Here is a 72,089-nt window from a genome sequence, read left to right as displayed (position 1 = left end):
GTATGGCGCACTACAAAGGATGTTTAGTGATTGGTGTAATCCGTAAGGGTTCGTTTGGTTCGGTCTTCATCATTTCGGATTGTTGACTTTAGGATTTAAACTTGGTTGCTTTTAGCATTGTACTTGGTAATGTTACGCTAGAGGGTTGATATCTCGGTTCGAGATTGGTTGAGTTTCCCGATGTGAGGGATTGAGCATGGTTTTAGTACTCGGATTGTGATTTGTTAAATCGCGTGTGACGATTTTGGTTGTTAGAGGTGATTCATTGGGAAGAGTTGCCTAGGAAAGTCGGATTGGGACGTATGTTTGAGGACCGTGGAGTGTGGTCCGTTTGGTTAAGTGACGAGGATCACGAGGACGTGATCGAGTTTAAGTGGGGAAGAGTTGTAAGACCCGAATAATTATCTTACTTACTTGTGTATTATGGTGTTCAAGGGTGTGGGTTTTATTGTATATAAATTAAAATGCAAAAGAAACTGGCGGCGCGCCGCGCCATTTGGCGCTGACAGAATCCTTTGTTTTAATTGGTTTAAATGAAGGGTATTTAGGTAATTTCACTTGGGACCGGATTTGTGAGCCATATTAGCTGGTTTGGATCAGTTTTGGATCATTTTCACATCCATTCATCACTCCCAACTATCTAGAGAGAGAGAGATTCTAGAGAGAGATTTAGGGTTTTGGAGAAGAAGGAGGCCGTTTGGATCAAAAGCTCGGGTTCGAAAGTTGTTCCTCTCGTTCTTGGCTACGCGGTGATAGTATTGGTAAGCTCAAACTCCGAATTTCATCTATTTGATTTGATATTCAAGTTAGGGTTTGAGTTAGTTTGATGAAAAACCCTTTTAGATGATGAAATGGGTTTAGTGATGCTAGTAATTGGGTTTATTGTTAATTGTTGGTGGATTTTGGGTTGGTGAACTAATTGGCCATGTTTAGGACTTGAAATTGAGTTTAATCACTTAAGTTAGTGATTATGGAAGTACTGAAACCCATTTAAGGTAATTTGGTTGACTAATTGTAACTTTGGGTCAAATTAGGGTTTGGTGGTGATTATGACCCATTTGGCGACTTAATGAGGTTTATAAACTTGAAATGGATTAAGTTGAAGTATAAAACCAAGTTAAATGTGTTTTGGTGTCAAAACTTGTAAATGGTGAGATTTTGACCTTATGGGTCAAAATTAGGGTTTAAGTGTCAAAATGGGTATGACACGTGTTTAACACTTGAGTTCGGGTTTAATTGGCGTATTAGGACCATTCTCACTTGTGTTAGTGATTATTGGTTAGTTTTGGGCATGGTTTGTGCTTGGAAGTGCATTTGGGTCGAAATTGCACTAAGTGACGAATTGGGTTGATTTGTAAATCCACTCTAAGTGTATTGTTGTAATTGTGATAATGGAATAGGTACTTTCCATTGGCGAGTTGCGGATTACTTGGAAGCATTCTTCAAGACTTCAAGGTGAGTGATAATATCCTATGTGCATATGTATGTGTAGGATGGGTGCGGGTCGGGAGAAGTGATTCTCGGCTATAGAGCTCACTTCACATATAGATGGATTTGATGGACTTTTATATGAGTCCAATTGGCACGGTTGTGCATTTTGGTTGACCATCTTTGGCGAAGTACGCGTTCGCGTGTACATTATCACACGTGGTTGTGATGTGGTTGATATAACCCCAATGGCGAAGGGTATAATATTGAGAAGTGAATCGCGTGTGTATTCGGATTCACGATGACGCGTGTGGTTTCGGTCATCTTATTGTATTGTGGAAATGAATCTCGTGTAGTTCGGATTCATGGTGACTCGTGTAGTTCGGTCATCTTATTGAGGTAGTAATCTCGTGTGGTTTCGGATTACTAAGGCTCGTGTAGTTCGGCCAACCTCGATGTTGTGAAGATAGTAATCTCGTGTGGTTTCGGATTACTAAGGCTCGTGTAGTTCGGCCAATCTTCATTGTGGTATTTGGTTCTCGGTATTGGGTTAAGGTGTTAACCTTGTTCGTTTATATTGTTATATATTAATGTATTGTTGTGTTGTAGCTAACCCTCCGGGTGTAGCTATTTGGCGTTGTTCACATCGTCTTTGGTGAACTTATATTGTTGTTGTATCTTTAGCTCGTTGCTTAGAGATCGTACGGTATGCTTAGTGTAGTGCCTTATATGGATGCCTCGGTATGCGGTATTTGTTATTTTGTGGCGTGTCCATTTTATACATATATATGTATGTAGTATGTTATCATTCACTAAGCGTTAGCTTACCCTCTCGTTGTTGACTCTTTTTATAGATTGCATGCGGATGGTGGCTCGGGTAAGCGCGAGGATTAGAGGACTTGCATAGTTTGCGTAGAAGGCTTGCTTTTGGATTTATTAGGATTGGGTAGCGTATCCCCAATCGCCATGCTCGGCTTTGTTTTGTATTAAAAGTCGTATGGTCGAAAATTGTATTTTGGTACTTAAGGGGTAATTTGGGTCAATGTGGGCCCCGCTTCGTAATCTAAATTTTATTAATGGAACGCGCTAGTTTTCATATATTGAACATGTGGTTAAAAGGGTTTTTATCTAAATACGTCGGGAACTAGTCAAACATTTTCGCATTTAAAGACTTTCCGGACAGTCAGGTTTGGCGCGCCGCGCGGCCTATATGGCACGCCGCGCCAGGTGGCAGTTCAGCAAATTTTTTTTTTTGGTTGTAATTTTACACGGTTTAATCGCGGGTTGGTTTGGGTTGTTACATGAAATCTGAGGAGATTATCACGCAACATGGGAATGTTATTATTACGTTCCTATGGAAAATTATGCACCCATGGAGCCTGAATTTGGAATGATTATGAGGAATACAATTTAAATTGGGATTATTCCCAAGAATATATCCAAACTCAACAACCAGAGGACGAGGAAAATTATGTGTATGAAAATTTATTAGATTATATGAAAATCAAACTCGAAGAATTTGACGCTCAAAATGAACAAATGAGAGAGTTTGCAAATAGGCAAGCTGAAACTCTATCGGACTACACACCTGTTGATCCGAGGAGTCGTGTGCAAGAAAATCTCATATCATCGAATTTTTATGAATTCGAGAGCTCCGAAATCACCAATTATCTCGAAGATACTTTTTATTCAGTTTTACCAATTTCACAACATACCGACACATTAGCCTCTACCGACGAAATCATCGATCCATCAATGGATGAAGAAGAAGTAAGGGTGACAAATTGGTACTCTAGGGAAAACGATAACGTTGAAAATTTTACCCCCGAGACCAAAATAGTGGAACCGATAAGAACCGTTAAAGAAGAAGAATTTGCTTCGATCCCGAAATTCACAATTCCACAACCTTCCAACCCAATATTCTCAATAGACGAGTCATCTACCGAAGATGAACTACGAGCTGAAATAGATAATGACACCTCGAATTTGACCCAATTGGGTAATAGAGGTGAAACCTTTGATCCCGAGAATAAGCGGAAGAAAATGTTAGGAATTGTCCACCCTATAGAAATATGTATGTCGGTGTATATCGATCCATTTGACCAAGAACCAGAAAAGAGACATATCCATTTACTAAAAGCTACACTTAGAAAAGAATTAAGTAGTGACGATCGGGTGAGTCTAAACTTTAAACCCATTGATATATTATACACCACCCGAGATGTAAATAACTGGCTCACTATTCTAATTCGTGGAACTTATTCTACCGACTTCACATGTCGTCAGCTAAGTGTGGGGAAGTCTAACCCCACTTAACGTTAAATACGGGGTTCGGGTTAGTGCATAACTCGTTAATAAAAATGCATGATAAACTAGGGTAAAAGACGCATTTTCAAAAATTAGCAAACAGTTCAGAAAAGCAACCATTTTTGAAGAAAAAACATGTGTGATAAAACAATAAAAGGAATGAACGATGAGGTGCACCATCTATCATTCGACGAGCTTAGTAATTACAAACTAGGTATCTTTAATCACTTTTCTACACTAATCACCCTCATGAATTTATAATTATAGTCTGATTTCATGCAAATGAGGGCATTGCATGATCTCAAGTGTGGGGAAGGGTTATAAATTCTCTCGGGTTTTAACTTGGTTTATTTGCCAAATTTTATGAAAATTTAAAAAAATTTCAACTAAATGAATTCAAAATCATGTTTATACATATTTATGAACGATAAAAACTAGGTGTTAATACCGAAATTATCGTTACCTAGGAAAGGACATAAATTAAGAAACAACCTAAAATGCTTGAATTCATTTAAAATGGAAAAAGGGAGAATAAAAAGGCAAAGAAAGAAATAAATAAAAGCCAAGTGTGGGGAGAATGTACCAAGTTATTCAATTAAAAACTATCTATCACATGTTTCTGTAAAGTTATTGCAGGTGCTTTTGTTTTGGACTAAATTAACTGTTTTACCCGGTTTATTGCAATACATTTGAAAGAAAAGTTGGATCTACACGATGAATCAATTCCATCATTAAAAGGGAGTAAAGTCTTCTAAAAAAGAAATGCACTTCTTGATTTAGGTCAGGAAGTTGTCATCCAGACCAGTTGTAGAGTCTACGAAAAATCTTGAAAAGTTTTCTCAAAAATCAGCTGGAAATCCACGGACCTCAACATCAAACAGGGTCGTCAAGTGGTCAGACTTATCCTAACCATGAGAGGATCTGTCTCGTAAAATGGGGAGGGCGCCGTGCAAATTAGCTTGATAAGACTAATGAATCAGACCTCCAGAAAGGATAATCTCCTTAAAGATTAAAAATCAGCTTTTAAGCTTGATATTACTCAATCCTTGAGGTTGACCTTAAACATTGAGAATTACAAACTCATGGAATTCGATGATATCTAAACTCGAGCTTGAACGAGACAATATTTTGATCAAAAATAAAACCGATTTGTTTTCTGAAAACCTATTTTCAATGCGTTCATTACCATTGAACGTAAAATCCTGAGAATTTATCAGAATTCATTAGGTCAGCTGAACCAAATCATGTGTCAACCGTAAGAACGGTGGTTGCATAGCATGGTCGAAGACAGGACCTTGTGCCAGACCGAAAAATTATAGGGTGATCTTTACTATTGCTCCTACAAAGGATAGTAATTGCATCCGACATGTTGTGGACCATGAACATCTGCATGTCATTAGACATTGCCTTAACAGTTGCTTGTTCATCGCTTTCCTTTACAACCGGACAGTAGTTTACCAAAAGGTAATATACGGGACAAGTAAACTGGACGTGTGCTTTCCTAATACAAGGATTAGCAAGTGGGTGACACAAAATCGAAAGTTTTGAGCTAAAATTTTAAAATTTGAAACTCACAAAACCTACAAAAATATTTTACAAACACCGGTGAAGGGTTATTCCGGAAAACTTGTCTAGGGTAAAATCTAGCTTAAATTTTCAAAAGATCAGAAGTTTTCATAAAGATCCAATTTCCTTAAGGATCTAAATTTTCATAGTCACGTGGGACTTTAAACCGCCTACCAAATGTGCACTTTGCTTTGGAAACCGAAAGTAAATCGGCTATTTGATTGCAAGTGTCGTTGACCTAAACCCGAGGCAACTGTGGATGGCACACTCACCTTTAACCATGGTTCTATTGTTACTATCATTGTTTATACCGCCGTATCAAAATCACTGATGTATAAAGTGTGAGAATAAAAAATTGATTCGAGTGAAGTGTGATTTTATTTCAAGTTCTGTATTGCTTGAGGACAAGCAATGTTCAAGTGTGGAGATATTTGATAGTGCTCCAAATGAACATATATTTAGTCGCAATATCATCCCAATATGTAAAGTTTTTAGTTGCAATTGTTCTAATTCCAAGTAATATTCGTTTAAATAAATAAGTGCGAAGACTGAAGACGCAAACGAAGATTTGAAGACGCAAATGACCAAAAACCTCAAATGTACAAGATACAATCCAAGTGGTTCCATTTATTCATAAGAAACGTCTAAAAATTACAAGAGTACAAGTCGCAAAACGCAAAGTACAAGATATCTACGCATACGAAAGGACGTTCGAAAATCCGGAACCGAGACATAAATCGAGTATCAACGTACGAGACAATGGACCTAAAATTACAAGTAAACTATGCACAAGAATATAATATAATATATATATAATTAATATAAATTATATATATATATATATATATATATATATATATATATATATATATATATATATATATATATATATATATATTATATATTTAAATAATATGTCGACAAGCTAGTGTACAAAAATCAAATGAGCTAGAATCTGAAGCCATGCGATCGCATGGATTTTGCACTGTGATCCCATGCGATCGCATGGGAAGGCTGGACAGAAAAGTTCTATAAATAGCCAAGCCTTCTGCCCGAATTCAGTACACCAAAATCAATTACTCTCTCCCTCTTAATATATATATATAATAGTTTAGTTTTATATTAGGTAGTTTGGGTAATGTAAAGGTTATTTTACGGGTTTTAAAGTCGAAACTCTGTCCCTGTAACACTACGCGATTAATTATTACTGTAAGCTAAATTCTCCTTTTTAAATTAATGTCTCGTATTTAAGTTATTATTATGCTTATTTGAGCCGAAGTAATCGTGATGTTGGGCTAAATATTAAGACGGGGTTATTGGGCTTTGGACCATAACTGGGGTTTGGACAAAAGACCGACACTTGTGGAAATTTGACTATGGGCTATTAATGGACTTTATATTTGATTAACTAAACGATATCTTGTTAATTTAATATATAGATTTATAATTTGACGTATTTATAAATATCCACATACGCTTGACTGGGTACGGTGGGCGGGATATTTATAAATACTAATAATTGTTCATTTGACCGGACACGGAGATGGATTAATAGTCAATGGACTCATTAAAACAGGGGTGGATTACATTCAAGGGTAATTGGTGTAATTGTTAACAAAGTATTAAAACCTTGGATTACACGCATTCGATAACCTGGCGTAATCATTAACATAGTATTAAGACCTTGTTACAGTTTAAGTCCCCAATTAGTTGGAATATTTGACTTCGGGAATAAGGTTAATTTGATGAGCATTTTATAATTATGACCGATGGACTATTATGGGCAAAAACCATATAGGTTTCAAATAAACCAGGACAAAGGACAATTAACCCAGAATAATAAATTAAAAATCAAAACGTCAAACATCATGATTACGAAAGTTTAAATAAGCATAATATATTTTATTTCATATTTCCTCGTACTTTTATTGTCATTTTAATTATTGTTATTTATTTTATCGTTATTTAAATATCGTCATTTACTTTACGTTTGACTTAAAATATAAAATCGACAAACCGGTCATTAAACGGTAAATCCCCTTTTTATATATTATTACTATAAATAATTATATATATTTTGTACAAATATAGTTGTTTAAAATATAGTGTAAAATAAGCCGTCTCCCTGTGAAACGAACCGGACTTACTAAAAACTATACTACTCTACGATTAGGTATACTGCCTATAGTGTTGTAGCAAGGTTTAGGTATATCCATCTGTAAATAAATTATATAAAACTTGTGTAATATTTCGTCGTATTTCGTAGTAAACAATAATAGTATTTCGTACACCTCCGCTTCACACATCAACATGAAACCATTCAAAATATTTAGGTAAACGATTTGCAGAAAAATTTAATATACCTTCCATAATTCGGTTGAATACACGTCTCCTCATTCGAAATCGACGTTTGAACTTCACTTCGCTTTACTTCGGACGTTCAGCAAAATAGTCTCTTATGAGGCGATCATGTGCTTCATGGTGATCACGTCTGATATAGCGTCGCGTTAAACGAACATTAGAACTATCCCCCTCAGGCCCTCATCACTTTGATCGGCCTCTAACATTTCGAGTGCAAGCTTCATATACTCATCGTCGGGAGATGAATAAGCCAGTGTATTTTATAAACTATTTTTTGGATTGTATACAAAATGAGAGAAGTGAGGTTTGTGTGAGTATATTGATTGTGATTTGTGTGTGTATATATAGAGGTTTAATATATATGTTATTTAAAAAAAAAGCAATAAATCACTTTAACGGCTATAAATTTGAAACGGGGCTCACTTAAACATCCAAGAAACTGAAGTCTTGCTCAAGACGTCGGCGCACTAGATGCTGCACCGACGCCGAATCGGTGTGAGGCGACGGTCAGTCGCAAAATTTTGGGGTGGCGACGCCGAGAAAACGTGTACCACACCTGATGCTCTAAGGATCATCGAAATGCATCAATCTCTTGTTAACTAGTATACCTCAAAGTGTTCAACTTCAAATATACTATGAAAATCTCAAAAGGCACCCATGATAGAATGTATATCTTTACCTCATAGCAAAATAAAAATCTTAAAGGCACCCATGATAGAAATTACGGCATTTTATCAAGTGTATCATCATCAAAAATCGTCACCAACAATCGTTCATGTCCGATCTCCGTTATTTATTTACTGTATTTATTTTCGTATTTTCCCGCCACATCTACAAATAAAGGGACCTAATTAAAATTTGGGTTTTCATTTCGTGATGATAACGATGTACGATGTTGAAGGTGAAGCAAACCAAAATCTGGATCTGGGTTATATACTTGGTTACTTTCTTGGGCAAAATTAAAGATTAATATTTGTATGTATCAATTAAGACTCAGAAACCCAATTGAATAATCATTTCTCTTCACTAATTCTTGTGTAAAAAGCATTGTTTCTTACAAACTTATAGCGGTTTTCCGGTTTAGTTGTGTTGACGGAGATGACGGTGGTTATCGGCGGCGGCGAACCATTGATTTCGAGCAAGAATTGAACCTGAATGTATATTGGAATGATCGAGGTACAAAAATTAATAGTAGATTGATTTATTTCGATGATTCTCATAGCAGCTCAATTGTAATAGAACCAAGACTTATGATTTTGATTACTATTTTAATATCTGAATGGATGGATGTTTTATTTACGTTCAATTAGGATTTTAATGAAAGAAGATGAAGGTTGACATGAATAAAATAAAGGAGAAACTTGAAAAAAGTACAAGGGTGAGGCATGATTTTTATTTTTTTTAAAACTACATGTACCACCACATAATTATTATTATATATTATATACCTATCAGAGTGAAAAGGAATAGTACTATTCCTTTTCCAATTTCCACAAACTTAACCCCCTAAATTTCATTAAAATACATATCGAACCTCACTTTATAAGTATATTTTTTTTCCAAATTTCACAAGCTTAACCCCCTACCTTTTATTAAAATATAAATCGAACCCCCACTTTACTAATTTTTTTTTACTAATATTCAATTTTCACAAACTTAACCCCCTAACTTTTATTAAAATACAAATCGAACCCCCACTTCATACGTAAATTTTTTTCAAATTTCACAAACTTAACGCACTAACTTTTATTAAAATACAAATCGAACCCCCACTTTACTAACTTTTTTTTAAAATTAAACCCGAACGCTAAAAGAAGCAACTTTCACAAAAGGAACAACCCTTCAATGTTATGTCGAAAAAAATTCTTTTTTACAAAATAGATCAAGACTTTTTTTTAACTCGCATTCAAAACGGAGCCCCCGGCGCGAAGCGAGGGCTACAGAACTAGTTTTATCTAACAGAGAGTTAAAGATGTCTATTGCAGCTTTTTTTAAAAAGGGATGAAAAGAGCAAAAATCGATAAACATAGGGACGATTTAGGCTATATTGCCAATAAATAAATAAATAAATAAAATCTAATTTACTTATTGAAGAACTATCCCCAATTCTAAAACCCTAACCCTCGTCGTTGCTCTTCATCTATACAGAAACCCAAACCACCAAATCGGAAAAAATATCGATGTCAAAGATCTCAATGATGCTACTACGTATAATACATGAATTACCATATGAGAGTCACAAATCAAGATGCCGTCAATTAGTCGGTAAATTCATGGCGTTTGACCATCACATGAATATCGTTAATTGGCGATTGACACGCACGAGTTCCGTAAACTTCTACCAGAAAATGGCGCGAAAGGAACTAAGAACGAGAAGATAGAAGAACACTCGGTCTCTTTAAATTAAACTGAAAGTTGAAGGACCTCCATCACCAGACAAAAACCGTGCAAAAGCTGGTGTAGCGGCTTCATTAGCTGGATCAGGTTTATAACGTTCGTCTGAACGTGTGATACCAACCGAACCGTTCATTCAAGCTCAACCGGGTTGAGCTGGACCGGTTAGAAGACTTGGTGGATCTGCACCTTGAATGATGCAACTGAAGATTCCGTGACCGCCATTTTACGTCGAATTACTCTCACCTGTTATTAGACCTGGACTGATTCTGTCCAGGCGTACCCTGGACAGGGTCCACCACCTCAAATGCCACCGCCTCCAAACTCTCAGCAGCAACATCAGTAGTTATATAGGTACGTGTAGCATTCTATTTGTGATTTTTATGGTATTATTATAAATGTGGATCATAATATTGATGTATAGGGGAGTTGCATTGTCAAAACCATGTACGTTTAACTGTTCATTTTGCCTGTGTGGAAGTAGTTAGTAGTAGAAAATATTATTGGGAGATCCTTTGTTGTTAGAATTGGATCTTAATTAATTATGTTATGAATATGAATGTGAAATAGGCTAAAAAGTCAATTTATTTACATCATAATGAGCATAGATGCTGCTTATGGTGATTTAGTAATTGTAGTAAGCTAAAGGAGTGACATTATAGGAGTTGTAGGAAGTCGTGATTGATATTTTAATGTAAAAGTGAACTTGCTAACCTACCATGTAACACGAGTAAAATTGTGTATGTGGGGCTTTTTATCAGCGTTAAACATATATCGATAAAGATGGACTTGAATGATTTAGCTCCTTTTCATATCTAACAAGTTGAACTCAGCAATGTGTCTAGAGAATGGTTACTTTCATCGTCCCTAACAGTTACCCTTGAGCGATACAACTTTTTCCGCATGCATTCAAAAGTTAGGTAGTAGGTACCCATTAAGTACACAAAAATCATAGGCAAAAGTTATGCGGCATAATTATCATGATTAGCTCGGAAAATAGTTAATATTAGCTAAGCCTAATTAAAGTGAATTACTTTCTGCTCATGATTGGACTTCTTGTGTTCCTAAAACTTGATTACCCTTTTTTATTGTAGCGATCTTACTATCATCGCTATCTAACTCAGATATATAGTAGAGTGTTAATACCTCGTGCTCGTATGATTATAATAACTTTATGATAGATGCTATTAATCTTGTGTAGGGTGAAGCTTGTTCAGTGTTTTATGTTGCCTTTAAGGAAGTTATATATAGCCAAGAGGCTCCATCCTTGCTCAACCATGGCACCAATTTTGCGCATGGCAAAAAAATGTTTTATACTTTCCGTAATGTAGCAGATACAGTGCTGTAGTAAACTCTATAAGTTAAAGGTATGGGTATCCGGTAGCTTTAAGAAGTGAATGTTTCAATGACCTTTTGACGGTACCATAAATTGTGGGTGGTTCAATTGACAACAGTCATCACTGTTTACCTACCCAAATTTTACTTTATGTGGGATGCCTTTGTTCCGTTTGACATGAGCAAATGGATGATCATGAGAGACTTATAGGTGTTTGGAAATGTGAGACCACATATTAGTGGAGGCTGTGAGAAATGTATTCATCAACATCCACTTTTACAATCTGAAACGGTTATCTTTTTCACGCTTATCATTCCAATTAGTGTTGTCATCGGTTATTGAACTTCCTCTGGTAATAAACATCCTCATTTTTACCAACGAGCCACTGGCTCAGGGTACTGGTTGCCTTTGAAGATGGGCCCCATATATGGAAGCCTTGTCAAATGTTGGTTCGGGCTCGATCCTCGTTCCCATCATATATGGAGTATCAGTGGAGGTATGGTATTTTACAAGCAAACCCTTACTGGTGGGGTTGGTGGGTTTCAATCTGAAACACAGCCTACACAGGGTTAAGGTGCCCTGCCAATTTACACTTTACGCCAAAAAAGCATCGTAATTTCACCTTTGATATTCGAAATGCACGTATGTAAGCTTGCGTTTGATAACATTAGTAAAGAGCTGAAGTTGTAAGTAATCTTTTAAGCTCGTTATATAATGTATTTGACTGGTCCCACATATAAAGAACGTTGCATTAGTGGGATTGAGTGATACCAAAGATCATCAAACTTGGAAATCTAGACTTATCTGTAACTGCATTTAATGAATAGAAATTGCAACTTCACTTTATATATATTAACCTTAGTAGAGAACTGCCGTTAAAGACCATTTGGAATTTTGGATATGCGCTTTTATACTCTGTAGAATATAGAATTTTATTCATGTCCATCGATGACACATCATATTTATTTGAAGTTCAGTGGATGGAACATTACATATTACATAATTTCAATTAACAAACATTTAGAACACTTCTTGTTGAACCCTCGTTTTGGTATGTTGGATTTAGCACAAATCATGACCGTTAAATATCATTTTGCAGAAGGGTTCAAACCTAAATTTAACTGCCGGCGCCTTGTGTGATTGTTATGGATGTAAGTATATTTTCCGTTTTGCTCTATTTCTTCTCCTATTTGATTGTTTGTGTTGACAAGTCTAGTTATGGTGTGATCAGATCAATTTTATACAATAACAGACATGGATTCTACGATATCGGTATTTCATATTCTTCTCTCTTCTAATACTTTTAAAGTTGATGTTATTTGTGTCCCCATGATGTTGAATGGGCATGCCTTTGTCTAGAATTTTTCTTGTGGGACCAGACATCTTTGGCCCAACTACTTCACATGAATCAGACAGAATTTAAGATTTTGTAAGACCGTTCTACAAGTGGATTTTTGCAGCATGTGGCTCTTAAGAAGGCGATAACAATTTTTGTATATGCACTTGAGACTTGGTTACAAGTTTTAATACCTAAGCCAGGTCTTTCTTTTATTTTTTTTAATTTTCTTTTTCATTTGGAAAGCATAAGCCAAATCTTACACAGCTTTGAATGCAACTGCTACAACTATATAAAAGGGTATGTGAATGTTTGACATTTGGTTGTGACTGAAGCATACGCCCTTTTTAATATTTGTCTTCAACTCTTGTTTCTTTCTTGTTCGACTATTCGCGTGGCCTTCAATTGTCTTCAATATGCATTGTCATTTTTCAACATTTAGAAGGCATCATATTGATCAAATCTATTTTCCCTTTGTAATCATCCAAAATAAGCCAATGGTTGAGGCATCGGTTCCTCCCAATAGGTGGTTTAAACCACACTTGAAGCATGGGCCGTTGATGAGAAAGGGTTGGAAACTATCACGGGATACCAAGATAAGATGCGTCTTAGAAATCTAAAATTCTGTCTGATTTATGTGGTCGGAAACTGTCACGGAATACCTAAAAAAAAATGCGTATATCTAAGTAAAAATACCCCCCTTCCCCGATAGACGGTAGTCCATGAAAAATGTTATCCTTTTTTTTTCCGTTTTATTTTCACTTTGTCAAATCGAGGCTATACCATTAAAGGGTGTTTGTTTTATTATTCTTCTGGAGACATTTTTTTTAAACGGTGGTGAGGGTCTTTTAACGATATTCACTTCTCGAGTACTATCATGGATCTGATGATGCTCTTTTTGAGAGTATGATTATAATTGGAGTATAAATCATGGAATTCATATATAGAAGATGAGTAATATCCTAGTCCTGAATAATTCAATAAGAATGTGTCATGCTTATTGTAGTATATCTGATAAATCCTCTTTCATAGTGTCCCCCTTAAACAATGACAAGTCCATTTTAATCGAGTAATTGATTGATGATCAACTTGATTATGAACCAAACATCCTCATCTTATCTTATCTTCCACATTAAATATATGACTTTTGTGACCACAACTACTATCGACTATCATTAAATTGTTATTAATTAATTAATTAATTGTGAGATGGGAACAACATACTCGTATTTTAGTCATTGTGTATTGTGCATATAAACTATAAAAGAAGACTAACAAGTAACAACCTTACTTCGGAGTGAGCTGTCGTTGGAGATAAATAAGTTGAAGTAAACCGACATGATGCGCTCATTTTACGAATAGTCTGACCTTAAAGTTAGCAATGTCGAGTTAAGATTAAGCTTCGTCAAACGGCTCATTACTGGCAATGGGAATTAATGGGATTTACAGAAAATGAAGGTTTACTTTGTTTCAAAGAAAACTTAAGGTGTAAGGTTCAACAGGATATAAAGGGAAAAAAAACATTACTATGAGTTGAGTAGGGTGGAAAAGGACATGAAAAGGGAGTTTTGATTGTGACGAGTTTGGCACACACCCTTAACATGTGGAGTATCTGATTTTAACCACTTCACTTGCAAAAAGAACCGCATAATGTAAAGTTAAAAAAGATAATGAACGATGCTTGAGTTAAATGTCCAAATTATTCTGATAAATGACAAAATTAAGATACCAACTCCTCAAAACAAACAAATATAAATATATAATCAAGGACGGCTTCATGAATTTTAAGCATAGTTACTCCACTTTGTATATACTAATTTCAAAACATGTTTCGGTTTCTTTTAAATTAGGGCAAATTACAAAAAAAGGTAACATATTTTACCAATTTTCCTATTTTAGGTAATCTATTTAATTTTGCCACTAAAAAAGGAGTCAGTTTTCCAAAGTTAATCAAAAAGAGGAGTCTTGTTAACTTTCTCCGTTAAACGCTAACGTGGCAGTCCACGTCATCTATTTTTTCCACGTCATGTATTATCTGTATTTTATCATAATCATAAGTTCATAACCATAAGCTTAATAATATACGGAGAGAAAAATATCATCGATGGTTTCATAACATCATCATCATCGTCACTTGTTTCATAACCATCATCATAGAAATAAATTCACCAAAATACTTTTATTACAAACAACAAATTTGATGTAAGTTACAAGCAAACGATTGATTATCCATCTTCATTATCATCGATTCGTATTCTGGCGATTGATTGAACCGACGACATCATCGATTCATCAGATCTAAAGCGGATTGGACGAAGCTGTTCCGCTCTGAAGCCGGAATCTTCAGATCTGGTTTCGCTGGAAAAAACGATTTCCGGAAGTCACCAACCATCTACGATTCAGATATGTTCGTTAATTCAAATCTAGTGTCATGCCTTTAAAATTGATTTGATGGTGGTGTTTTCATCTTTACGCCGGAGCAGATTCTGGTGACTGGTGTTCAAACTTACAGACTTCCAATCATCACTCTTACTTCTTCTTTCCATCTTCATTATAAGAAGGGTTTTGCTACTGATAATGATTAATCTTTAATATATAGGCGATTTCATATGTTCTAATCTGATATATTTATTCAAACCTTTTATACGGAATATTATTTTGCTTTCAACATACCAACACGTTTGACTTTTGCTGGTCAATTAAGAAAATTAAACTGAAAACTGATGACGTGGAATGCAGCTCTCGTACAGGTAAGAAATGAAGTGGCAAAAAATAGATGACGTGGACTGCCACGTTGGCGTTTAACGGAGAAAGTTAACAAGACTCCTCTTTTTGATTAACTTTGGAAAACTGACTCCTTTTTTTGTGTCAAAATAAAATAGATTACCCAAAATAGGAAAATGGGTAAAATATGTTGCCTTTTTTTGTAATTTGCCCTTTAAATTAAGTAGGGAATAGGGAATAGCTAATTTTTAAATGTGTAATGAACACTAAAAAGCTATCGCTTCTAAAAAGATTACTTTCATATGCATATTTACCTTTTCATATACATTTGTTATTAAGGACAGGATCAAATCTCCTTATTGTTAACTATGGATACAATCAAATCTTATTATAGTAAGTCTTTATATCGTATTCAATGCATGCATATTTTTTTCCTATCATAAGAAGATTTTATTGTATCTATAGCTAACAATAAGGAGATTTGATCTTATCCTAAACATCACTTATAGCTTAAAAATGGGTAAAACATGTAGCCTTTTTTTAGTGACCCAATGTTGTTAGGGAGATTTAAATGTGAGACATCTTTATTTGTAATATTGTCTGGTTACCTCATTATTTCTAGTGAATTTGAACGTGAGACTTCTTCTTAATTAAAAGTGAAGTCCTAAAGTGTAACTATTGGAGATTGAACCGTGTCTTCTTTGAAAATTTTCAAACATCTAACCACTAAATTACTCCTGAGGTTTTTTGAACATGAGACCTATTATGAACGTATCATGATGACTAGACTATCTTGTTATGGCTATCATATACAACTTAGGGCCTGTTTACTTTCTTTCCGATTAAGTTCTATATGGGTATAGATGGCAATATGGGTAAGAATGACTATATGCATTAATCACTGAATCAATTATATTGTTTACTTTTTGTGCTGAATAAAAAGTCTGAATGATGAAAATTACTATTTTAACCCTAAGTTAAAGAAAATTCATTTTCTTTTTATTCAAATTCATTGAAACACAAATTTCTAAGCACAAAATATACAGACACAAATTTTTAAGAACATAACCGACAACACAATTAACTTCATATTAGCTAAAAACCCAAATCAAATCTCAAACTATTATCAAAATTTCATATAAAAATGCACAATTCCATTCAGGTATCTCACTCATTAACCTCACCCATGACTAGCAGTTCCTATTAAGAATCAAAACCCATGACCACATGTAATTCTCTGGAGTTTCAGTAATTAGCTGACTTCCCCGTGCTCGACCTATCCATGAAGGTTTTTCAGAAATAAATTTGTTAATCATGTATGTTACGTGACCACGTTCATGAAGGTTTGACTTCATTTTTCGTTCTCCAAATCAGATTGCGAAAGTTTGATGAATTTGTAAGTTGAAACAAAAAAGAAAAAATGGATGAAGAAATAATAAGAAGATGAAAGAGAAAGAATAAGTGGTACATGGCACTCTTAGAAATAAAGTTGTCTATATGGGGACAAGTAACCTTTTGTTGGTGACCCATAAATTCATCTGGTCATCAATTTCATTAATTTATGACAAAAGTAAACAGGTTTGTGGATGACCGAATAAGGACTTTCCTCAACTCAGCCCGTTAAGTCATAAATAAACAGGCCCTTAATGTATGATTATATTATGATTTGCATTATATATTATCATATATGTTATTTTTTTAAATTACTTCTAATACATAATTAATGTGACAATTTGAAAAACAGATGATAGTTTCGAGTTGGATTCATTAATATGATCGATAGATACTTTTTTTTGAAAGATCAACAAATTTTATTAAGGAAAAGAAGTACAAGGGGGGCCAAAGGCCGTAAAACTTGAAAAAAACACGAGAGAGCATATACATGTATAATATAAATCCTACCAATCTAAGAGGTATACTCTAACAAAGACACAGGGAAAAACCCTCAACTCACAGGCTAATCTCAGCTTTTCCTCACTTAGATTAAGCTGGGTCGATTATAATTACAGTACTAAACTTTCTTAGCGACAAAGCAATTAATAACCGACACCATTTAGGTACTAACCAAGAGGTCACCTGCGAGAGAAGATGAAAAAACCCTGTAGTATTAACCGATACCTTCTTTTATTGGTGGGTTGACATCAAATTTTCTTGGATTTGCTAGCCAATTATGCCAATCTAAAAACCCATTTTTTAGCCTTGAAGAAATCCATTAAAAGGATTTGATTATTTGAATTTCGGATACTATTTTAGCGTTGCAGAGTCTGGAATTATTAAACACGTGATCGTTTCTATAGATACTCCATAGAACATAAAAAAAAAAAAAAATTATTAACTTATTTAACATTTTATAGTATTACAAACATATCGTAAATACTTTATGCAGATACACGAAATTAATTCCCCTCGTTATATAATAATTCTAAAAATGACAATAACACTAATTAAATATGTGTAAAGTATATTGAAGAGGTCCAAATATATGTTGGGTACATTTTTAAAACAATTTTATTTGTATGCCAATGGCCGGCAAGTCGTTAAAGTTGGGACGTGGTCCGAACCCCCTAATTAATTTAATTAAAATCAAAATTCTTTTTAATACCTTTTCCTTTTTATCAGCTGAAATCTAGTTGCTCTGTCAACTATATGCACGATCAATCAGAGAATGACCAGCCGGAAACATTACACCGCCGTATTCGTAACCGTTTTACTATTACAGTTACTGCATTCGCCGGAATTCGTTCACTGTCAAGTCATCGGCGACGACTCCACCGGTCAGATCAACGATACTGCCTTCCTTCCGTTCATTACTCGAACAGTATATAGCAGTCTCTCTAATCTCACTTCTACTATCCTTAATGGCGATGTCGGTAATCGATCTTTATTCTGCGTTCAAAATCGGTAAATCAACTTCAATTTATTTTGAATACATTTAAATTCAGACTAGATTTTTGCATTTTTTGAACCTATATGTAAATTTCATATTAAGTGCAGTTGCAATCATCATTATTCCGTATATGTAAGAATATGTATTAGTTATAAAATAATTTAGTTTTATTAATACATGATGTATTTGAATTGTACAGGCAAGCCGAGTGGGATCGAGCGTTTAATTTTTCGACTAATTTGGATTTTTTGACTGCTTGTATTGTGAAAACAAATGGTAAGAACATTACTATGTATATAACAAATGCTATTCTCGAGCTTTAGAATGATATATACGGTTAACGCGATAAATGAATATGTTATTATTTAACAGGTGATGTTACACAAAGAGTGTGTAATTCAGCAGAGCTAAAATTCTACTTTGGAGGTTTCTTTTCGGGTAGTAATTATCTGAAACCTAACATCAATTGCAATTTAACATCCAGAGTATCTGGTTGTGAGCCAGGATGGGCATGTGCTGCCTCACCAACTGATAACGTTGACTTGCAAGATTCCAAGCATATACCTGCTAGAACTCTTGACTGTCAGCCCTGTTGTGAGGGTTTTTTCTGCCCAAACGGTCTTACTTGCATGATCCGTAAGTATATAAGATTTTATAACCTTTTTAAATGTATGTGTTTTCAATGACTGTTTCCTTACCATTGTTTTGTTATAGCTTGTCCTTTGGGTTCGCATTGCCCGATTGCAACTCTTGATAGAGCTAGTGGTATTTGCAGACCGTAAGTTTTAGAGGTCTATATTAATATCTCGTGTATACATATTGATTGTTGTGATCAGCTTAATAACTGATAGTTTACATGCAGATATGATTACCAGTTGCCTCCTGCGATGCCTAATCATACTTGTGGTGGAGCAAACATTTGGGCAGATGTTAGAACTAGTTCTGAGCTTTTCTGTTCACCGGGGTCATATTGTCCTACGAGTACACAACAAATACCGTGCGGCGAGGGGTATTGATCTACACTTGTTTTCGCTCACTTGTATACGAATACTATTATCATTTCAAATACTGATCCTTGTATCTTGTTATATTTAGGAATTACTGTGAAAAGGGATCTACAGCGGAAAAATGTCAGTAACTCCTTTCAAAATAATTTAGTGTTTTTAAATAAATAAAAAAAGAACAAGGAATCATATGTTGATTCTCAAGCTGTTGTTGATGATGATCCCTCTATTGTCTTTATGTGCAGCATGCTTCAAGTTGACTTCATGTGGGCGTGAAAGTTCAACTCAAAATATTCATGCATATGGGGCAATGCTAATAGTAAGCTCTCATATAAGCTCGAATAGTTTATTGATTATAGTTAGTCTGGTCTGATTTTGTCATAGAGTTTGGTTTTTACAAGATGATTAATACATATCTAAAACTCAATTTATACCTAATCTAGGCTGGAATATTTACTATTCTGCTCATCATTTACAACTGCTCCGATCAAATAATTACCACTCGTGAAAGAAGGCATGCTAAATCTAGGGAAGCAGCTGTAAGACGAGCAAAAGAAAAATTGAAGGCACATGAAAGATGGAAAATAGCAAGAGATGCTGCAAAAAAACACGCAGCTCAAATATCTCGAACATTTTCCCGCCAAAAGGCGGTCCCACAAACGGAGGAACTTTCAATGTTACATCAACGTAGAGATGATGTGGATGATGATCAGATTACCCCACAAATGTCACATACATTTGAAGAGAACAGATTAGAGCTAAGAAGTGAAACATTTAAAGATCTATATAGTTATGATCTTAGTGTGGAGAATAAAGATAATAAAGACACAAAGAATAATAAAAAGAATGTGCCAAAGGAAAAGGAAAAGGAAAAGAAAAAGGAGAAACAAATTACTACTGATAGCCAGATATTTAACTACGCGTACGGTCAAATCGAGAAAGAAAAAGCCATGCAACAGAATCATAACCTTACTTTCTCTGGAGTAATTTCAATGGCAGTTAATACTGAAATCAGGAAAAGGCCAAAAATTGAGATTTCTTTTCGAGAATTGACTCTTACTTTAAAAGGAAAAGGGAAACATCTTTTAAGGTGCGTTACCGGGAAAATAATGCCAGGTCGCATAACTGCTGTCATGGGCCCATCTGGGGCAGGTAAGACAACATTTCTTTCTGCATTGGCGGGCAAAGCACACGGGTGTAGGATAACCGGTTCGATTCTTGTAAATGGGAAACCCGACTCGATCCATTCATATAAAAAGATTATTGGGTTTGTACCACAAGATGATATTGTTCATGGTAATCTGAGCGTGGAGGAGAATCTTTGGTTCAGCGCAAAATGCAGGTATGTCAAGAACCATATGTTGTGCACTGGTAGTTGTAAACTTGTACCCATACTATAACATGCTAAGGTGGCTAAAATGGGTGGGCTGTGCTAATTGCGTGATGTGTCAAAACATATTCGGGTCAACACAAATAACTTTGGCACGGGGCAAATCGAGTTGAATGTGGTTAACCCATACATTTTTTGCCAAAGTTTATACCTTTCCTTAAATAGTTATTGTGCCAAACATACCAACCAAAACTATATTTTTGCAATAATAATACGGTTTTATGCACTAAAAATACGCTTTGGGTGACTTTTGGGACATTCAACTCTTATTTTTTTTATTTTACCCGTTTGACTAGTTACAGATAAATTAAAACCCTAGTCATAGGTAAACGGGTCGAAAGTTTCTCCATTTATGTGATTGTTTTTATCTATTTTTTCTTTCCGACACTAGTAAAAATTGGATTTGCTTCAAAATTAAAACTTTTGAGAACTTGGTTGCACAATAAGAAGAGGTTCTTGATATTTTTACTTATTGTAGGCTACCAGCACACATGTTAAAGAAAGACAGGGTTCTTGTTGTCGAGAGAGTTATCGAGTCACTGGGTTTGCAAGGAGTAAGAAATTCAATAGTTGGAACTGTAGAAAAGCGTGGAATTTCGGGAGGTCAAAGAAAACGAGTAAACGTTGGTCTTGAAATGGTAATGGAACCGTCACTTTTAATCTTAGATGAACCAACATCTGGTTTAGATAGTTCATCTTCTCAGTTACTTCTTAGAGCCCTTCGACGTGAGACTCTTGAAGGGGTAAATGTTAGCATGGTTGTTCACCAACCAAGGTAATTATATCTCATATTTTCTTGAACCATGATGGTATTTTTTAAAATTGTTAATTAGCTTAAATTCCTTTGCAGCTACTCGTTGTTTCAGATGTTTGATGATCTAGTACTTTTAGCAAAAGGTGGACTTACAGTTTATCATGGATCAGTAAGGAAACTTGAAGAATACTTTTCAGGACTTGGAATCAATGTTCCAGAACGTGTTAACCCGCCTGATTATTTTATAGATGTTTTGGAAGGGATGGTCAAACCGAATTCAAGTTCGGGTGTAACTTATGAACAACTACCTGTTAGATGGATGCTTCATAAAGGTTATCCTATACCCCCCGATATGCGTAGAAACGCGTCTGCTGCTGGACTTACTATGTTCCCGGAAGGTCATATTTCAGATATCGATTCAAATGATCGTGATGGTAGAACAGAGGAACATTCATTTGCTGGTGAAATTTGGCAGGATGTTAGGTCAAACGTGGAAGTAAGAAGAGATATTATCCTTCATAATTTCTTGCGTACAAAAGATTTATCCAATCGTAGGACTCCTGGAATTTTCCTGCAGTACCGATACTTTCTGGGAAGGTACGTGTCTTATTCTATATTAGAGGTGTCAAAATGGGTTGGGTAATGGGTCAAAGACGGTTGTGCTTCCTTTTCTAATGTTGATAGTTCTACAGGATTGCAAAGCAGAGGTTAAGAGAATCTAAGCTACAATTAGTAGACTATCTCATTTTATTACTTGCTGGGGCATGTTTGGGAACAATTATTAAATCCAATGAAGAGACGTTTGGGGCACCTGGTTACACTTACTCTATTATTGCAGTATGTAAGTAACTAAACAACTGCTTTGGGCTCTTTGTATGAAATATATGCTAGAATCTTTATTGAATGCACACAATAACATGCAATAATAATTGGTATTATCAGCTTTGTTATGCAAAGTTGCGGCGTTGAGAACATTTTCGTTGGACAAGTTACAATATTGGAGGGAGCGTGCATCTGGCATTAGCAGCCTAGCTCATTTTCTAGCCAAAGACACGATTGATCATTTCAGTACAGTAATAAAGCCTGCGGTTTATCTGTCCATGTTCTATTTCTTTAGCTATCCCAGATCTTCATTTGCAGAAAATTACAGCGTTTTGCTCTGCCTTGTGTACTGTGTAACTGGGATAGCGTACGTGTTAGCCATATTTCTTGACCCTGGTCCATCACAACTGGTAAGTAACAAAATAGTAAGCGCATCGATACAGGTTATTACTCTGTAGAATTTGCAACATGAGTGGATCGGGTGGGTTTGATAATAGGTCAAAATGGGTAATATAGGAATATGTGATTTTTTTTTTTTTTTTTTTTACAAATAGTTAGTGTATAAATAATGAAGTACACATTGGGGTCTTCTCTTTCAAAAACAAATAAACTAAACATCTAGTATTTTTTTGATAATGAGTATTACGTCCGGGAAACAAGACCCATTACCTAAAAAATAGTCCCAATGGGTTGAAATATCCAACCCAATGGATCCATGCATGTAATAGAAAAAATAAGGAGCAGGTCCAATTAAAACCCAATTACATCTCATTAAAATTAGAACAGGTCCATTGGGTCGACGGATTAAAAATTAGATCCACTGAGGAAACACATATAATATTTTGTATTTCGATTATAGGTTATCTTTCTCCATCCACTTAGTATCTTCTGTATCTATGCTGGGGTTTATTTTTTCCAAGAAAATTAAGAAAATTAGGTCTCGACCCAACCAGACCCAAAAAATTGAGGAGAAAAAATGGGTCCCGACCCGGGTCTTGACACAACCTGTTCGGCTAATTTAAAGGCTGACATGTTTACCCATGACCCATTTCGACTCAAATCCATTTGATCCTTGACCCAACCCGACCCGTTTGCCAAGCATAGCTAGTATTATGCTTTAAAAAATAAGAATAAATTTTCAGTATCTTTCGACCCGTTTAACCCGCTTTTATGAGCTACCTCACTTGATTTTAACTGCCTGGGCCTTTAGGAATAGAAAAGCATATTTTCATGTTCACCCCTCTATTAATAATAATTTGAAATTGCGACCTCTAGTATTTCATGTTCATACTCATGTCCTTGTAATTTCGTGCAGTTTTCAGTGCTCCTTCCTGTCGTTTTGACGCTCATTTCCACACAAACGGGAGATAGTAAGTTCCTGAAGGATGTGGCCAAATTATGCTACCCTAAGTGGGCACTGGAAGCATTTGTAATTGCAAACGCAAATAAGTACAACCATCTCTCATAGTTTATATATCAAGTTTCAATCTGAAATAAGTGAATGTGTTTAGTTATTTCTCCATTGATCAAATGCAGGTACTCAGGAGTGTGGCTGATAACGCGTTGTGGGGCACTTTTAAAAATGGGGTACAATGTACATGATTGGGGTCTTTGTATATTCATTCTCATTATAATCGGTGTAGTAACCCGAATTTTTGCGTTCTTTGGTATGCTCATTGTTCATAAGAGGTGAACCTGGTATGAAATTACAGCGTAGAAGTATTTAAAACTATATTAGAGGGACAATGTGGTATCAGTGAAGCATAGTTATTATACTAATTTAATACGGGACGTCAGCTGCATTATAAGTTATAAATTTCTTTCATTTTTTATTTATTTGGGTGAAACTGAAAGGTTTTTTTGCTTTATGATGTAATATCTTGACTGTACACACCACATAAGTTAGTGAGTGAATATATTTCGATAAGCTTTTATTAGTTTATTAGAGTATTAATGATAGTCTTATTAGATATTGTTAATAATAATGAATTAACTAATTGGTTATCTGGATTTCAAGTTTGAAATTTGATGACACATTGACACAATTCTGTTTCCTATAGTGTTCTTAAGATATGATATATAAGCATGCTTGGTTTTTAGTGAGATATGCATAAAATTTCCCAACTTAAACGAATAAACCAAGGGCAACTTTATTTGTTTTTGAACAGAAAACACACACTTTTTTTTGTTTACAACGGGACTTGAACTAACAAATTTAAGGTTGATGAATTGTCTTGATACTGCTATGTCATAAGCTCTTTGCATGTTGTTACAATATTACATGATAAGATTTCAAAACCATATCGCAAATAGTTAGAAGAGCTAATAATAATTAATCAATTTTTTTACAAGGCGATTCAAGTAGCATAATTGACCTCAAAAGTCAAAGTATACTTATATTCTTGATATGCAGAGGTTATTTATTTATTTATTTTACCGACTAAGAGTCATGTCAAAGATATGGTCCATTTTGCAGATATAACATGATGTAATCATAGAGGTATCAAAACATAGAGATGGCAAATAGTACCCATTACCATATAGTGGGTTGATTACGGTTATATTTTCTCCAATAACTCAGTACGAGCCAGCCAATCCCTCTATCAGTCTAACCCACGAGCCAGGCGAAGAGTGGATGTAGTTAAAAAACCTCAAAATAAATTTCAATACCGTCAAATGAATCATGGAAGTCTAAAGGCATCCAAAGTGTATTTTAGTTCTTACTTCCTCCTATATGTTAGAAATAGGGTATGAATTGACTATTCGAATTGATTATTGAATAGTGTATTCAATTTCTCTATAAAGTATTTCGACCCAACTATTGGTTTGGTTACACGAAATCTTTATAGGGATTAGACAATAACGCAGTTAGTGTTTTTGGCAATGAAATTCCTAATCAAAATATTAGAGATATTTTGTGTGTTTTCGTTATTGTGTTCTGAATGCAGTATGCAAAAACCTAAATAATAAAAATGATACATTCGGCAGTTATATTTGAAAGGATGTAACCTTTCATTTTGAGCGGGAAAAACTGTTATACCAAAAGGTATAACACTTGGCCGGGGTGCAGCCCCTTGGACCCCGTAAAGGGGCGCAGCCCCCTTGACCCCTGCAATTACGCGACAGTTAATAGCCAACTCTTACGGGCGTGTACTCCATAATCTTCGGACCCATTATTAAGTATGACCAGCAACCCTTGCATTCAATTAAATCACAATTAGTTAAAATGAATGTTGGATGACACTAAAAACACCAACAGTATAGCTTTAAAAGGTTCATTCTTTAGCTCTTGTACTATTCTTAATACTAAGTTAACTTTGACAAAATTCTAAAATGGACAATAAGTATGAGTAATTTAACCCATCCAACATGTTTTAAAAACTACCAAGGTTTTGAGCTGAATTTCAAGAATTAAAGCTGTGCTATTTCAAAGAATTCAAAACTTGAATTTCAATCATTCAAAAAATGTCACATTTTAAAGCACTTGATAGATACGTATAAAATTATTGTGTAACAGAAATGAATTAATGTTATAACAAAATTTTAAATGAACTAAAAATATATACAATATAAATTTTTAAATAAAAAAGTGTTTTTTCAACGAAAGCAAAATTTATATAAAAAAGAATGAACACTTCATCTAATCCATGAGTCATCCAACCAAACAAACAAAGGAATCAAAACCCGGGCTCAAACCTAAATAAAACAAGAGAACTAAGGGTCGAGAATGAATCAAAACCAAACCAACAAAGACGACAACACCAAAGAACAAAACAAGATGGCAATAAAACTCTTACTAACCGTCAACGCACCAAGACCAAAATAAACTCCGAACAATCGAAACGAATCACATGTCGTAAACCTCTTAAATAAAGAAATGTTGTACATACAAATTAATCGTATTAATGGTAATTAATATAAATCAAATTAGTATTGTTAGTTACGACTAAAAACAATAAAAAAATATTTTAACTAACTAGTGAAATGACCCGTGGAATCACGGGTTTGTTTAAACGAAACAGTTTAATGATATGTTTTAGGTATTAAGTGAACGAAAATGCTAAAGTTATTTAGTTTAATGACCCGTGAAACCACAGAGTCCGACTTAGAAACTCGTCAGCTGAACATTTCATCAAACACCTAAAATGCATATTAAACAATCTACATTCAATCATAAGAGATAATATTGGTTGTCATTTTATTATAAAAGTGTAAATTAAAATATAATTTTAGAATTGGTTTCCTTCTGCCTAGTTTTTATAACTTCTCGTATTCAATTCAAAATAATTAATTAAAATAATTCAAAATTATTTAATTTAATAATTAAAAATTATTAATAAGATTTAATAATAATAATTAATTAATAAGATAATTTTAATTCAAAATTATTTAGATTAATGACATCACTTACCATGTTTAAATTTTTTTCTTTTCTTGATTTTTTCTTAACAAAGAAATTAGCCTAATAATGACATTATCATTATAGGATTTTAATATTAACTGCTATAGATTTAAAATTTGGTTGTTTTACTTTTATGAATTTTTAATTATAATATAATAATAGAAAAATTAAATTAAATTAAATTAAATTAAATATTATAGCTAACCCTCCAAAGTCCAAAATAAACCCCTGTTACTCCTCTCTCGCAAGTCGCCGCCACCACCACTTTACGTCGACGCGCCACCTTCAAACAAGCGGAAATCCTTACTACATACAGGTCACTTGTATCTATATCTTTATATATATACCTTCTTTACTAATGTAATCTAAACTGAAACTCTGTCTTGCGTTTTTATTTCATCTTGCAGCAATGGAAAACGATAAATTTATCAACCCTGAGACCAAATTAAACCCTAATTTTGTAATCAAAGTCTCACACGAAGCTAAATTAAGAGAGCTATTACGTAACATAACCTCAATCGATCTCCAATTATGTTCAGAATCATCAAAAGAGTTTATGAAATTACTAAGAAGTGATGAAGGCGGAGAAATGTTACGTCAATACGTACAATCATCACCTAATTGTTCCGAACTTCTACAAGCGTGGAATTTACGGCAATCGAAGTCCGGTTTATCTTACATAATGTCTTTAATTAATGTTATTTTAAGTCATGTAGATGGAGTTTATAGAGCTAATGATGTAGCTAGGGTTTTAATTAGTCGTGCGTTAGATAAATTCGCTCGTTTTATACTTGAAGAGAAATTAGAAGATGTTTATAAGGAGTTGAATAGCAAAGAGGGAAAAGGGAAGAATGGTGCGTTGTTGATGATGGCGTCAATTGTTAGACGAGGGTCCGGATTGGCTGCTGATGTTGCAAAGAGTTTTAATTTCAAGCTACCGAGTTTTTTGAAATTAGCCGAGTATGAAAAGAGGAGGAAAAATGTGGAGAAGATAAAAAGAAAGTTTTCAACTAGGAGATCGTATGTACGGTTTGCTATGTCGTTTTTGGAAATCGGGGATTCTAGGCTGTTAAGATGGGTGCTGCAGCAAAAGGAAATGTTTTCCGGTGTTCTTCGTGGTTTGGGGAGTGATGAAGAAGAGACTGTTGTGTATGTTTTATCAACGTTAAGGGATAAGGTACTTGTTCCTGAATCTTTGGTGCCTGTAGGGCTTAGAAGCGTTTTATTCGGGAGTGTTACTTTGGAACAATTGGTTAATGTTTCTGGTAGGGATGACGGTGGAGATGCTGCTGAGGTGGCGAAGAACGTTCTGTTTATGGTGTGCACTGACCCGGTTAATGGGTTGATGCCTGATCCAAAGGCGTCGCCTTTTCCGTTGAAGGGAAATTTTACACGACTTTTGGGTGTAATGAAGAAACTAAAAGCTACCGAGATTGAGTTTCATAAGGATTTGTTACTCGCCATTGTACGTGGAAGGCCATCTTTTGGTTCTGCCTATCTGGATGAGTTTCCTTACGGCCTTGAAGATCATGCATCCTGGTTACTTTTTGTTTTATTAGTTTTGAATACGTGTTTCTGTGTGTGTAATGATACCTGCGAAACCATTAGGTTGGGTCGGTTTGGATAATGGGTCAAAACGGTTTTGTGACGAAATAGGTCATGGGTCAGATTTTTAAATGGGTCCAAATGGGACAGGTTGGGTGGGTAACAAATCGAAACGGGTCATGCGTCAAATGAGTCCAAACGGGTCATATACTTTTACATATATGTTTTATATTATTTCAGCTTTATTATTATATTATTTAATATCTATTATAGATAGTAAATGATAGACCATGAATGCTTTCATAACTGTTTGACGGACAAAACTTGTTATGATATTTATGCTCGACCCATTTTACCCATTCACAAGACTCATTAGACTTATCTCTGTTTATTCAGCTTCAAGTATTGATACCCATTGGACCTGTTACTTTATATTATGTATAGGACCCAATAGGTTGAAGGGAAACCCATTGGACTTTTTTTTAAGTTTTAGTTTCCATTGCCAGGCCTAATTTTTCTCAAGACCCAATTGACCCGAAAGCTTGACCCAATTGACCCAGATTTGAGACTGTGGGTCTCAATTGCCAGGTATAATGTGTATATTATGTTACTGAAGTACTTGCAGGTTTGCTGCTGTTTCATTGGCTGCAAACTTGGTTTCTTCGGTGAATGCAGGTTTGACTTTTGACTTTCTTGATGAGCCACTGTCTATCAACAGTTCGGAAGTGCAAAATCTATTGAAGTGCATAGGTTCTCGTTCATTTAATAGAATAGTTATGAATAAAGGATTACTTCATTCCGAGTCTCTTATACAACATGGGACGTTACGGCTTGTTTTAGAAGGCCTAATGTTATTAGATTCTATCTTTTCTGCTATAACTCATAGATCCAAATCTAGCAAGCAAATTGGGTGTAAATGGGCATCTCTTAAACAAGATATTCAGAATGAAGTGCAATTGTTGCTCCCTGATCATCAAGTCTTGTTATCGTTGATTTCCTCTTTGAATAACCGTTACAAAAACGAAGAACGGTCTTTGAAGAGAAGTGCAGATACAACAGAAAGTAATACAAGTAATAAGAAATTAAAAACACATAGTTTGAATGAAGAAACGGATATTCTTGTTGGCGGTATTACTTCTTCTCCAAGTTATGATGATGGTATACTCGAGGAAGAGCATAATTTGAACAAATCTGATGATCTAAAGGATGATTCTAATTTAATCAAAGAGCTATGGGAGTCGAATGAAATTACTGTTGATGAAGAACTGTATTTTTACTCAAAGTTGCTTGACGCCCTCAAAATTTACCACGTAAGTTCTAATTTCAGATCAAGATTCAAACTTTATGTTTGATAATGGTTTCTAATAGTGAATTTTTTGAACCTGCAGCGTACCATGCCAACGGTTCTAGAAGGATCATTCGATTTCTTTAAAGTTCTACCTAGTAACGTTTTGTCATTACCAACTATAATGCAACAATCGGTATTATCGTTATTGATTGAACATATTGGTTGGTCTCCTAAGCAAGACGTTCCAATAAAATACCCGTCGTTGATGTACAAACATCTAACTCATTTCATCAATTTGGTTGTACATTCACCGGTTAAAGATGTAAAAGATCAAGCTTATGTTCTGGCACAGGCAGCCATGTTAAGTACGGGAGCATTTGACAACAATGCAACAGAAATTGATGTATGGTTATTATTTCTTACCGGGTTTAATATCAAAGAGAGTGGGATCAAGATTATACAAAACTTGTCATCTGTTGTCGTTTCTTTTTTCTGTGATGTTGTTTCTACTGTTGGAAACAAAAGCAATTTATTCAAATATTGGGATCTTCTTAGGTCTCAAATCCATCAGTCAGAAACCAGTAAAGGTTTGACCTTTTTGACTTTATATTTGGTTTTATTGACTATGATCATTCCAAGTAACGTGTGTAACTCTAATCTCTTGGTAATTGTTGCATTTATGTTTTTTCTTTCAGATATTTGTCCTCGGTTCAGTCCTCTATTTATTTGCGCTCTTGAGAAGTGCGTAAGGTTGCTCAGTTCCAAGTCTGGAACCTTCAATTTACATGAGAAAACAATGATATCTGCTTACGTTAGCAATACCTTGAAATACCTTTTGCAAACTCAGGTATGTAGGTTTACACGATGCTCTAAATTTTTTTTAACCTTTTTAATGTTTGAATGATTAATGCCTCATTTTTTATTAGTGACATCTGATCTGATTTATTTAGGTAGAGGCTGGATTGCTATCTTCTTTGATATGTCGTTTGGTGTCTGAAAGACTCGAGGATATTGATGGCAATTTATGTGAATGGAGACATTTAAAGGGTTTGTTGCACTTTTCGAGAAGTATTACTAGTAAAGAAAGTTTCATGTTATCTTTAATTGATAGAAAAAAGGGACCCGGTGATGAATCTTTTCTCAATCTTCTTGAAACTGTAAGTTCAGCCGAGAGTGATAATAATCTTGATAAAACGACAGCTTTTTCATTATCTATGTTATGTGCTTCGCCTGATCTAATCGTGCAGCATTTTCCTAAAGTTGTATCTGTTTCACTTAAACTAAGTGGAATTCCCTTTTCAATCCTTTTATCTATCTGTTCACTCGAAACAAGTTTTATTAATGATGTCTGCAAGTCATGGCAATTGTCGTTTTCAAATGAAGAACATGTCGGTTTTAAAAGTCTGCGTTCAACAAACTCTTCAGAAGCCTTTTCTTATTTTCTGAAAGTCACTCCTTTTCACGTGCTATACCCAGCTCTTATAAGCACAGAATGCTCGTTTTTATCCGACTCATCAAAACTTCAGGACTTTCTATTGGCTGAGCTGTCGAAAGAGATGTCTAATAATTTTGTTTTCACTTTTCGTAACTTGTTTTTCTGGTTTCATTATATACAATCATCCTACCGTTGTAAACCAGTAGACAACCTTATACATATATCTGATATATGTTTTGCTCTCTTAAAAAACATGCTGGCACACAAATCGGCCAATTGTTATGCCCAAGAAATTGCTGAAACCGTCTTTTACCATCCTGCAGTCATAGGTGCCATTGACAGCCCGTTATCTGTTAGCAAGGAACTAAACATTTTTGACCAAACAACAGATGATTTTCTCTGTTTGACAAGAGAAGGAGTTCATATAATGGATCATCATGTCTTTCAAATACTAGAAATATTCGGTAACCAAATATCTCTTGCGGATCTTGGGTATGCAAGTAAACGGATATCAGCGATTTTCAAAAGCTTCCTTCATAAATTGAGTGTGACACTAAAGAACAGGTTTGATCAGTTTATGGAATCTGAAAATCTGCTTCCTTTGATCCCGACATTATATGCTTTTCACACTTTGATTCGTTTCATCTCTCCTCAAAAGCTTCTTGAATTGGTTTCTTGGATGTTTTCCAGAATTAATCTTGATGAATCATCCCTTTTAGAGTCTAAAGTTTCTGCTTTATCTGTTGGATTAAGTATAGCTGCTCGTGCTTTCGACTTAGTGCCACTGTTTATACAAGAAATCGATGTTGCTACATTTGAGAACGTGATTTTTCATGTAGTCAAGATCGCCTCCTGTTCGGAACTACTCGCTGCAGATATTTGCTTGCTGAAAGCGGCTAAGATTGCAAGTAAATTGAATGGTCAAAGTCAAAGTCAAACTTCTAAAGCTCTTTTAAATCACATGGTTATGTCAAGGGTAGTAGCAAGCACACCCTTGAGTTTGATGACAAAATGCTTTCAAAAGCTTAACATGATCAATGCTCAGTTTTTGTTTCATGTAACTGAATCGAGTCTCCTTCATCTATCTTTCTTTGGAAATCTTTATATGAAGATGGTGAACAAACCTTCAGTGACAAAACATCATGATGAATTGTTAATGCTTTTGCCAACTGCTTTATCTTTCATGAATTCGATCTCTGCACGATACGGGGAGCAGTGTTATAAGCAACTTGAAACCATACGTTCTTTGTATTGGGAAATTTTATGTAACGGATTTGCTAATTGGAAAAGTTTTGTCTCTAATGATGCATTTGAAGTAAAATTAGACAAGTCTGTACCGTTAACCGTTGAAGAACTTTGTGACATTTTCAATCGCAGTCTTCTTGGAAGAGCCGTTACTGTCATGCGGGATCATCTTGTATCAAGCGGGCCCACTGTCAAGCGAAGCAAGCGACTAAAGTGTTTTGATTCTGTTATTCAATCTGGCACCGATAATCTTTTTGACTGTAAAAGTCATAAAATTGATCGTTACTCCATTGATGAATCCTTGAACCTTATTATGAAGGTAGTCACAAAGTTGAATCTTTGCAAGATGCTGTTACTATCATCTTCAGAACGAATGTCTAGCAAAGAATACTCAAGATGTACAACGTTAATAGATTATTCAGTGTCCACTTGGCGGTTAATCGTAAAAAAATTCCCGTTAAATCCAATTTATGAATCAGAAGCTGAAGGCTTAAAATCCAACCTTTTCAGACTTTTAGAAACCTTCATTTTGCAGAATATTGTTGAAGTTACTGGTGAGTATATAAAGTCAAATTCTTCAATTAGTATTGAACAACTTGCAAGATCTTGTCTTCTTCACAGATTTGAAGATCCTGCAACACTTGCGATGTTAAGAGTTATTTTAACTTTTGAAACAGAAGATAAATCAATGCATATTCAAATTCTTCAGCTACTTTTAGCTCATTCTCAATTTGCAACCATCATTCAATCTGCGTTAAAACCTTCAAGTTCTGTGCAGTTTGGTATCATCTTTAGACCCATGTCCAGTATTTTGAGATCGCTTAATTTTGCCCGTATAGAATCTAAGTCAGATACATCTGATAAACTGTACATGAAGCAATTGGAAGTTGTTAAATTGCTTAGGGTACTATGTCAATCTAGGGCTCAGATGGGCAGTGTTGGTTTTGAACATGATATTGGGATAAATTTTCAGGAATTGTTGTTCTTGGTTTTATCTTTGTATGGTGCTACTGTTAGTGAAAAAGATATGGAGATTTATAGAATCATACAAGAACTTGAAAGTATTGATGAATCGAACTCTGGTTACATTGCTGAGATGGATTATTTGTGGGGACCAGCTGCTATTAAAGTTAGAAAAGTACGTAAGACAGAGCAGGATTGTTCTTCTGATGATGTGGATGACGTCGAAAAATGCCGCAAAAGTCAATTCAGAGAAAACCTTCCGATTGACCCTTCATTGTGTGCAGCTACAGTTCTTCATTTTCCCTATCACAGAAACATGAATTCAGAGGCTGGACATGTAAGTGAGGTACTGCATTTTTTAATTGTATCTATAGGTGGCACAATGTATGATTTGGGCGGCAAGCTGACTAACAAATCATATTTAGTGCGGTCAAAACGGGTCGGGTAGGGTTGACTCATAATTACAGATTGTGCTCTTTATTAGGTCTTTTTGTAAATATTTAGGACATTACTTCTGATGACTCGGACTATATTATCTAATACACTGGGTCTGTAATAAAAATGTAGGGGAATAATATGTGTTAAAGATAAACTTTGGCGAATTTTAAACACTTTAGATAGTTCTTTTGGGTACTTTTCTGTTTGACCTGTATGAGATAAATGACAACCCTAATGGACCCGTTATTAAGTTCACTGTTGTAATCCAGGTACAAACTGCAACCGATGAGACAATACAGACATATGACCCAGTTTTCATCTTGCGGATGTCATTGCACGCTTTGTCAATGGAGTACATCGAGCCCGTTGAGTATGCTAGCTTAGGCCTGCTTGCTGTTGCATTTGTTAGTTTATCTTCTGTTGATGATGAGATCCGAAAATTGGGCTATAAAGTCGTGACAGTATTCAGAGATGCATTAGAGGTTAGTAGTGCTTATTATCAATTTTATTCTCCTTAAAGATCTGTTCTTGCTCGTTTTTCTAATGTAATAATCCTTTTTTTATCAGATTAGCCAAAAAAAGAAAGAGGTAAACCGACTTCGCGCGTTGATAACATACGTGCAAAACGGTATAAGTGAGGCATGGCAAAGAATTCCCTCTGTACATGCTTTATTCGCTGCTGAATCTTCCTTAATAATATTGGATCCTTCAAATAATCAGTTTAAAATTATCACTAAACTTCTTTCACACTCTCCTATGAACACCAAGGTACGAAACATCCTTTGTGTCCTTTATTACACTGCCAGTCTTGTTACTAATAATGTTACATTTCTTGTTAATTATGTTGCAGACAATATCATTCTTTGATGAATTCTTTTGGAATAGTTCTGCTGATTTTAGATCAGATAGGATATGGATTCTTCGTCTACTTTATTCTGGCCTGAATCAAGAAGATGATACTCAGATTTATGTTAGAAGTTCAGTTCTTGAGAAACTGCTTAGTTTTTACACTTCATCTCTTTCAGATAATGAATTAAAGGAATTGATTCTTCAGGTACAATTTTCTGCTTGTTTTTGGTGTTCTGTCTAAATTTAGTATATTTCTGAGATTTGAAAACTGTGCTGCAGATTGTGAAGAAATCTCTGAAATTTGAAAAGATGTGTAAATATTTAATCGAACATTGTGGTGTAATTTCATGGTTATCATCTCTTATTTCAAACTTTTGTGGAAGTACATGCCAGGAACAGAGGGGTGTTTTACTGACCCAACTTGCAGTAATCATAAAGGTAACAATATTTATAATATGCACGAGTCTTGTATATTTTTATTAAAATAATAAAAGAAAAAGTTTATTACTGTTCTTTCTACGTCTAACTTAGTGCATGTTGCGTAATTCAGATAGTAAATGAAGTTAGCAGCTCCAGGAACGCAATTCAGTGGTTGGAAACACATTATGTGGAGCAATTAACACAACTTTCATGTCACTTGTATTCGCTCCTTGTCGATAACTTTGAGCTCGTGAAAGAAATAAACTCGGTTGAATCGATTTTGAAAGTTATCGCTTTAACTTTAGAAATATCTCAAAAGAGAGATATGTTACAACCGCATTTCACATTTTCGGTTGACAGTCTATATCAGTTATCTCAAACCATTGATGTAGAGTTGGCACTTAAAGTTGTTCTAATGAACCCTCCTCAAGCAGCATTACTCACTATGGTAATTATTTTTAACCGCTACACTTTAATTTCCTAATTAATATGCTAATTTTGTTGTAATTTGCTTAGTTGGTTATTTATTTTCAGGATTGCGAAAAGCTTCAAAAGTTTGTACTATGGACAGTCTCAGTTGCTCTTCGATCTGCTGAACAAACTGATGATTCTTTGTTGTCAAAGCTTTTACGGTGGCTCACTGCTTCTGTAATTTTAGCTAAAGTGGGGGATTCGGAATCGAACTCCGTTTCAGAAACGTTGCAATCTTTTCTAGGGGCGGAATGGTCAATTCACATGGCATCTGGCTCTGAAGAAGTATTAGGTGCTACCATTTATTACCTTCAACAGATTCTTGGGAAGAAATGTCAAGTGCTTACATCTGTTGTTACCTCACTTTGTTTGTTACTCTTACCTGATTGCGCGCACACAGGTATACAAGATCTTATCACCAAATTTTTATTTTTATTTTTAATTTTTTAAAAATGGATTTTGAATATGTCTGTGTTGGATCAGATGAAGGGAGTACACTGACATCTTTGCTATCCAAAATACGCTGTCCTACTGAAGCTAATCCTTCATGGAGATGGTAAAATTCTTTACTTTTTTAATATTTTCTTTTATGTTTATTCGCGACTATTTCTCACGAATTCGTTTGTGTTGCTATGTAATGTGCAGGTCATTTGAGCAGCCTTGGAAGGATCCTTTAATCGAGAGTTGTTCCTTCGATGAGTTTCAAGCTTGCCAAAGTATTTTAGTTGAGGTTTTGAATGTTCTTGGCAAGAAACCATCACTTTCGCATTTTCTTTCGAATTTAGAAGTAGAAAATTCAGGTCTGTTCAAATGGGAAAGAAGTCTTCTTGCAGAGACTCTGTAACGTGACTTGATGAACTTTATATATTTTGTCTAGGCTGAAAGCCCGCAAGAGCAATTTTGGACAAACATTATTCGTTATTTAGGCATTCACAACTTTTGGTTAAGCACACTATTTTGATGTAAAAGTTGTAAATTCATAAGGTTCTATATTTCGTCTCCGCCCTTCGCTAGATATTTTTGCATATGCTATTGGTGTAAACATAGACTTCTGAAACTGAACTTTACTTTCTTTTTTTACTATAATCTATAGTTGATTGATAACAAATATTACCAAGGCACTGCTACTAGTAGCTCTTAATCTTTCTATTTACCAAAAAACTCTAATACTTTTACCGGTTTTTATCGTATATTGTGAGAAATTCAGTCTATAATTATATAGAAAAAGAAAAAATAGCATATGGAAATGAAACTGTAATCAGATGCAATCCAACAAAAGAATCAATAATATGAGCTGCAAAACAATCAACTTAGCTGAATAATAATCCCTAAGCTACACAATTTGCCGGTCTAACCCTAACCTTACAAATAAACAGTCACACTAACTTGCACATAATACTCAGCTTCTGCTTCATTTCCAATTAACCAACCACCACCTTTATTTCACAAATGGTGATTTATAAAACTACACTTGTTAGAAGAAACAATCTTCAGGACTTTACATGTACATTATGCCCTGTTTTTCTTCTGTGTCGGCTATAATCAGAAACAAACCTGAAAGTAAGCCCACACCCTTCAATCTTACATTTGTACGGTCTTTCTCCAGTATGGACACGTAAATGCTCGGTCCGGGCCCACGCCCACTTGAACGTCATATTGCAACCTTCCCAAGTGCATTTTAAAGGTCTGTTATCCTCGTGGACCCGTAAATGGAGCACTGCATATCTGTGTGTACTGAACTTCTTCCCACACCCTTCATGAGGGCACCTGTTTTTTCGGTGCAAACTTAATTCCGTTTTAGTCTTGAAACTCAATTTGCATCCTTCAAGGTCACACTTGTGGGACCCTTTCTGGGGTGTTTTCACATTTGAACCCTTCGATTTCTTTGCAGATTTTTCTACACCAACGGAAGTGTTTACTTTCTTTGTGGGTTTATCTCCAATCACTTTTTTGCTGATCAAAATTACATCTTTATCCTTGTGCACCTGTTTTCCACCTCTAGGTCTTAATCCTTCACAAGGGCTTTTTATAAAACCGTCAAAATAAGCTGTTTTTTCGTCTATTTGCAACGACTCAACTTCTCTCTTTCGCTTGCTTCCACTTTTTAAACTTGAAACGGCATTATTCTCATCATTAACCTGACCTTTCTTTGTCGTATCATCTGAATCAATAACAGGTTCATCAGCAGACACCTGCATCAAACCATCTTCATAACTTTGTTCTACAGAATCATTTTCAGTTGCCACAGAACTAGTTTTATCTTGCATGCTGCTGACGTCAGCATTTATATCATCTTTGTCATTTTCAGAATTTTCAATAGTTGTAGCACACGACACTGAACCACCCTCCATCTCCATGAAAGTGCGTGCTTCAGTATCTTCAGCCACCGGGGCTGAAAAAACATTAACTTCTACTTGTGATAAAACAGATTCCTCCTGAATATCGGGTTTTTCAGGAATTGAAATTACACAATCTTGTTGCTTTGACTTGACTTTTTTTCTTGAATACTGAATCAACTTTCCATCTTTGTTTGCCATTTGAGCTTCATTCAACTTCTCTTTCAACTCGACATGTTTCACCTTAATGATAGTCTTGGGCGATTTCTTAATAGGATAGTTAAATCTTCTATTTGAGCGAGATCTTGTAGCTTGCCATTGAAGAATCGTTGAACGCGAGACAGCACTTGAGACACGCGATGCGTCGGCAAATAATGCATCCATATTCAAAGCATAATGTATCTTGTCAGCTGATAATTTTGGCCTGAGCTTAACAGATTGTCGAAGATTAACATTCAACTTCGACGTCCAATTTTCAACAGATCCATCTTCTTGCTCACTGTCAATAGCAAGATTTATCAGGTCCAATTCATCAGGCTTCGCATCATCTAGTTGAACGTCATTATATCTGAAAGTGCTACCAATCTGGTCTGCAATGTCTGAAGCTTGTGCTTTAATCTTTTGAAAATCTTAAAAAAAAAAGTAACATAAAACTCCAGTAAGCCAGTCATATATTGAAATAAACAACGATAAAAAAATAATAAGAAAAATAGTAGTAATAATTCGGATTAAAATAATAATATCTCACCTGAATGGCAAATTATAAGCAGATTCGCACCACCCATGGACTCCAACATTTTTTCAATTTTACTTGCATGCTCTAAGCAAAAAATCCGGGGTCTTAAGTACCCATCAGACGTGTTCCATCCCGTCTCAAAATTCGGTTTAGATGAGCATGTTGAAGCCTTAGGTGACCGATCCTCGCCATTCACCACTTTGCTTACGACTCGATCTTCCTGGACCCCACCATGACCCACGACAGGTATATTATCAAGAACTGCCTTTCGTGACGGTTGTATAACAGACATGAAAGGGTAACCGAGAACACCACAAGCCACACATGGTAACGTTCCAGAATCAATTTGAAAATCACTTGACATGTCCTCATCCTCTATATGAATAATTGTCTCGGCTTCCAACTTATCGTTTTGGAGATGCACATTTTCAATATTGGCAGACTCAGATTCATTAATAACGGATGGTGATAGGGTTTCCGGATCCCATAGGACTGCACTATAACAAGAATTTCTCTGAAGAATATCGTGCAGTGTTTTGTTTTCTTCAAGTATATCATCAATGAATTCCTTCTTTACCAACAGTTCACGTTGTTCTTTTTGACGATCTTTTAACCGAGAGGTCCGAATTCCCGGCAGCAACGATCTAGGCACTCTGTCATTTAAACATATACAGAATACAATATCATACCTTATATTACAAGCTGTCAAGTTTGTTTAGTGACATATAAACAAATGTCAAGATGATAGAATGAAAGCATACATTAAAATGATGTGTACTTTTTTTTTTATTTTTTTTTTTTTCCGAGGGCTGACCTTGGAATAAATGACATTGTGAGTAGGTAAAGCAAATGTTGATGTGAAAGCATAGGAAGAAAATTCATGACAGCTCGGCGCACTGCAGCTTCCTTAGCTAACGAGAGCCATTTTGGAGTTCCAAAATTAGCAGCTTCCCCACAATTAAAACCTTATGAAGATAATCATGTTTAAATTAGAGCCTGTAAATCATATTTGGACACAAACACATTTATATAAATACAATACAAAGTGAAAGTTGATACAGACGAACTCTGCAAGAAAATACCATGGCTAAAACCTATGTGATAAGCCCTCGGAAAAGTCACTACAAATTCACCAGGATTCTGTACTAACCTGTAAACGTGAACCGGAAAGAATTTGAGTAAAATGTTGCAAATTTCTACAATTTACGTGCTATTATTGTCCATAGGAGGTACAATATAAAAGCATTAATTTATAAAAAGAAACATAAAACCGACCTGCAACATGGAATGCCAGATGCAGCAACAATTTCTGGTGACAGAAGCGTAGTCTTTTCACCCAAAAGTGTTAATGCAGCTGTAAAACAAAAAGTGGCAGCACAATATGAATTGCCAACAAGATAATATAATACCCATGAAAGTCCATTTTGCCATAGTTTTCTTGGTATTAAGCAACCCTTTTATGGTCATTATAAAGGTTAATTAACCTTTGATACAAAAACTAATAAGCAAATATACTTGGTAACGCATGTCAACAAGACAACAACTATGTCAAGAATCAAGATATATAAAAAAAATTACTCAAGAATAAGCATATTGCATACCGAAACGATCTATGTCTCCACCATAAGCCTTTGAACGAATTACTTCCTCAAACGTGAATGCATAATCCGCAGGTACTGCATACCAAGTTTTTGGAGAGCCGAAGTGAAGATAATTTAGGCTGTGAAGCTCGTGATCTTCAACATGCCATGCAAACCAGCTGAACAACATGCCAATATACACCATTGGAGAAGTAACACCTGGAATATCATCTGGCATAAAACGTGTAATTGATCCAGGTGATCGTGCAACCACTTGCAAATTCCAAGGACAATTCGAAAGCTTCCATCCCAAAGATCCTTCAAGCTCGTGACTATCGTCCAAACCCCTTTGCCTAGGAACACGAACTGAAAAATTCGTATCATCTATATCTTTCTTTAACATATCTACAGAAGAACTTATTGATTCACCTTTTTGGTTATTACATACATTCGTTTTATTGTATCTATTACACGTCCTTCTACTTCGGTGTCTATACGAAACCTTAGAGGAGTGAACCGGTTCACCAAATCCCGAACCTGGTACATCATTAGCATACTCAATATATATTGGTTTCTCACACGACGCTTTCCAAAAAAGCGATTCTACAGCCAAAGGAGACACTTCTTTAACCATCCCCAATTGACTTCGGGCAAAAATCTTTGATTTCGATTCGAACTGATCCAGTGTGTAAACCTCCCCACTTTGCCATACTTGCTTATATCCCGCTGCCCCGACCTCTTTCGTTCGTTTCCCATTATTATGACCTAACTCTTGATGCCTAGTTGTAAAAACAGCCTGAGCCTCCCTGTCGTTAACATTTTCGGTAGTATTCGGTTTTGCATCATCCCCTAACTCAGGGCACTTTAATAGGGACTTATTTAGGTTAGCAATAACATACTTTTTCGAAGGTTTCGGTAATGGTGGAATGACTTTACATATACCAAAAACACTAGCTTCCTTTTCAATTTTGGATATATACGCAATCGGGTCGGCGAATTCAGTTTCGGTTGGGTAAAATTCAGGTGCTAGTGGCAATTCCTTAAGCCAATTAGGTATTTCCACGTCCATCATTACTATAACTAACAATTATAAACATACAGCATGACTAATTACAGTTTCAATTAGGGCACAAGTGAATTTATTGTTGTAATTGATTGGAACCCTAGAGTTGATTATTGAATTGTTACAGCCGATAGTACAAAATGGGGCGAAATTGAAGTATAACAACGAATTCGAATTGAATTCGAATTGAAGAGAAACATAAACCTGTAATTTCAATGACGATTTGAAATATATGATCTGCGAGTGAGCCACCGAGAAAGATAGAGGATATGTTCGTGCTAGTTTTTTAGAACAAATGCGTATTTTAGAGCAATATACTACGTCTACTTAAAATGCGCCAAATTACCAATTTTGCATTTCTTCCCTATTTTAATTTATTCTGCTACAACCGGCAAAAAAGGGAGATGATACTCACACACTCAATATTAATCCATACACACCTAATTGACTATTATATCCTTACTTGCAATAATAGAATTTCAAGTCCCAAGATAAATTTAAGGACATAATTGTAAGTTTTATGATTAAAAGTATGTATGAATCAAAAACTAGTGTGTGAGTATCACCTCCCGGCAAAAAAAGGTAAGCGTCCTTTTCTATTTGATGATGATAATAATAATAATAATTGGTATAGCACCATTTACTATTTGCTAATACTCCGTAATATAATTTTTCTTATGAGAAAAAAATAGATAGATGACCTTTCTGATTATAATATTTAGAATTTAGGATCCGATTACCATTTTATTATATAAAACATTTAATATTTTTTAACGAAATCCCTTAACATTTTGTTTACGCGTAAAAAAAATATCGTACATAATGATTATATAGTGACATTAAGGTAATGTTTATTGAATTTTACAATACTTTTATACATATTATTAAGGCTGTTGGTAGAAAAAATAAATATATTTACATAAATTAGTTACAAAGTGTAGAACATTTTCTTTTAACATTTACCTTCATTTTATGAAAATTATAAATATACACATACATATAAAGTATAATTATAATCTTATAGATATGATAATAGTATTTATCTATAGAACTTGAAAAAAAAAATAAGAACTGAAACTAATGAGTGTTTTAAATGAATTACGCATACTTTTCTTGCTCATGTGAGAAGCATGACTCATTCACAAGAAATGTCACTGGGAGAGTTAGAAACATGAAATACACGAAATATCACAAGTACAAAGGGTGTTAAACAAGCATATGCGTTTTGATATATTTTTTTATACGTGTCAATTTTGTTAAGGCTAAGATATATTTAATACTCTGTAGATATTAATTTCTCTTGTTGTATTCAAAGTAGAGTGACTAAATTAAATTTTGAAAAAATAAATGATAAATAGTAATAAACAAGAGTAAATTGAGAAATCTAGTATGTTGAAACGGCAGTTACTTTTCACACGTGAAAAATTATTGTAGGAGATACAAATAGTAACACTTTTTGAGGCGAATTAACAAATAAGATGCGTATTAAAAAAAAAAAAAACATATAACAAGGAACAACAAAATTTATTTATTAATTGCTGTAGAGCGTATTTTGTGAACACACACAACTCAGGCCTCTAAAACAAACAGCAATTCAAAATCAAAACCCAAAACAATAGTAGTAGTAAACATGTAGTATAGTTCAAAAAGCACCTCAATGTTAACCACCTAGTTTGGCTAGGAGGATAATAACAATGCAAATTGGACGACAAATAATGATGATAACACAACCCTGAAGAAGCGGCACAAGAAAAATGGCTTCTCTGAAGAAGCGGAGATGAATGGAATCTACTAAGTGATCGGCACCCTGAGTGATTACGGTAACTACAACGTTTCCGTCCTCGGCAACTACTACGTGATCGGCACCCTGAGTGATTACGGTAACTACTACGTTTCCGTCCTCGGCAACTACTACGTGATCGGCACCCCGAGTGATCACGGTAATCCGCTTGTGGGTCCCGGATGCTTTTGGCAACTGAGAGATCTTGATTGCAATCTCCTCCACAGTATCAGTCTGAAAAAGAGCAATTAATTATTATTTTGTGTAAATGTTTGAGACCTTAAATGATTTATAGTTATGCGATTGTGTTCACAACCAAATTCTTTGTTTCTTACCTCCAATCATGAACCTTTGAGAATGTTCTTACTTCGGTTTCGTTTCCAAAAACATAATCAACATAATTGCACTTTATTTAATACAAAAATGTTTAGAATAACAAAGTGACAGATAATTAAAAAAACGGCATGATTGAACTAAAGGCAAAGCTTTCTCTTGAGCTTGAGCATTGAATCGTTTTTATCATTACCTTGTTGGTTGCAGCTGCATGATCAGCTACAAGCTGAATTAATTCAGGGGACACCGTAAGGAAATATCTAGCAATGGCCTTTTCAACTGTCACAGATGGTTGGGTTTGGCAAGTTTGACAATGCATGAAAATGTTGAATCATTTAAACTAAAGTCCTAAATCAGTACCTAGTGCCCAGTTCTCTGGCTTTTTCAAGTGATCTGCCTTGTAGCAGTTAGCAGCAGACAAGTTGGCAATAAGTGACCTATTCACATCAAAATGTCAGAAATTTCTAGAGTACTTATACTGAAACTCTGAATAAACAGGTGACAATGAACAAAATAAACAGGTGATAATGAACAAGATGAAATGAGGGTTTAAATATAGCGATCTGATTCTGATCTGAGAAAGAAAGACGAAGAAATATTGAAGGGTAGTGATGAGGTTTTATATTGAAAAAGGGATTGGGGTTGGTAAAATGTTGGCCCAGTCTCACCAACTCTATTCGCTAACCAATTTTCAACTGAGTAGAGTAGTACTCTGCATGTTCTTCAATTAATTTTTTTAATGAGAAGTCATGTTAAAACTTGATTACATAATGGTAAAAACTAACATTCTTTCTCCTTTCCATATGCCTCCAACGCAGCAGCACAATTTAGCGCTTTCAACTTGTCTTCAAGGTCCCTCACCTATTTTCGATAGTTACAATTATATCATATATCGTGATCGACTACATTTAAGATGAGAATTATACAGATGAAATATCTAATTGTTGTCGTAGCATGGAAATTATGTTTTCCTTCTCAAATCTTGTTTTCAAGTTCCTTGCGCTATGTGGTTCATTTTGTTTAAGACTTGATGCATGCGCGTTTTTTTGTGGTATCTTTTCCTTTCAATCTACTTCTTTGGGCACTATCTTCACCTCTGTAACAGAATGTTTGCACGTTTTGTATGATATCTTTTTCTTTCATTTACTTCTTTGGGCACCTCCAACTAATGTGAATCGGGTAATTTAATGACTCTAGTTGTAAGTCTAAAGTTCTGAGCGTCTTGCTGACGTCTTTTTCTAGGGGACTGGTGCACAAAATTTGTGTTTCGGACGTGCCCTCTAAACAAACAACACAAGATTGTGAAAACAAAAAACAAAAATCCCTATATTGTAAGAAAATTATAATATATCTAATGCATTTTCAAGTACATGCGTTAATTTCGAATCTATGTATGGAGAGCGCATGTTGTTCACAAAGGCATTAATCACATTTCCGATATTTGAAAATGATATGTTTATATTCACAGACTCAGTAAGTCATTCGCCTTGAACAACCGTCTTTTCAAGCCTCTCGGATCCAGCAAGGTCCACAAGCCACAATTTGACTAGCCGGTCATCAGGTTACTACCTCTTACCATATGCAAACCAAGAAAAGAAATCAATATACGAGATATTTTTTAAAAAAATTACGTTATACCAACGAGATCGCGAGCTGTATTCGTTAACATTATTTGAAGTCACAGCTCACGCGTCCCTTCCACTTCGCAAGTATTCCACGGCTTATTTTATGTCATCAACATTCTTCTTTAGTAGCCGGTAGCCCAACAATACGTTGCATGCCTTCATAATCTTGTCTTATCTTCATGATGAGCTTGTCGATGGAAAAAGTCCGTTTTAATTCTTGTCTATAAACTTCGTAAGACTTCATGATATGCCCCTACCTACTTACAGATTTTTTTTCTTAAGAATTGTGATTTTTTTGCAAAACAGATTTTTTGCCGTGCACGCCCTCCGATGGAATCCGAAGAAGCTTTGACTACATTTGTTAACTTTCAGGACAACCAAGGAAAGCCGAAGATTCGCCATAATACCTTCAAATTTGATCGGCATTATCGTGAATCTTCAGCTCCTCTTGGTCGTCTTGAAAGTCAATGATTGTAGTCAAAGCTTCTTCGGATTCCATTGGAGGGCGTGCACAGCAAAAGATCCTAATTTTCTTAAATCACAATTGTTAAGAAAAAATCGGTAGGCACACACTGGATATCATAAAGTCTTACGAAATTTATAAAAGGAAATTAAGACCTTTTGCATAGACATCATAGAGATAAGACAAGATTCTGAAGGAACGCAACAAATTGCAGGGTCACTGGGAAAAAAATGTTGATAACATAAAAAAACCATAAAATACTTGCGAAATGGAAGGGACGCACGAGCTGTGGCTTCAAATAATGTTAACAAAGACAGCTCGCGATCTCATTGGTATAACATTATTATTAACGTAATTCAAAAACAAATTATCTATATATTGATTTTTTTTCCTGTTTTGTAGTTTGGTTTTCAAAATCGTAAGAAGTAACTTGATGACCGCCGAGTCAACATGCACTAAGTTATGGCTTGTGGATGTTGTTGGAACTAGGCTTGAAAAGGTGGGGGTTCAAGGCGAACGACTTACTGAGTCTGTGTGTCATTATTGTAATGTATTTTGTGCTTCATTTTTTTCAGGTTTGTTGGTTATTTCATCATGCGTGTTGGTTTGATTTAACGTATATGTTATGTTGTAATTTGTATTCTGCTTCTTCTCTTCAGGTTCCTGCTTGAATTTTGATTGGAGTTGCCGATTTGTAGTTTTCATAACAGTAATACATTTATTGATGTTTTTAACTGCATTTTCTGTATATTTGGTATGCGCTTCTTATATATTTTGGTGTGTTTGGTATGTAATTGCACGTTTGTTTTAGATATCTGTGTGTTACATTGTTGTGGCACGTAGTGTTACGTTGTAGACTAGTAGAATGTCTATTAGGAAAATAAATAGAAGTAGGAACAAGGTAGTGATTTTTGATTGGCTCTGACTTTACCTTCATCTGAAAGATTGCATTTGATATTTGTATAAGTAACCCTATTCAATGTTTATTTGCTTCCGGTTCTTTATGAGTAAGATATTTCAACTTGATTATGTTAACGTTTTGTTATTTTTTTCCTTTACATATATCAAAATATCCTTTTTCTCAGTTTAATTCATAAAAAAAAGTTGTTGTACCTTTGGCTTGGTTTACTTTTTGTTTTACATTGCAACGTCAGCAGTGAAGATGAACCTGACAGAGCTGTTAACATTCATGCTTTAGGTTAGCCTTGATTGAAACAAAATCAATAGCCCTAATTGAAACTCAATCAATCAGTTCCTCATCGGTTGAACAATGGTTGCTATTAAGAAGTCAACCACCTAGTATTAGTATCAAATTACCAACTAATAAGATACGTATTCAATCTTTTATGGAGGTTTGTATTGAAGTGAGGGACTTGACACTAATAAGGTACGTTTTTATCGCAACAATTGAAGTGAGGGACTTGACACTAATAAGGTACGTTTTTATCGCAACCTGCAGAATGAAGAATGAAACTGTAATAGTTGTCCAATAGTTAACCACTGTATTTGAAGCGAAATTTACTGAAGTGGGGAAGGAATGTATGGAGAATGTATGTATTGATGTGAGTGACTTGATACTTCGCTATGATACTGACAAAAATGTTGCAGTCAAGGATCCAAGCAATAGTGAGGTAACTAGCAAGATTGTAAAATAAGCTATTCGGGGATTATACGATCGGAAACTTCCCCGAATTGCCGATTAATCTTTCCAAGTTTCAGACCCTATAATCCCGAAATAGCGTATTTTAAAACCTTGATAGTTACATTGTTATTGCTTGGATCCTCATCAACATTTTTGTCAGTATCGAAGCGAAATGTCAAGTCCCTTACATCAATACATACCTTCTCCATATATTCCTTCCTCACCTCAATAAACTTCGCTTCAAATACAGTGGTTAACCGTTAGACAATTATTGCAGTTTCATTCTTCATTCTGCAAGGTACGATAAAAACGTAACTAATTAGTGTCAAGCCCCTCATTTCAATAGAAACCTTCTCTATAAAGAATTGAAAACGTAGCTTATTAGTTGGTAATCTGATACTAGGTCGTGACATCATGGTTGACTTCTTAGTAGCAACCATTGTTCAACCAATAACGAACTGATTGAGTTTCAATTAAGGCTAGCATGAATTTTAACAGTAGGTTCATTTTCAACGTTAACATTGTAATGTAAAACAAAAAGTAAACCAAGCCAAAGGTGCATTTAGTTTCTTTTATGAATTAAACTCAGAAAATGATATTTTGATATTTGTTAAGGCAAAAATAACAAAACTTAACATAATCAAGTTAAGATATCTTACTGATAAAGAACTGGAAGCAAAGAAACATTGCATAGAGTTACTTCGAAACAGTCATTGAAACAAACAAAATACAAATATCGCATGCAATCTTTTAGATGAAGGTAAAGTCAGAGCCAATCTAAAATCACTACCTTGTTCCTACTTCTATTTATTTTCCTACCTTGTTCCTACTTCTAATTATTTTCCTAATAGACATTCTACTAGTCTACAACATAACACTACGTGCCACAACAGACAATGTAACACACGGATATCTAAAACAAACGTGCAATAACATACCAAACACACAAAAATATATAAGAAACGCATACCAAATAAACAGAAAATGCAGTTAAAAAGATCAATACCAAAATGTAAAGAAAAAGAAAAGAAAAAACATCAATACCAAAATGTATTACCGTTACGAAAACAACAAACAAACTACAAATCGGTAACTCCAGTCAAAATTCAAGCAGGAACCTGAAGAGAAGAAACATAATACAGATTACAACATAACACATACATTAAATCAAACCAACACGCATGATGAAGAAAATAACAAGCGTTGCCGTTACCAACATAATGCACAAATCTCGCTTGGATGAGAAATCACCAACAAACCTACAAAAAAAAGAAGCACAAAATACATTACAATAATGACACACATATACGCCCTATTTTCTCCAAACTAAAAAACTGAATTCGTAATCACAAAACACGAAGTTAACTACTATCAATGTGATAGCAGTCCTCGTCTAAGAACATGAAATTCAGAATTCTGAATCAACACTCTGAATCATATAAAATTACTAATTTAACCTTATATATGATTTAGTGATGAATAAATAAAGTTTGCTTGATTTGTACTGATCTGAATCATTCTGGTATAAATTAGAAATACATATACGTCAAATAAAATATAATAATAGATACAAGTACTTGAAATAAATAAACAATATCCATTAAATTTTTCAAAACATAATAATAATTGAAACATTCATAGAAACGCCAACATATAAGGAGCATGGTAGGTTCATATTAATATAAAAGGCATTTTGACTCTTTGTGTTATAATATTGCAACAGTAGTTAGATTTGATTTACACAAATGTCTGAAGTATTACAATAGTTAAACATGACATGATCAAACTCAAAACATAAACCTTGATCTATGAACGTATATACTTGTGCAACACATTTTCATAGCATTAACAAAGATTCATATTACAAGATCAAAGTTAACCCAACGGTTACTTATCTATGAATCAAATTACAAGACCTAAAACAATGGTTCATACTAACAATATCTACTCAACTATAGTAATAGCAGAAACATGGTTAACCTAAACTTCTTTTTATCATACCTTAGGTAAGAAATCCCGGGAAAATACAGAGGATAAAACCTAAACAGTTGAGTAGATAAAACCTAAACAGTTAGGAATAAATATTCCTAGTGATCATAGATATTGATTTGTGATTGATATTAAGAGGTTTATGATAGTTTATTCATTAAGCTTAATTTGTAAGTAACAAGGTATGAAGTATAAATACTATGTTACACTTTTGAACTAGCTAAGCTTTCCCATTCCATACACATTCAAGTGTATGTTTCCCCCTAAACACTCTCAACACATTGTTGAGAGACTTGACCCGACATCAATTCGATCCATGTCGATTTGATTGTAATTACATATTTAATAAAAAAAAGTGAGATCATTCGGATCCGTGTTGATTGTCATCTTCATCAAGTCACATTCAAACATTCATCTTCATCCTAAACCTAATGCTACTCGATTACGCATACAATCAAACACGACTTGAAGCTAAAACGAGGAATAACATGTGGTATCGGAGCTGATGATCAATATATCATCAATCCAGTAGGTTCAATTTCAGTGTTTTATCTACAAAATTATCATCGCAATTCATTATCTTAGCTCGGTCAAACTAGGTCAACTGAAATCAATCAATTGGGAGCTACGAAGCTGAACAAGTAAAATTGATTGTAGTTTAAGTTCCTAATCATCTATTCAACCTTCGTCATCATACAGATTCAATAAACAACAATGTGTTTACAAATTTATCGGTCAAAGTATTACACAAAAAATCAACAATTCGCTACACAGGTGTTGTTTGAATCTGAAATCAATCCACGAAGGTTTGGATTGAAGTTGTGAACGTTTATCGTGTTTGAAGTTCATTATGAAACGTCCTAAATCGGAAATTAAATTTTTGAGTTCTTAGTGGTGGTTAACTGTTAACTGTGATTACTTGATTTTTGGAGTTTAGATGTGTTAATCATCTTCTATCTGATTCCTATATGTTTTAGAGAGGTGCAAAAACGATTTAAAAGCATTTTTAGGTTCAAATTCATCGGAAACTTCATAACCTTACCAGAATCTTCATAGTCACCAAAATCTTCAATGGAAATTATAACTGCTCTTCACTCGGTTGGAAACAATCTTTGATCGGCTGACTTCGATTTCTACACTGATTTTCCACACGGGTGACAAAAATCACGATCGGCTGACACTAGTTTCCATTCGGCTGACAGATTTTTATTCGGGTGACTTGAAATCTTCAATCGGCTGACAGCCTGACACTAGGTTGATAACGATTTTTCAATCGGCTGACTATAATTTTCCACTCGGTTGAGGCTAGGTTGACTTCACACGAACGATTGAAATTGAAGGGTTTTTATTGATTTGATTGGAGTTCTAGGGTCGAGCTAGTTCTGGATTGAAGAACTAGTGTTTATACGGTTAGAACTTGGGAAGAAAGCGTATGAAGAAGATAGCGTAATAAGGGTTCAATTGTAGAAGCGACACGAACGAACGATTGAGATCAAAATTTTTTTTTTTTTTTGCGGATTATATATATATATATATCCGGTGGGTTAGATCGACCCGTTGTACAAGAACTTGCTTAGAAAACATTGGCGTTCAATCTACAAACGTGAACCACTACTTGAAACAAACAATGCATATTGATAAATACATATAACCACCGAAAATCAAACCTAAAAAATAAATATGCTCCAGATCTCGATTCCAGCCTCCGTAACCACCACTCCTCGAGAGCAAAACGTCAACATCATCCACCAGGTAACCCAAGAACTCCTATCCCGAGACCAACAAACCGAAAAAAATCTCTCAAAACCAAAAACCCAAGGGAACCCTCCAAATGAACAAACATCAGAGAGCCACCGAGACCATGGTCAGGTAATAACCACCATTCAAGTAGTCGAAAAAACCACGAGACCACCATAGAAAACCTCACTTCTTGAAACCGAACCAAGTCGACAACGGCGTCAACAACATCGATCGCACCCGAACAAAAACAACGACGGGGTAGATGGAGCGAACGAAGCAAAAGAGAAGCTGACAAAACAGATCGAGCACGATCCGATCACCACGGCCAACAAAACAGCCGCAATAGACAAGATCAGAGGATGACAAACCAAGACAGCAGCCGCCAAATTTTTCGAAATAAGAAAGAAACCCGAAAATACCAACAGCCACCAGCAGCCGCTGCGGCCACCAGCAGCCGCAAGAAAGGATTGAATCCGGGAAAGAAAAAAAACGCCAGAAAAACATACGAAACTCAACCCACTACCGGCTAACGCTAAGATAACTGACCCAACAAAAGATTTAGTCAACTCACCCCATCGAACGTAGAGTTCCGAAAGAAACTCGCCCACTACGTACAACAGGCAAGGAGGCCGGAAAAAGGTCCGGTTAACAAGAAAGAAACATGGCCGGATAAATAATATCCAAAGTTTTAGACCACAAGATTTAGTTTAAAGTTGATCAATATAGATATATCAATCTAAAAGTGTTGTTGTAGTTTGTAATATCGCTACTAAACAATTTACCCTATGACACCTTGTACTGTCAGTGTCGTGGAATCATTATTATGTAACCAAAGACCAACGGTCGAATGGTTAGAGACGTTACTCTCAATAAGCCTACTCACAATAATTAAGTTTGCATTTAAACGTAGCAATTAACGATATTACGGTAGGGATTTAGCATGAATCAAAGCATGACAGCATAGTTAACAATTTAGTACTTGTGTCTAAGCGTAAAACAGTTATAAAGCAAGCATGTGTCTCACCCCAAAAGATGTAAAACAGTTATGAAACAGTAAAAAGTGAGGCTATGAAGTTCACCTTAAATAGCAGTTTAAGATAATCCACAAAGAAAAGAAATGACGGAAGTAAGTAACGGAGATCTCAACCTAGAGATATAACGTTTAGTCAGTTATGTTCTAACAGACAAAAAGTATGTTTATTAATATAAGGATTATATTAATAGTGACAATTTATAGTAAGAGTTTCTACTTTTGAAAAGTTTCCATTTAAAGCAGGTTTATAGTTTTAGAACGTTTGGGTTATAATCCTCCACATTAAGATGTTGTACAACTTCGTCCAAACTTCGTTGCTATTAAGTAAGTCGGGATGACCAGATGTAACCGGGGGTCAGGAACTTTCAGTTGGACTATAAGTCTACAACCTTTCGTTTAATCCAAAACCTTATTCCCATTATGGCAACCTAGACATCATCCACTTTACCGTAAATAGCGGTGAGTTCGTATAAGTCATACGTTATCTTTTGATCATAACCTTCACCCATTACGTGATTATAGAAATACGACATGTTTATGTATTAATAATATGATATTAATAAGTTTATTGTTATCGTATTAATAATTCGATTATCTTTATTATTTATTTAAGTGTATATAAGTTTAGGTTTATTATTATATATATTATTGTATTTTATGAATTAATAAAGTATATGTATGTATAATAGGGAAAGGAATTAATTAGTTATTATAAGTATTATTTTGATGTTTTATAATAATAGTAACAATATAAGATTAATGTATTTAATTAGTTTAGCCGAATTATATACATATACGATTTAATTTGTTGATTAATTCCATTAGTCACCTAAAAATTATGTTCATAATTTTTATAACTCTAGTTAGGTATATGAATCAGTAAAAACATTTACAAAAATAATTTTTCCAAGTTTTTATATTTATTTCCATTTTTCTTTGCATATGTTCTCGGTTTAGATTAAATCAAAGTTAATTAGGTAATAAATATCAAATCGACCTAAATAAATAATTTTATATTTTTTAAAGGTTATATATTTTGTAAAAATGTTATAAAAATTATTAAATCAAATTTTATATCAAAATATTATTTATTTAATGTTTTCTAATTATTTAACCATTCTAATCGGCCTATAATTAAATAAATAGGAAAAACAATTTAAAATTAATTTTTATATTTTTTTACAGTATCTAGTGATGCTACTAATCATATAAAAATTTTATAAAAATAGATTTAATACACATTTGTATTTATTTTGTATTTTCTTTATTATTTCTCTCGGTTTAGAATAATGCAAACGTAAATTCTATTTAAATACTAATCGACCCATTTATTTAATTTTTATAATTTTTGATTGTTTATAAAAATATATTAATCTCAAAAAAAAAATTATAATTATTTTTATTACTATTTAATATTTTATTACGAATTTTTCATAGTTTTCATGTTTAATTAATAAGTAATTCGTAGTTAAATATAAATAATATTCCAAAAATTCTAAAAATCATTTTCACATGTTCCTTAATAGTTTCAACTAATTTTTATACAATTATTACTGATCTTAATATTTTATATCATTTATATCTAATTTATATATATATATATATATATATATATATATATATATATATATATATATATATATATATATATATATAGTGGTTTTGATTAAAATATAGAATATATATATAAAATAGTAAATAAATTTTGATTTCAATTCTAATATTCTTTTTATGTTAATTTAAAGTTATGAAAATATTTTTTCCCAGTTTTTAAGTACATATACTAATTTTTATTGATTTATAGTATATATATATACTAACAGAAACAAAAATAAAAATAAATATATAGAACAACATATAAATTAATATTTTGAATTTAATAACTTATATGTGATTAATAGAATCTGTAAAAATTATTTTTACTAATTTTAATGGTTTATAACTATTTAATCCGATTTATATATTATTTTATATAAACCGAAAGAAAAAAATGAAATAAAAAGAAGGAAAAGAAAGTACCTCAAATTTCTTCAAAATTTGGAGAGAAATATTTAGGAGTTGTGTGAAAAAATATATGAGTTTTAGGTTGGTATTTATAGGTAAAAATGGTTGGTGAAAAGAAAAAAAAATATAATAAAATAAAGGTGTCAATTTTGACAAAATAATAAAAACATGTTAAAAATATTTTTAATAAGTTTTATTTTTATTTTTGAAAATATTTAGTCAAAATTCATGGGCTCATTATTTAATTTATAAAAAAAATCTTATTTCTTTTTTTATAAGCTAAAATATAAATAATGATTAAAATAACTTATCATTTAATTAATAATTATGTTACATATAGTTTTATATATAATATACATTAATATTAATATTAACTAAAGTTATTTTATATAATTAGTATAAACTTTAGTTAACAAAACGTGTCGACAAAAAAAAATATTTAATCAACGTCGAATTTAATCATATATTAAGTATGGATAACAACCCTAGGGGTAAATTAGTCAATTCAAGTATGGAAATATGAGAGTTGTTATACGTTCCATTAATAAAAAGGGTTTTACGAAGCGGGGCCCTCATCGACCCAAATTACCCTTTAAGTACAAAATACAAGTTTTCGATCACGAGACTTTTAATACAAAATAAAGCCGAGCATGGCGACTGGGGATACGCTACCCAATCCTAATCAATCCAAAAGCAAGCCTTCTAAAGCAACTACGCAAGTCCACTAGTCTCACGCTTACCCGAGCCACCGCATCCATGCAAATCTATAAAAAGGTAAACAACAAGAGGGTAAGCTAACGCTTAGTGAGTGATAACATACTACATACATATATATGTATAAAATGGACACGCCACACAAATATCAAATACCGCATACCGAAGCATCCATGTATAAGGCAACTACACTAAGCATACCGTAAAATCTCTAAGCAACAAGCTAAAGATATCAACAAAGTATAAGTTCACCAACGACGATGTGAACAACGCCAGTAAGCTACACCCGGAGGGTTAGCTACAACACAACTATATATTAATATACATAGAACAGTATATAAACGAATAAGGTTAACCCTTTAACCCATTACCGAATACCAAAACTCCACCATGAAGATTGGCCGAACTACACGAGCCTTAGTAATCCGAAACCACACGAGATTACCATCTTCAAAGACAACATCGAGGTTGGCCGAACTACACGAGCCTTAGTAATCCGAAACCACACGAGATTACTACCTCAACAAGATGACCGAACTACACGCGTCATCATGAATCCGAACTACACGCGATTCACTTCTCCAATACTAAAACCCACAGTCACGGGATTATAAAATCCACCACATCGGAGTTAGCCAAAACCACATCACAATACATGTGATAACGCACCCACAAGTGTACACCTCGCCAAAAGGAGGTCAACCAAAACGTACAACTGTGCCAATTGGACCTATACACAAGTCCATCAAAACCACCTATATGTGAAGTGAGCTCTATAACCGAGAACCACTTCACCCGACCCGCACCCATCCTACACATACATATGCACATAGGATATTAACACTCACCTTGTCGCCTTGATGAATGCTACCGAATAATCCGCAACCCGTCAATGGAAAGTACCTATTCCATTATCACAAGTATAACAACACACTTAGAGTGGATTTACAAACCAACCCAAAACAACACTTAGTGCAATTTCGACCCAAATGCACTTTCAAACACAAACCGTGCCCAAACTAACCAACATTCACTAACGCAAGTGAAAATGGTCCTAATAAGCCAATTAAACCCAAACACAAGTGTTAAACACTTATCGTTCTCAAAATCGTCCATAAACCCTAATTTTGACCCATAAAGTCAAAATCTCACCAATTACAAGTTTTGACACCAAAACATAGTTAACTCGGTTTTATACTTCAACTTAATCCATTTTAAGTTTATAAACCTCATCGAATCGACATTCGAGTCATAATCATCAACAAACCCTAATTTTGACTATAGTCAAAATTAGTCAACCACAAGAACCCTAAAGGTCTCCAAATCATCAATAATCACTAATACTAGTGATTATACACCATTCTCAAGTCTTAAACATGGTTAAATCATTAACCAACTCAAAACCCCCCTTTAACACTTATAAACCAGAATCTTGGTGTTAATCTTCAATTAACAACTAAATGGGTTCCGTCTATGAATCATAAAATCAAAAGCCCCAAATTTGAATGATGAATACAAAAACGAAATTCGGTGTTAGAGCTTACCACTAGTATCACCGTGTAGCTAAGAACGAGGAGAATAAACTTGTCTACTACGCCAAAGATCAATACCCGCTTCTTCCTTTCCAAAAATCCCTTTGAATCAAATGGGTGTTTGAGTTCTTGAGAGAAATATGAAAAGAAAAGGAAAAGAAAATGAATAAATGAAATGGGTGGATGAGGTTAAGTCCACAAATCTGGCTCAAACGAGAAAAGACCGAAATGCCCTTTTTAAAACTCTAAAATAACAAAGGAGTCTGCCAGCGACCATTTGCGCGGCGCGCCATGACCCCGAGCGGCGCGCGACTGGGCAGAATCAGAATCCAGGGTCTTACAACTCTCCCCCACTTAAAATCGATCACGTCCTCGTGATCTTCACCACTTAACCAAACGGACCACACTCCACGGTCCTCAAACATAAGTCCCAACCGACTTTCCTAAGCAATTCTTCCCAATGAATCGCCTTTAGCAACTAAATCGTCACCCGCGATTTATCAAATCCACAATCCGAGCACTAAAACCATGCTCATTCCCTAACATCGGGAAAACTCAACCAATCTCGTACCGAGATATCAATCCCTTAGCGTACCCTTACCGAGTACAACGCTAAAAGCAACCAAGTCTCAACCTAAGGTCAACAACCCGAAACGATGAAGACCGAACCAAACGAACCCTTACGGATAACACTTACCACTAAACATCCCTTGTAGTGCGCAATACGACCAATACGCAACTACCGTAACATCGTAAACAAACGGCTAAAACCGATAGCGCCCAAAACGACTATGGAAACGCTGATCCCAAGGTGTACAAAATCGACTATCGTCACACCCGTAACAACATGTGAGCGAAACACGGCTATCGAATCACTCAACACACAACATGGTCCTCACGACCTCACCATCGGCGTATAAAACAACCGATAGTTCCCACAACATGGTCTTTACGACCCCACCATTGGTGTATCAAACAACCAATAGATCACACGACATGGTCCTTACGACCCCACCATTGGTGTATAAAATGACCAATAGATCAAACATCGTGGTCCTTACGACCCCACCATCGGTGTATAAAACAACCGACAGATCACACAACACGAAGGCTGGCCGAAAACACACGCGCCTTAGTGAATCCGAACTACACGCGACTCACTACCTTCACCACAACAACACTCGAGATTTGCCGAACTACACGCGCCTTAGTGAATCCGAACTACACGAGAGCCACTATCCCAGAGGAATGACCGAACTACACGAGTCATTTGTGAATCCGAACTACACGAGACTCACTCCTCAATACAATGACCGAAACCACACGAGTCATTTGTGAATCCGAACTACACGAGATTCACTTCCACAATAAGATGACCGAAACCACATGCGTCATCGTGAATCCGAAACCACACGCGATCCACTACCATGATGAAGTCAGCGGACCCCGAAGGTCATGCTCCACCAATCTCAACACCGGATGAAGTCAACGGACCCCGTCAACGGTCATGCTTCACTGATATAGCACCACGCTCATGATGAAGTCAGCAGACCCCGAAAGTCATGCTCCACCAATCACGTACTCCCATGATGAAGTCAGCGTACTCCGAAGGTCATGCTTCACCAATCAACAATACCATGATGAAGTCAGCGGACCCCGAAGGTCATGCTTCACCAATCAACAATACCATGATGAAGTCAGCGGACCCCGAAGGTCATGCTTCACCAATCAACGCCCTTTTGGCCTCGAACAACGAGTAGCGTAACATCGCGCTCTGCCACGCCATAGTGAATCCTAACGGATACCACTAACCATTCCCACAATCGAGAAAGAACCGCCTATATCAAACATAGGTACCCAACAATAGTTCTCTAAAAGAGAATCCGATACACACATCCCTTAACCGAGGGATTTCACCCTGCTCGCCCAATACGTCCATTATCTCTCAACGAGATTTACCACATTACCACCTCGGTGATAATTTAAATCCAAACCATAAGTACAATCTAACCGAAATTGTTCTCTACCACAAATCGACCAAAACTAGGTCCCATCACAATTTTTGGATCTACTAAAAACGTCATCCGAAATCTCACACTAGAACTTCCTCGTGCGGGAGTGTAACTCCCCCACTTGGAACTACGTTCCATAACCGCATCTTGTACAACCGTACAATGCTACCAAAGGTAGACTTTACCAACAATTGGGTTCACACGACCCATCTCCACATCTTGCTCCAACCTTGAGCACACGAAGGATTTCAATCAATCCTTAAACACTTCGAACGAAAAGTGTACCACGATTACACAAACCATACCCTCGCAATCATCCAATTGCTTTAGTTTGTCAAATTCCACCTAGTCACTCATGTACTTAAGGGTTTCACTTCGGTACCTTAAGTACAATGTAACCACAACATAATCGGAGTCGAACACCACGCTAGTAGGTATAAAAGAGGCACCTAATGTCGCGTCACGTAGACTCCTTTACCAACATACATCGAGATCCAAAACACTTGATTTCAAGGGTTTCATCCCACCCGCCGAACCTCATGGTTCATCAACTTCAACACACAAGCGAACACGCGCTTAACAACCGAACACTAAAACCCATTTCCATGGCTTGGTAGAAACATTTTCCAAATACTAAGGAATGCTTGGTTGCACCAAGTCTTACGCCCTTCTCCCGACAATCAAACGTCACCATAGGGTACTTCTATTAAGAACGTCACCCATAACAACAACATGCACAACACAATGCATTTAATAAACTCAAACTCAACGGCGCATAATAAATAATCAAAGGACATATTTATTAAAATGAAACGTACCTTAACGTCTCCTTGCCGCACCCGTCCCCGCTAACTTGGGACATTCCGACTTACGATGTCCTTCCTCTTGACAATTGAAACACACCATGCCATCACCCTTTGGTACCGCACATTCCCAAGACTTGTGACCCCTCATGACACAATTGTAACATCTAGATGCACTAGAATCCGATATACCCGTCCGTGTACCACCCGTGCTCACACTCAGACCCTTAGTCCTCTTACTCGGAGCACCATACGAAACAACCCTTCTTTCACTTGCAGGTTCACTCTTCTTGGATCGTGAATACGACTCGAAACCTCTAGCCAAGGCGAATAACTCCGCAAACGATTTCGCTTGACCCCGGCTAATTTTATTCTTCAAGTCATCATTCAAGGTCCGATAGAAATCTTGCATCAACAAATGATCATTCCCCAAATACTCCGGGCAAAAACAAGCCTTCGCCATAAAGATCGTCTTGAGAGTATTCAAATCCATAGAACCATGTTGCAAATTTCGCAACTCATTACGCATTTCCGACAAGTCGACTGAAGTCCGGAACTCCTCGAAGAATTCCTTCTTAAACTCGTCCCAAGATAACGCCATAAACGTTTCACCACCGGCAAGATCAATCTTACCATTCAACCAATCCCTCGCCCTACCCCGCAACAAACTCGTAGCGAGTCTCGTATTTTTCTCGGGAGGGCAATCAATAGTACGAAAACACCCTTCGACATCCGAGATCCAAGTTGTGCTTATCAAAGGATCCGGTTTTCCGTCATACATTGGGGGTTTATGTGATGACCCGGGAATTTCTGACCAAATTTAAACTTTATCTTTATATGTTTCTGACATGATAAGCAAAGTTTGTAAATGTTGAGTCTCGAAAAACTTTGGAACAATTTATATGAATGCATTTAATCTTTGACCCATTTCCCGACGATTCACGAACAAATTTTTTTGCAAGTAAATATGTAATTAATTATATATATAAATGTAAATATATATGATAACTAAAACATCTAATATATATATATATATATATATATATATATATATATATATATATATATATACTATGTTGTAACTTAAAATGAATCTACATACAAAAATATATGATTTTTATGTATGAATATTATTATATGCACATTGTATATTATTCAACTGTATATTAGTAATTATGAGATAATTAATAAACTATAGTATGAACATAGTAAATGTAATTACAAGTTAAAAAGTATAATTGTTATGATCAATAGTACTATTACTACCTTCATTATTATTAATATTAATATTAATATCAATATCAATATTAGTAATATTAGTAAATAGTAAATAATAAAATTTCAATAAATTTAAGGTTCATGATTATCAAAGTAAATACTTAAAATACAAAAATTAATATAAGAACGATTAACATTATTATTTAGTTATAATATTATTAGTTATTAAGATTAATAGTAATATTACTTTTATAGTTATCATTATCATTATTAATATTAATATTATCATAAAATAATTAAATTTATCATTTATATCATTAATTATATCAATTTTGATATTGATTTTTATAAAAATTGTAATTTATAATATTATTATTAATTATTATTACTAATATTTTTATTACTAGTAAACAAATTATATTTAATATAATATTGAATTTAGAATAATTACAAATTGGGAATCAGATAAATTAGTGGGATCAGATTCACTTTCTCATCGACTACAGCATGAATTTTTGTTTCTATCTTTAATTTTCTTTTATATCTATATCTGTGTACGATTGTTATTAAAGTCCTTATATTTTATTTTTTATTTTTTTGTTTCTTCTTCTTGTCAAAGAATTAGGCTGTCGATACCTCCCCTACAAAACCAACGAATTATCTTTTACCTGTGGATTGAACAATTCAATACTTCATACCCAAAATAAATTAAACAGCGTCTGTAATTGTTCAGAGGGTTAAGAATTTTTTTTTTTTTTTTTACAGCTCGTTATTTATGTTTCAAACATCCAAAAATCAAAAACTTAATTACGAATGAAATTTCAAAATTCATAGATGCAGTCTTGATAGGAATCCTCTAAGAAATCTTTCTGCAAAACCCTAAGTCCCAATTCTTTAAAACGGATTCGAATTGGTGAGTCAAAGTTTTGAGATAAAAAGTCAACAGTCGAGTTCTTCTCAAAATTCAAGTTCAATTCAATATATTGGATCCAATTGAAGTTACATAGAGTTTATACGTTTGATGTAAAACCATTTTCATGTAGATAACATTTACTAAAACGTTCTAAAAATCAAGAAGTTAAATTTTTTTTTAAAATATACCGACGGCTGCTTTGTGGCAGTTTTTTTTTTTTTTTTTTTTTTTTTTTTGTGTTTTCAATTAATTTAAAGACCCATATAGATTTATTACAATTCGTATGAAAGTCTTAAAGCCAGTATATGATGTTTTTTTGTTGTTAATTCGGTCCTGGGTCGATTTGATGCTGTGAAGAAGAAGGAATTTGGGAAATAAGGAAATACAGTTTAACAGAATTAAAAATCGGTATAAAACAGAAAAACATTGACAGATCGATGGTTAGGAAGGGTGTTGGGGTAACGAGAGGTCTCGGGTTCAATCCTTGCTGTGTGCAACCATTTTTTTTAAGGCTTCAAAGGTAGATTTAAATACCAAGAATTTTTATTATTATTATTATTATTATCATTTTCATTTTCATTATTGTTATTAATATTATCATTATTAATGTTGTGAATATTATTATTTTTATTATTATTAGATATTATTAATACTATTAGTATTATAATTATTAAATGTATTATAGCTAAGTATTGTTAACATAGTTATATGTATTATTAGTTATCATTATTATTATTATTATGAAGATAGTTATGAATAAGTATATTGTTATTATTATCATGGTTATTATTATTTTTGTTATAACAACTAATATATGTATTAACATGAGCACATAAATACTATGATTAAAATTGTTATCGCTAATCGTATTATTAACATTATTATCATTATAGTTATTAGTAAAAATAGTAGTATTATTATTATTGTTAATAAAATCATTATTTTTATAGTTATTATTATTATTAGTATACATTACTATTAAAAGTATTACTTTGATAAAAATAATTATTTTATAACTATGATTATTATTATATTAGGATGAAACAATTTTTTTTTATTAATAACAACACTATTTTTTTCAAAACAACTATTAGTTATATAACTCTATATTTACTACGTATAACATAACTATATTATTATTTTTGTAATAAATATTACTAAATGTAATTAATTAGATTATAAATGAAGAACATAGTTAAAATAACAATTAATTCACTAATAATAATATATATGTTCGATTATAATTATATATGTATTAATGAATACACAAATGGTATAGGTTCGTGAATCCGAGGCCAACCCTGCATGGTTCAATTTTGTCATATGTATTTTTACTACAAAATACATTAGGTGAGTTTATTTGATTCCCTTTTACTCTTTACATTTTTGGGACTGAGAATACATGCACTGCTTTTATAACTGTTTTACGAAATAGACACGAGTAAATCAAAACTACATTATATGGTTGAATGATCGAAATCGAATATGCCCCTCTATAGTCTGGTAATCTAAGAATTAGGGAACAGAAACCCTAATTGACGCGAACTCTAAAGATAGATCTATCGGGCCCAACAAGCCCCATCCAAAGTACCGGATGCTTTAGTACTTCGAAATTTATATCATGTCCGAAGGAGGATCCCGGAATGATGGGGATATTCTTATATGTAATTGTGAATGTCGGTTACCAGGTGTTCAATCCATATGAATGATATTTTTGTCTCTATGCATGGGACGTATGTTTATGAGAAATGAAAATGAAAATCTTGTGGTCTATTAAAATTATGAAAGGATTATTTATGTTAAACTAATGAACTCACCAACCTTTTGGTTGACACTTGAAAGCATGTTTATTCTCAGGTAAGAAAGAAGTTTTCCGCTGTGCGATTGCTCATTTAAAAGATATTACTTGGAGTCATTCATGACATATTTCAAAAGACGTTGCATTCGAGTCGTCGGGTTCATCAAGATTATTATTTAGTCAATTATAGTTGAATATATTATGAAATGATTTGCATGTCATCAGTTTTCGATATAAAGCAAGTTTGTCTTTTAAAAACGAATGCAATGTTTATAAAATGTATCATATAGAGGTCAAGTACCTCGCGATGTAACCAACTATTGTGAATCGTTTGTAATCGATATGGACTTTGTCCGGATGGATTAGGACGGGTCCTTTCAGTTTAGTCCTCATGAAGCTCTTAAGACAATGCTCCATTTCACCACTACTTTGAAGTTCGAAATACTTCCTATCCATTTCTTCTCGAAACGCACTCATTTGCTCCGCAACGGCGGCCGCAACTCTAGCGTTAAACTCCAAATCGTTCGTCTCGATCCCGTTTCCCGCCACCATTCTAAGGAATGCAAAGCAATTAGATCACGAACGTATAAACCACACACACCACGCCGTCCATCTTGCTAAACACTCGTCGTACATCGCTCGTTAGACACGATTTGCACCCGTAATAAGGTTTGCAAGTCCTTATTACGCACACACGCCGTATCAACTCGTTAGTACAACGACCGCCTCGCTCGATGATATATGCAAGCGCAAACATAAACAAAACACAACGCAATCACATATTAATAATATCCACATATTAATATACACGTTAGTCCTCCTACAAACAAGGCACTAACTATAACCCATTCCGACCCGTAATCCTACAAGTCCCGTAACAAATTAAGCACACACAAAAGTCTAAGTCTAGGCACCTATCTCAAGTCACCTAAATCCCTTAGACCATGCTCTGATACCACTTGTAATGACCCAAACCAAACCACATTCGAACCCGCTTAAAATATCACAAAAAAAAAAAATTCTGTTGCACAGCTATTGGCGCAGCGCGCCAAGACCCCGCGCGGCGCGCAGAAGGGCCTGGACAGACTGCTGTCCCAAAAAGTTAAAAACATGAAAATGTTTGACCACTTTCCGACGTATTTAGGCAAAACGCTTTTAACAACACATTCATATATGTAAAACTAACACGTTCCATTAATAAAAAGGGTTTTACGAAGCGGGGCCCACATCGACCCAAATTACCCTTTAAGTACAAAATACAAGTTTTCGACCACGAGACTTTTAATACAAAATAAAGCCGAGCATGGCGACTGGGGATACGCTACCCAATCCTAATCAATCCAAAAGCAAGCCTTCTAAAGCAACTACGCAAATCCACTAGTCCCACGCTTACCCGAGACACCACATCCATGCAAATCTATAAAAAGGTAAACAATGAGAGGGTAAGCTAACGCTTAGTGAGTGATAACATACTACATACATATATATATGTATAAAATGGACACGCCACACAAATATCAAATACCGCATACCGAAGCATCCATGTATAAGGCAACTACACTAAGCATACCGTAAAATCTCTAAGCAACAAGCTAAAGATATCAACAAAGTATAAGTTCACCAACGACGATGTGAACAACGCCAATAAGCTACACCCGGAGGGTTAGCTACAACACAACTATATATTAATATACATAGAACAATATATAAACGAATAAGGTTAACCCTTTAACCCATTACCGAATACCAAAACTCCACCATGAAGATTGGCCGAACTACACGAGCCTTAGTAATCCGAAACCACACGAGATTACCATCTTCAAAGACAACATCGAGGTTGGCCGAACTACACGAGCCTTAGTAATCCGAAACCACACGAGATTACTACCTCAACAAGATGACCAAACTACACGCGTCATCATGAATCCGAACTACACGCGATTCACTTCTCCAATACCAAAACCCACGGTCACGGGATTATAAAATCCACCACATCGGGGTTAGCCAAAACCACATCACAATACATGTGATAACGCACCCACAAGTGTACACCTCGCCAAAAGGAGGTCAACCAAAACGCACAACCGTGCCAATTGGACCTATACACAAGTCCATCAAAACCACCTATATGTGAAGTGAGCTCTATAACCGAGAACCACTTCACCCGACCCGCACCCATCCTACACATACATATGCACATAGGATATTAACACTCACCTTGTCGCCTTGATGAATGCTACCGAATAATCCGCAACCCGTCAATGGAAAGTACCTATTCCATTATCACAAGTATAACAACACACTTAGAGTGGATTTACAAACCAACCCAAAACAACACTTAGTGCAATTTAGACCCAAATGCACTTTCAAGCGCAAACCGTGCCCAAACTAACCAACATTCACTAACGCAAGTGAAAATGGTCCTAATAAGCCAATTAAACCCAAACACAAGTGTTAAACACTTATCGTTCTCAAAATCGTCCATAAACCCTAATTTTGACCCATAAAGTCAAAATCTCACCAATTACAAGTTTTGACACCAAAACATAGTTAACTCGATTTTATACTTCAACTTAATCCATTTTAAGTTTATAAACCTCATCGAATCGACATTCGGGTCATAATCATCAACAAACCCTAATTTTGACTCTTGTCAAAATTAGTCAACCACAAGAACCCTAAAGGTCTCCAAATCATCAATAATCACTAATACTAGTGATTATACACCATTCTCAAGTCTTAAACATGGTTAAATCATTAACCAACCCAAAACCCGCCTTTAACACTTATAAACCCGAATCTTGGTGTTAATCTTCAATTAACAACTAAATGAGTTCCATCTATGAATCATACAATCAAAAGCCCCAAATTTGAATGATGAATACAAAAACGAAATTCGGAGTTAGAGCTTACCACTAGTATCACCGTGTAGCTAAGAACGAGGAGAACAAACTTGTCTACTACGCCAAAGATCAATACCCGCTTCTTCCTTTCCAAAAATTCCTTTGAATCAAATGGGTGTTTGAGTTCTTGAGAGAAATATGAAAAGAAAAGGAAAAGAAAATGAATAAATGAAATGGGTGGATGAGGTTAAGTCCACAAATCTGGCTCAAACGCGAAAAGACCGAAATGCCCTTTTTAAAACTCTAAAATAACAAAGGAGTCTGCCAGCGACCATTTGCGCGGCGCGCCATGACCCCGCGCGGCGCGCGACTGGGCAGAATCAGAATCCAGGGTCTTACACGAGCTTTCTACATATATCACGAGCCGAGCTCGAGCTAAAAATCTAGGCTCGAACCGAGCTCGAGCTCGAGCTTTGTAAAAACTAATCGAGCCGAGCTCGAACACCAAGCTCGGGCTCGGCTCGGCTCGTTTACACCCCTAGTCAAAAGTGGTGTCACGAGTGACATTTGGATGTAGTAAATTTACAGTGGATTAGATATAAGTGAAGTTTAATAAAATGATTTTGAGGATAATTAGGTTAATTTGACAAGAAAATAATAACTCTTTTTGGTGTAGTACCTACCATGGTGTTGTTATAACATCACGACTTAAAGGTTTTAAGTCGTACTTAATAAATTTTCAAACTTCACTGGCTAACCATACTTTGTGGAGTACATACTCACCTTAATTTAAGAAGGCCCGCTTATAGATGTTTTTTTTGTCTAGTTGGTTACTTTTTAGGCGCGAGCCTTCTCGTTTTCTCCCAGTCATTTGTATTCTCTGTTGATGGTGTTTTCTTTTGGAAAACGTAATCGATTCTATATGAGTTTTCGTTTTTTCGGCAAAAAAAAAACAAAAAAAACATTCAAATATATTTGTTCTATACTAGGAAATGAAAGAAACTAAACTAAACCTTCACTCCCTCTTCTATATTGAATTCGAATATGGAGTTGATTGGAATGGTCATTCACTAGCACTCTCGTGTCCTAACTTGATGTACTTACATGTCATAACCCGTCCTTAACCGTAAGAACGTGTTAGATAACGTATGATTTCATTGCGAGGTATTGACCTCTATATGCTACATTTTTAAAAGAAAAACTGCATATATTATACATTACAAACCATGATTCTTATTTTTGATACAAGCTTTGGACGAAATAAAGATGATTATCGTTTAGCGATAATCTTCGACTTACAAACTTTACAAATGATGATAACAACACGATTTCTAGCATATTTTACAGCACAAGTTCTTGGATATGCAGTCTTATTTTTGACACAAATATGCGTACGCAAGATCCTGCTCAAATTCAACATAATGCAGCGGAAACTTCTAATTATCACCTGAGAATAAACATGTTTAAAACGTCAACATAAAGTTGGTGAGATATAGGTTTAGTGCCGGCAGCAATATATATATATAGACCACAAGATTTCGTATATAAACAGTTTAATAAAAATATTCTAAGTGGTTGAGCACTTGGTAACCATACTTAACAATTAATCACGTCGCATATTCCCTTTAATATGAAATCTTACTACACTGTACCAAGTGTAGTCACGAAACGAAGTACTGTGCAACCGTTGAATACTGGTCGTCCAGTCCGGTTGGGGTTGTCAAGCCCGATAGATCTATCAACAGGATTCGCGTTTACAATACCGCTGTAAATATTAGTTACCAAGTTACAGGGAAGTATGCCAGTGGTACAACTCAACGTAGAATATATTTTTCAGTTACTTGTGTCCATAACGTAAAACATAAAATACATGTATTCTCATCCCGAAATATTTAGAGTTTAAAAGTGGGACTATATACTCACTTTCGTCTTGAAGATATATATATTTTGACTTGTCTCCCGGTTGATATCACGAACCTATCCATATATAATATATCAATACCTTTTCTTTTTAAACAACGTCACATATATATTCTTGTTATACTTTTAATACTTTTTATAATTCCTTAGTCCGTAGTTAGCAGTTCGTTGTTAGTAATTCAATTTTAATGGTTCATATTTAGATGTTTAATAAACCCCCAACGAAATAAATAAAACCCCCAACGTATATGTATTGGTCGAGATTAATCTTGACCCACGGTACCGGTGTTGTCAAATGACGTGTTGCGTACATAAAGTACCGGTGTTGTCAAATGACGTGTTGCGTACAAACAACGTGGCCAAGAAATTGCACTTCTTTCAACCAGAAAGCACATTTAGAAAATTTAGCATATAGCTGTTCTTTTCTCAACAACTCTAATATCAACCTTAAATGCTGCTCATGCTCTTGCTCACTCTTGGAATAGATAAGAATATCATCAATGAAAACGATAACAAACTTATCTAAACATGGACTACAAACTCGATTCATGAGGTCCATGAATACAGCTGGCGCATTTGTCAACCCAAACGGCATGACCAAAAATTCGTAATGACCATAACGTGTCCGAAAAGCAGTTTTCGGAATGTCCTCTTCTTTGACACGTAATTGATGATAGCCCGACCTTAAGTCAATTTTTGAGTACACACATGATCCTTGGAGTTGATCAAATAAGTCGTCAATTCTCGGTAGTGGATACCGATTCTTGATAGTTAACTTATTTAATTCACGATAATCTATACACATCCTAAAAGATCCATCTTTCTTTTTAACAAATAGAATCGGAGCTCCCCACGGTGAAGTACTTGGTCGTATGAATCCATGATCCATTAATTCTTTTAACTGACTCTGAAGTTCTTTTAACTCGGACGGTGCAAGTCTATATGGAGCACGAGCCACTGGTGCAGCTCCTGGTACTAAATCTATTTGAAATTCTACAGATCTAAATGGAGGTAATCCCGGCAACTTTTCCGGAAAGACTTCAGGAAAATCTCTTGCCACAGGCACGTCATTGATGCTCTTCACTTTTTCCTTTGTTTCGACTTTATTAACATGTGCTAAGATAGCATAGAACCCTTTCTTCAAGCACTTTTGAGCTTTCAAATAACTAATGAGTTTTAGCTTTGAGTTACCCTTCTCTCCATAAATCATTACTGGCGTTTTATCCTTACGAGGAATGCGAATTGCCTTCTTGGCGCACAAAACTTCAGCTCCTATTTTGGACATCCAGTCCATGCCGACTATTACATCAAAACTTCCTAATTCTACGGGTATCAAGTCAATTTTAAACGTTTCTCCGGCTAAATTTATTTTACAATCACGGCAAATTTTATCGGCTTTAATTAGTTTACCATTAGCTAACTCAATCATGTACTTAGCATCGAGAGGTAATGATGAACAATTCAATTTAGCGTGAAAGTCTCTACACACGTAACTTCTATCAGCACCAGTATCAAATATAATAGATGCGGATAAGTTATTAATGGTAAACGTACCCGTAACAAGCTCCGGGTCTTCACATGTCTCTTTAGCATTAATAACAAATGCTCTTCCACGTGCAGGTCCGATATTCTTCTCTGGATTCGGGCACTGGCTCTTATAGTGACCTTGTTTTCCACACCCAAAACAAGTAATGGTAGCCAAAGCAGTTCTATTTGCATTGGTGGCAGGAGTCTTGGTACCATTTGTATTTGTAACGAGAGCCCTACAATCTTCAGCAAGATGACCCTTTCGATTACATTTGTTGCATACCACATTACAGTAACCAGAGTGATGTTTGTGGCATCGGTTGCATAAAGGATTTTGTCCTTTATAACCAAAGCTTAAACCACTACCCGTACCTTGCGTGTTTTCTTGTTTCTTAAAAGATTGTTGTTGGTTACCTCGATCATAATTTCCATTCCACTTTCTTTTGTTACCTGATACCTTCACATCAGTATTGGATACTTTCTTATCCATGATGACCTGATCCATTAGCTCGTTTGCCATGGTTATAGCTTCATGAATTGTCTTAGGTTTCGATGCTGTAACATTTGCCTTGACCTTTTTGGGCAAACCATCTTTGTACATTTCAATCTTCCGTTCTTCGGTTGGAACCAATTCAGGACATAGCAAAACTAATTCCATGAATCGCTGATTGTAGTTGGTGATTTCAGTACCAATAACCTTCAGACTTCGTAACTCATCTTCCAACTTCCTAACCTCGTTCCTTGGACAATATTCATTGATTAACATTGTTTTGAATTCTTCCCACGGAGTATCATAAGCTACATCTCCTCCTACAGCCTTCACATAATTTTTCCACCACGTGAGTGCACTATCTTGTAAAGTGCACGATGCGTATTTGGTCATGTCCTTTTCAACACAACCACTGATTTTGAACACAGTTTCCATCTTTTCTATCCACCGGGTTAAACCGATCGGTCCTTCTGTTCCACTGAATGATGAGGGCTTGCAAGCTTGAAAAGTTTTGTAAGTGCACCCCACACGAGGATTTGGGTTAACTGCAGCACCTCTTGCAGCCTCGACCCATAACATTCTGTCGTTCACTCGCTGATTGATGAGTTCCTGGATTTCTTGTTCCGTCATTCGGTTCAATCGCGCCATATTCTTCTATAAGAATGAAAAGAAAATAATTATTCACATGGAATATTATAGATGTAGTGTATATTTACAGTACATTATAGCTTATTAATAATATGAACCAGGTATTATTATAAAAGCCTTTTCTTCTTATTAGCGTTTTATAATTATATCTAGGGTAGTACCTACCCGTTAATGTCCATACTTAATAGCTTAGTACAGAATCAATTACTACCATCTAAATAATACTTAACCATGGAAAATTATTGCATTTCACACTTCACTATTTTACATATGCTTATCTTACATCGAACATTAAGCAAACCACACTAATAATATTATACAAAACATTATATGATCCCATGGTTTAATACGGCAGCGCATCGTTTGGTCTATTTTCTAGGACGTTTAGGTTCAAAGAATCGCTTAACGCTTATCCTGGCTGTCTGCCTATATTTTGGCTGTGGGACTGAAGAACTGGATGCCGGGATAGAACGAATAGGAATAGCGGGAATAGGGGTGGTAGTGTCTAGTGGAGTTGGTGCCACATCATCCTTATTAAACTCAGGATTTGAATTTTCTAATTCATTAGCCTTTCGTTTCTTTCCTAGTTCGAACTCTTCTTTTGTAATTTCCTGTATTTCTTCCTCGGGTTCACTTTCCTCCTCGGGTTCACTTTCCTCCTCGGGTTCACTTTCCGGGTTCTCTATAGTCGGTTCATCCGAAATTTGTGAGTCTTCCCCAAAGATATTATTTTCGTCATCGGATAGGTTAATGACTGGAACACCATCTGAAGATTCTGGTTCGGAGTCGCTGAATGTGATAACAAGTTTTGAGCCCGACATCTATCACATAACAACTAACCCATTAGTACTACATAATATTTACATATAAATTTTAACCAACAATGATAAGCAATGGTTTTTAAATCAGACCCGGTCAAAGTCCAGACTTACTAATGTATCCTAACGACTTATCAGTTAGACACACTAATGCAAACCTGGTTCGCTAAGACCACCGCTCTGATACCACATGTAGTAACAGTGGGGACGCATCCCACTCAGTGCCTTCCCAGCTAACCGCCTGGTGACCACTGAGCGTACCTCAGAGACACTAATTTTACAGCCATGCCTCTCGACAAAGCCAACCATAATCGGACCGCGAGGAGTAAGAGCCAATGCTTCGTCACAGGTAACACTGTGAGAACCCCCTCTACGGCTAAGCTGGTTAAATTTCTGTAACACCCCAGCTTAACATGACCACAATATTGTCCGCTTTGCCCGCAGGCGCACGGCTTTTTCTTGGCGACCACACACGAGAAGCACTTTCCCAGGAGGTCACCCATCCTGGTAGTGCTCTCGCCCGAGCACGCTTAACCACAACGTACTCGCACTTCTACTCAGCCTGTGATCCCAAAACGCGTTGTGTCATTTAAGCGTGAGTATTACCTTATAATCCCATGATCACTCATGTTCGTGGGCGATGTGGGATTTGCCTAGGGTGTTACATTCACCCCCCCTTAGGGACTCATCGTCCTCGATGAGGTTTGCCCCACCATCCCCAACGGCACATGAGTGGCTCTGATACCATTCTGTAACACCCCAGCTTAACATGACCACAATATTGTCCGCTTTGCCCGCAGGCGCACGGCTTTTTCTTGGCGACCACACACGAGAAGCACTTTCCCAGGAGGTCACCCATCCTGGTAGTGCTCTCGCCCGAGCACGCTTAACCACAACGTACTCGCACTTCTACTCAGCCTGTGATCCCAAAACGCGTTGTGTCATTTAAGCGTGAGTATTACCTTATAATCCCATGATCACTCATGTTCGTGGGCGATGTGGGATTTGCCTAGAGTGTTACATTGAGGCTGGTTAACACCCTTTGTGCTTGTGATATTTTCATGTTTCTAACTTTCCTTCTGACATTTCTTAGTGACTTAGTCATGCTTCTCACATGAAACAAGAAAAGTAAGTTTAACTCGTTTAAAACACTCATTAGTTTTA

The 72,089-nt window shown here is 35.2% G+C and overlaps 4 protein-coding genes and 1 long non-coding RNA gene across 7 annotated transcripts; 2 read left to right on the top strand and 3 right to left on the bottom strand.

The window, feature by feature from the left end:
* The first annotated feature begins 18,015 nt into the window (after positions 1-18,015).
* Positions 18,016-24,231, top strand: LOC139895926 (ABC transporter G family member 24). Its single transcript, XM_071878473.1, has 14 exons — positions 18,016-18,353; positions 18,539-18,615; positions 18,712-18,975; positions 19,054-19,117; positions 19,202-19,348; positions 19,435-19,469; positions 19,589-19,662; positions 19,787-20,685; positions 21,212-21,508; positions 21,584-22,084; positions 22,180-22,328; positions 22,430-22,719; positions 23,625-23,758; positions 23,846-24,231. Exons 1-14 carry the CDS (start codon positions 18,118-18,120, stop codon positions 24,000-24,002), a joined length of 3,324 nt encoding a protein of 1,107 aa, XP_071734574.1. The 5' UTR covers positions 18,016-18,117; the 3' UTR covers positions 24,003-24,231.
* Positions 24,232-27,120: 2,889 nt separating this feature from the next.
* LOC139899853 (uncharacterized) lies at positions 27,121-36,422 on the top strand. Its single transcript, XM_071882682.1, has 13 exons — positions 27,121-28,250; positions 28,882-29,566; positions 29,645-30,114; positions 30,232-30,391; positions 30,495-33,533; positions 33,895-34,107; positions 34,193-34,393; positions 34,476-34,679; positions 34,754-34,912; positions 35,025-35,342; positions 35,429-35,765; positions 35,849-35,921; positions 36,011-36,422. The coding sequence occupies exons 1-13, from the start codon at positions 27,121-27,123 to the stop codon at positions 36,207-36,209; spliced, it is 7,188 nt and encodes a 2,395-aa protein (XP_071738783.1). The 3' UTR covers positions 36,210-36,422.
* A 191-nt stretch (positions 36,423-36,613) lies between these two features.
* LOC139895925 (lysine-specific demethylase ELF6-like) lies at positions 36,614-41,362 on the bottom strand. Its single transcript, XM_071878472.1, has 6 exons — positions 40,039-41,362; positions 39,713-39,791; positions 39,520-39,587; positions 39,252-39,402; positions 38,450-39,090; positions 36,614-38,330 (listed from the first exon to the last, which is right to left on the bottom strand). The coding sequence occupies exons 1-6, from the start codon at positions 41,087-41,089 to the stop codon at positions 36,856-36,858; spliced, it is 3,465 nt and encodes a 1,154-aa protein (XP_071734573.1). The 5' UTR covers positions 41,090-41,362; the 3' UTR covers positions 36,614-36,855.
* Positions 41,363-42,644: 1,282 nt separating this feature from the next.
* Positions 42,645-43,524, bottom strand: LOC139899618 (uncharacterized). Its single transcript, XM_071882454.1, has 2 exons — positions 43,387-43,524; positions 42,645-43,094 (listed from the first exon to the last, which is right to left on the bottom strand). Exons 1-2 carry the CDS (start codon positions 43,510-43,512, stop codon positions 42,741-42,743), a joined length of 480 nt encoding a protein of 159 aa, XP_071738555.1. The 5' UTR covers positions 43,513-43,524; the 3' UTR covers positions 42,645-42,740.
* Positions 43,525-43,564: 40 nt separating this feature from the next.
* On the bottom strand, positions 43,565-50,390 carry LOC139899619 (uncharacterized). Of its 3 annotated transcripts, none has more exons than XR_011777607.1 (4): positions 49,955-50,390; positions 47,981-48,182; positions 43,979-44,473; positions 43,565-43,630 (listed from the first exon to the last, which is right to left on the bottom strand). It is a non-coding gene; the product is annotated as an uncharacterized lncRNA (long non-coding RNA). The 3 variants fall into 3 exon arrangements; XR_011777606.1 differs by adding an exon at positions 46,395-46,458 and having other exon boundaries at positions 43,571-44,473; XR_011777605.1 differs by having other exon boundaries at positions 43,571-44,473.
* Positions 50,391-72,089: the final 21,699 nt, after the last annotated feature.

This window comes from Rutidosis leptorrhynchoides, chromosome 3 (genome assembly GCF_046630445.1).
Source record: "Rutidosis leptorrhynchoides isolate AG116_Rl617_1_P2 chromosome 3, CSIRO_AGI_Rlap_v1, whole genome shotgun sequence".
Lineage (NCBI taxonomy): Eukaryota > Viridiplantae > Streptophyta > Magnoliopsida > Asterales > Asteraceae > Rutidosis > Rutidosis leptorrhynchoides.
This window is presented reverse-complemented; position numbering and strand designations above follow the sequence as displayed.

What these genes read in the sequence shown, in the direction of transcription:
- LOC139899853 (XM_071882682.1), top strand. Translation starts at nt 27,121, where the DNA reads ATGGAAAACGATAAATTTATCAACCCTGAGACCAAATTAAACCCTAAT. An exon ending in ACGCCCTCAAAATTTACCAC is followed by an intron (nt 29,567 to 29,644) that starts GTAAGTTCTAAT and finishes TTGAACCTGCAG; the next exon opens with CGTACCATGCCAACGGTTCT. An exon ending in TATTCAGAGATGCATTAGAG is followed by an intron (nt 34,108 to 34,192) that starts GTTAGTAGTGCT and finishes TTTTTTTATCAG; the next exon opens with ATTAGCCAAAAAAAGAAAGA.
- LOC139895926 (XM_071878473.1), top strand. Translation starts at nt 18,118, where the DNA reads ATGACCAGCCGGAAACATTACACCGCCGTATTCGTAACCGTTTTACTA. An exon ending in CATATGGGGCAATGCTAATA is followed by an intron (nt 19,663 to 19,786) that starts GTAAGCTCTCAT and finishes TACCTAATCTAG; the next exon opens with GCTGGAATATTTACTATTCT. An exon ending in TGGTTCAGCGCAAAATGCAG is followed by an intron (nt 20,686 to 21,211) that starts GTATGTCAAGAA and finishes TACTTATTGTAG; the next exon opens with GCTACCAGCACACATGTTAA.
- LOC139895925 (XM_071878472.1), bottom strand. Translation starts at nt 41,089, where the DNA reads ATGATGGACGTGGAAATACCTAATTGGCTTAAGGAATTGCCACTAGCA. An exon ending in TGGAGACATAGATCGTTTCG is followed by an intron (nt 39,792 to 40,038) that starts GTATGCAATATG and finishes TTTGTTTTACAG; the next exon opens with CTGCATTAACACTTTTGGGT. An exon ending in TCTGGCATTCCATGTTGCAG is followed by an intron (nt 39,588 to 39,712) that starts GTCGGTTTTATG and finishes TCACGTTTACAG; the next exon opens with GTTAGTACAGAATCCTGGTG.
- LOC139899618 (XM_071882454.1), bottom strand. Translation starts at nt 43,512, where the DNA reads ATGCATTGTCAAACTTGCCAAACCCAACCATCTGTGACAGTTGAAAAG. An exon ending in ATGCAGCTGCAACCAACAAG is followed by an intron (nt 43,095 to 43,386) that starts GTAATGATAAAA and finishes GCTCTTTTTCAG; the next exon opens with ACTGATACTGTGGAGGAGAT.